The 72,089-nt window shown below is 45.0% G+C and overlaps 1 protein-coding gene across 1 annotated transcript; it reads right to left on the bottom strand.

Annotated features, from left to right (window-relative positions):
• Window positions 1-28,265: 28,265 nt before the first annotated feature.
• On the bottom strand, window positions 28,266-65,455 carry LBP (lipopolysaccharide binding protein). Its single transcript, XM_069548550.1, has 15 exons — window positions 65,176-65,455; window positions 61,954-62,068; window positions 60,346-60,474; window positions 54,170-54,325; window positions 52,921-52,984; window positions 49,375-49,438; window positions 46,549-46,640; window positions 45,077-45,253; window positions 43,130-43,189; window positions 41,019-41,186; window positions 39,114-39,181; window positions 38,550-38,592; window positions 33,073-33,136; window positions 31,893-31,969; window positions 28,266-29,536 (listed from the first exon to the last, which is right to left on the bottom strand). The coding sequence occupies exons 1-15, from the start codon at window positions 65,297-65,299 to the stop codon at window positions 29,492-29,494; spliced, it is 1,446 nt and encodes a 481-aa protein (XP_069404651.1). The 5' UTR covers window positions 65,300-65,455; the 3' UTR covers window positions 28,266-29,491.
• Window positions 65,456-72,089: the final 6,634 nt, after the last annotated feature.

Here is a 72,089-nt window from a genome sequence, read left to right as displayed (position 1 = left end):
ATTTCACAGATGGATCCACTTAGTCTTAGAAAATATGTATCTGCCTGTGATCACACAGCTAGTAAATAGCAGAGGCTTGATATCAAATTCCCTGAACTGACCTTTTGGCCAACTCTATTCTTGCTATCCAAATCTGACCTGCAATCTTGGTGGTATCGAAGATGGGTTTAGACCTGGGGTTGCCAGTTCATAGGGTCACAAAGAGTTGGACAAGACTGAAGTAACTTAGCATGCAAGCACGCTTTCACATGACGGCAGTAGAATTGAATAGTTGTGAAGATATGGTCCACGGTACTGAAAATATACATTATCTGCCATGGTACTGACAATATACATTATCTGCCCTTTCCAGAAAAAAACGTTGTCAACCTCCACTTTAGATGATTCCTGAATGCATATTTTAAGTTTTGACAGGTAGAGAATTATTTTAACCCAGTTTAGAAAAAAATATAACCAGCATGCGAAAATTATGGTTTCATGAATATAATTGTTTAGGAGGAAACTGAGTTTAGAGAGCATACTAATGTAAAGTGAACTTAATGTGGACTTCCCTTGTGCTACAGTGAATAGGAATCTGCCTGCCAATGCAGGAGATGTGGATTCAATTCCTGGTCTTGGAAGATTCTGCAGAGCAACTAAGCCCGTGTACCTCAAACTGTTGAAGCCCATGCGTCTAGAGTCAGTGCTCCGCAAGAGAAACCAGCCCAATGAGAAGCCTGCACACTGCAGTGAAGAGAAGCCCCGCTTGCTGCAACTAGAGAAAGCCTCGCAGCAATGAAGACCTAGAGCCACCAAAAGTAAAAATGATGATAATAATAAAAAAGTAGACTTAATGCAGTAGTACATAATGGTATAAATGATCTTTGGCTCAGGAAAAATTGTGAAGGTGGTGAAGGAGGAGCTGATATTTGAGGACCACTGGGCTGAGCAATAATGGACGGTGGATGCTGAGCACTAACCAGAAAGCTTCGGGCCAACCCTTCTGCCTGGAATGGTGGCTGCTGCTCTTCTCAGGTAACCGTGATAGTTAATAATGGGTTGTTATGCCTGGTGCTTTCCATTTCTCAAAGGATTTTCACATCAATTATCTCAAATGGATATCATTATTTCCACTTAACGAATTCATCCATTAATTCCTTAACAAGGATTTATTGAGCATCTATCATGTACCAGGTGGTATTAGAGGCTGGGGATATAGCCAGGAACAAAATGGGCAGAGTTGTTACCCTATGGACCTTAAATTTTAGTAGGGGTGAGTATCAGGGTTTTGGCAGCAAGGAATCAAAATCCATGATGCCCTGTGGCTTGGGTAATAAGAACATTTATCATCCGTTATAACAGTGTCAGGGGCAGTGTTCAGTTGGGCTGCAGGCGCAGTGTGCTCTTGGTTCTGCTCTGCTTCCCTGTGATTCTCTTGAACTTGCTCATCTCCCTGTGTTAACCATCTTCTGGTTGGTTTCAAGTTTGCTTTGGTGTATCCAGACATGACAGCGCTCGCAGGAAAAACAGAAACACCCTTTCTTTCTCGTATCTCTTTCTTAGGAATGAAAAACTATCAGAAGCCCCCTCAAGCAACTTCCCCATGTGTCTCATTGTCATCATATTATTTAAACTTAGATTGGACTGCATATTACAAACAATGATTTAAAGAAATGTTAAAAATTAAAATGGAGACTGGACTTAAGAATTCCCTGAGTAGGCGAAACCATTTAAGCATGCAAGCAAAAAAAATAAATCTAGCTTATTCTATGAACGCAAGTGAAACTTAAGTTAGATTATTTCTTGCAAATGCCTCTGACAATCATCATAACAGAAACTTAAGTTATCTTCCCGAAAATGGTATGAGATAATTGCTTTCTAAAAGTTCCAATCAGGAGACTTCCCTGGTGGTCCAGTGGTTAAGAATCCATCTTCCCCGCCAAAAAAAGAATCCATCTTCCAATGCAGGGGATGCAGGTTTGATCTCTGGTCGAAGAATATAAGATCCCACATGCCATGGGGCAACTAAGCCCTCGCGTTGCAGCTGCTGAGCTTGCACATTCTATAACTGTGCTCCACAACAAAAGAGACCCACACACCACAACAAAGACCCAATGCAGTGAAAATACATTTTTAAAAGGTAAATAAATTAAAACGCAGAAAAAGAATGCAATGCAGTATTTTAATTATAGTTACCATGCTGTACATCATATCCCCATGACTTACCTACTTTATAACTGGAAGCTGTACCTTCAACTCTCCTCACCCAGTTTGCCCACTCCCTGCCCCCCTCTCTGGCAATCACCAATCAGTTCTCTGTATCTATAAGCTTATTTTGTTTCTTCTTTCTTTAGATTCCACAAATAAGTAAGATCGTACAGTATTTGTCTTTCTCTGTCTTACTTACTTCATTTATCATAGTGCCCTCAAGGTCCATCCGTGTTGCCACAGCTGGCAAGATGTCCTTTTTTATAGCTGAATGTCTATGCCCCACTTTCTTTATCCATACACCCACTGACGGACACTCAGATTGTTTTCATACCTTGTAAATAATGTTGCCTCAAACATGGGGATGCATACATCTTTTCAAATGAGTGGTTTTGTTTTCTTTGAATAAATACTCAAAAATGAAGTTGCTGAATCGTATGGTAGCCCTATTTTTAATTGTTTTGAGGAACTTCCATGCGGTTTTCCGTAGTGGCTGCACCAATTTATGTTCCCACCAACAGTGCACAAGGGTTCCCTTTTCTCCGCATCAACTGAAACTTATTATTTCTTGCCTTTTTGATAAAAACTATTGTAACAGGTGTGAGGTGATATCTCATTGTGGTTTTCATTGCATTTCCTTGACGGTTAGTGACGTTGACATCTTTTCATGCACCTGTTGGCCATAGACCCTGCCTTGCAGATGGCTACCTTCTCACCATGTGCTCACATGACAGAGAGAGAGAGAGAGGAGAGAGAGAGAAAGGCTTCCCTTGTGTCTTTTGTTGGTGTTATACCTATTTTATTTACTTATTTATTTTTAAAGATTTTTTTTGGATGTGGACTGCTTTTAAAGTCTCTATTGAATTTGTTACAATATTGCTTCTGTCTTATGTTTTGATTTTTTGGCCAAGAGACACGTGGACTCTTAGCTCTCCCACCAGGGCTTGAACCTGTACCCCTGCATTGAAAGGTGAAGTCCTAACCACTGGGCCACCAGAAAAGTCCCTCACCTATTTCATATTTTAGGGTTCACATATAAGTGATAACACACAGTATTTGACCTTCTCTGTCTGACTTATTTCACTTAGCATCATGCCCTCCAGGTGCATCCATGATCTTGCAAATGACAATAGTTCATTTTTTATGGCTCAATAATACTCCACTGTATATATGCCAGTGTCTCTTGTAAGGACACTCATTTTACCAGATTAGAGCTCCACTCTTATGACCTCATTTAACCTTAATTAATTCCTTACTCCTATTACCATTGATTGGGGATTAGGCTTTAATATCTGATTTTGGGAGGTACATAGCTCAGTCCATAGCAGGAGGCTTTGGAATTTAGTTTTCATGAGCTGCCAGGGATCCTGAGTGGTCTAAGCAGACCCAGAGATGGCTGTGGAGCTGGCTGGAGAGCTTGCTAGAAGGGATCACATTGCCAGAGTGAGGTACCAGATCTGCCCTACGCCTAAAGTCCAACATGCACCATGGCAATTTGAGAATGTTTAGTAAAAGAATTAGTAGGGACTTTCCTGGTCATCCAGTGGTTAAGAATCTGCCTTCCAGTTTGGGAGATGTGGGTTCGATCCCTAGTCAGAGAACTAAGATCCCACGTGCCTCTGGGCAACTAAACCTGTATGTTGCAACTACTGAGTCTACACTCTAGAGTCTGAGAGCTGCAACTAAGACCTGAGGCAGGCAAAAATTAAATAAATAAATAAATATATATATATAAAGAATCAGTAGACTGTGTCTTCTTTTTCTGGGTGTCTCATGGGTGTCCCAAGTTCACCAGTCTTCAAAAGCTACCCTTTCCTTGAACTTCTGAGTGACAGCTCCCAGACCTTCAGAAAATCCACTCAAGAGCCCAGTACATGCTGATGTATTTCCATAGATCATGCCACAAAGGTTGTATTTTTCTCTGAATGACTCCATTGCGCTAGGCCTCTTTGTGGTCGCCTACAGCCATTTCTCCACCTCTTCTCCCACCTGCTGTTCTTCCCCTAAGCTATTTGCTCCAAACATCTTTGCGTAGCTAAGGCTGGCTCCAGGAGAGCACAGACTCCAAACTCTGGTCTGATCTTGTTTCTGCCTCAGAAGCGTGTGGTACTGTGGCCTCAGACACCATCAGAGTGTCTTCTAGCTCATCCAGGTATGCCTGCTCTCAAAGGTTCAGCTGAGAGAATGTGACAATTTTCTGGAGTTTAATCATCTTTCATCTTTCTTGGTGATCCCCCAGTAGTCTCACAATCCAGCTGAGTACTTAGATTCAATCCCAGGGGATTCAGGGAAGGTGTTGTTTTGTAGGGGAGAAAGGATGGGGGATAATGGGAGGTGGCTAGGTAGAGAAGGTAGAGGGGAAGAGAGAGAAGAAGAGACATATTACAACTTAACCTAACAATTAAAACTTGAATGTGCACCCAATTCACCTGGAATGTTTGTTTTTTAAAAAAATATTTAATTAATTCATTTTTGGTTGCTCTGTATCTTTGTTGCTGTGTGCAGGCTTTCTCCAGTTGCGATAAACAGGGGCTGTTCTTCATTGTGGTGCCTGAGTTTCTCATTGAGGTAGCTTCTCTTGTTGCAGAGCAAAGGCTCTAGAGCATGAGCTCAGTAGTTGTGGCCCATGGGCTTAGTTACCCCTTGACATGTGGAATCTTCCCAGCCCATAGATGACACCCATATCCCCTGCATTGGCAGGCGGACTCTTAACCACCAGACCATCAGGGAAGTCCCTAGATGGTTTGTTAAAGTACAGAGTGCTGGCCTCCACCACAGAGCTTCTGATTCAGTAAGTTTGGGGTAGGGACCAAGACCTCATTTTTAATAAATCCCCAGGTGATGCTGATGCTGCTGGCCAGGGCACTACACTCTGAAGACCCCTGACTTCCTCCAAAACCAGCTGGGAGGCAGTGTACCCCCTTCAGGCAGAGTGTTTTGCTTCTCACAATGGATAGGTAGATCTGCTCCTTCCTAAATATCCTCGCGGCCAACAGCCAAGTCCATCTGTTTGTTCGTACAATGGCAAGATGTCCAACAAGTCCCTAAAGAAGCTAATGAGCAAGTTGGATCCAAATCTTTATTGTCTGTCAGAGGAAAGGCATCCATGCTTGGGAATGAGCCTTTGGTTGCTCTGCTGGACTCTGTGGCCAGAATTAAGCACTGTCATCTAGCTGGTAAAGGACTTTGTTAACAGTTTTGGACCAGAAAGTCTAACCAAGTTATGTCCTCCCGAATAACACCTACTTACATGCCACCATATTGGAGTTACAGTGGATGGTTTCTGCTCTCAGAAACCCGTTTGTTTCCATCTTGGTGGTGTGCAGGACAGGAGAGGGTATCCCACATCGTGCAAAAGCACGAGATGTGATGGCTGCTGCTCCTGTTCACCGATTCCGTCAGCATTCTGTAGCCTCCTGCATGGTCTGACCCTGAACGAAGTGGGAGCAGGGGCCAATGACAAAACGCACCCAGGATCTACTTCAAGGCTAGGCCTGTGACACCACTCCAGGCTGGGCATATAGTGAATCCTCAAATAATGTCAGCCTTGATTAGCATGAATTTGATTAAGGGAAGAGTGTTCCCATCACGATCCAGTATAGAACTCTGTTGCTTGATGCAATTCACAAATGCCTTCTGGGAGGAAATTAGCATTCTTGATAAATGCTTAAGCAATTTTCTGATAAATTTTAACAAGATTAAAACTTCCTTGGGGAAATCATCTACCCAAACACTCAGCTGATTATCAGACATTCTTTGTCTTGTACTCAGTTTAATAATGCTTATCCAACCATCCTCTTTTCCTGGGGAATGTCCTTAACAAAAGAGAGCTGTGACAGGGCTTTGTGGCACGATCGAAATAAAACTTTGGCACATGCTCATAACTGATTTATCTGAAGAAATTTAAAATAGTCTTTATGGAGATGGGACATCGGAATAGTAACCAACATTTTTTTAGTACTTGATGTTTGCCAGATGTTATGGGAAAGGTTGTGTAATAGCTCATCTCTCTTTTTAAAAAATTTATTGATTTGTGGGGTGTGCTGGGTCTTCACTGATGTGTTAGGGCTTTCTCTGGTTGCAGAGAAAAGGGGCTACTCTAGTTGTGGTCCATGGGCTTCTCACTGCGGTGGTTTCTCTTGTTGCAGGGCATGGGTTCTAAGGCATGCAGGCTTCAGTAGGTGCAGTACGTGGGCTCTAGAGTGTGAGTTCAGTAGCTGTGATGCATGGGCCTCTTCACCCCATGACATGTGGAATCTTCCTGGACCAGGGATCAAACCCGTGTCCCCTGCATTGGCAGGCAGATTCTTAACTGCTGAACCACCAGAGAAGTCCTCTCTTTCTCTTTATAATGAGTTGGGTTATCATAGCTCTGTTTTATCTCTAAGATGCTCAGAGAGGTGAAGTGACTTGCCCAAGAACACACAGCCAGTAAATGGCAGAGCCAGGTTTAGAAGCCAGGCCTGTGTGAGTCCAGAGCTGGAGCCAGCCGTAGCTACACTCTTCTGCCTCAGCCAAAGAATTATAGTGGGAGATGGAGAATGGGATAGTGTCTAAGAGACGAGAAACAAGAGGGCTACAGGACTGCAGAGCGGGGAGAGTGCCTGCCTAGGTACAGGGCTTAGGAAGGAACTATGGGGGAGGAAGTGTCTCAGCCCATCAGAATATGTAGGGAGGGACATTGAAGACAGTGAGACTGGCATCCAGGCGCAATGGGCTGGACAGAGGCAGAGTCAAGGCCAGGTATGTTTGAGAAAACAGTGGAGTTCAATCTGGCAACCACCGGAGTGGTCCCCAGCCCTTTCAATAACGTGAACCCTGTCCCCCATGTGCTGCTAGTTGGACTTTTATGACTCTGGATTGAGAGATCCCATTCCAGCTCAATCACCTGCTAGCTGTGTGACCTTGGGCAGATCACTTCACCCCTCTGAGGTGAAGCTTCCCTCATGTGAAAATTGGAAGGTAATAATAGTGTTGGAGAAGACTCTTGAGAGTCCCTTGGACTGCAAGGAGATCCAACCAGTCCATTGTAAATGAGATCAGCTCTGGGTGGTCTTTGGAAGGAATGATGCTAAAGCTGAAACTCCAGTACTTTGGCCACCTCGTGCAAAGAGTTGACTCATTGGAAAAGATTCTGATGCTGGGAGGGATTGGGGGCAGGAGGAGAAGGGGATGACAGAGGATGAGGTGGCTGGATGGCATCACCGACTCGATGGATGTGAGTTTGAGTGAACTCCGGGAGTTGGTGATGGACAGGGAGGCCTGGCGTGCTGTGATTCATGGGGTCATGGAGAGTCGGACACAACTGAGCGACTGAACTGAACTGAACTGAATAGCCTTGCTCTTATAGGATTGCTGTGATAAACCATGACAATTAGCACAAGCCCAGTGTCTACTAAGAGCTCTGTAAAAAGGTGAGGTTTTAATGTGTGACTGAACTTATGGTGGCATTATGTCACCATTTTCTCAGTGGGGCTGTGAAAAAATTTTTTCAAACTTATTTTAGTATAATTTCAGACTGTTAAAAAGTTTCAAAAATAGTACAAAGAATTCCTCAATACTCTTTATCAAAATTATATGTATAATCATTATATAATATATAATAATTATAATATACTACAAAATTATATAATATATTATACAAATATTATACTGTGTATTTAATATATTTTATTAACAATATTTAATATGATAGTATGATATAATATAATGATTATAATAATTATATGTAACTATTATATATATTTCCCTCCTGAACTATTTGCAAGTCAGATGCAGACCTGATGGCCTTTTACCCCTAAACCCTTGTGGTTATTCCCTAAAAGCAAGGACATTCTCTTATATAGTTTTATTACAATGATCGAAACCATGAAATTGACATTGACACAATACTATTATCAGCAGACTTTGTCAGTTGTCCCATAATCTCCTATATAGCAAAAGAAAATCTCGCTTCATGTATTACAGTCAGTTGTCCTTTCTCTTTAGTCTTCTTGGGTTGGTAAGAGTTCTCTAGTCTTCTTGCCTTTCATAACCTTGACATCTTTGAAGAGTACAGCCAGTCATTCCATTTAGGTTTTTCTGACGTTTCCTCACAATTGGATTCAGGTTAGGTGTTTCAGGCAGGAGTGCATCTCAGTGCATCACATCACTGTAAACACTTTTGCTCACGCCTTAAAATAGGATCCCTTCAGGGGAAGAGGTAGGGAGCACTGGACCACTTGTATGAGATTCCCGCGGAGGAACTTGATAAACATACCCAGTACCCCCTGAGAATGTGGCTGGGGAAGCTGTGTGGTTAACCAGCATTCTAGGTGACCAGTTGTCTATTGGTCTATGTTCCTTTCAGCCATAACAATTTCAGACATGGCCAATAGATGGCAGTGCAGTCTACCCCTTTCAATGTTGCTTCTAGAAAGATCTAGTGAAGCTTCCTGTGAATTCAAGTTAATGTGCTTAAGCAGCCTGTCTTCTGCTATCCCTTCCTGTCCCTTCACAGTGACTTCCCTTGATGCCCCAGGACCTCAAAGCGGTCAGAACTCACTTGGAGTTTCCTAAGCTCCAATAATACTCCAGCCAGCATTCAGTGAGAACGTACTGGGTGACTAGCAGGACCCTTACTTTCTCTTTTAACACTCACAACTACCTGCAGGGAGGGGATTGTTAACCTCCTCACAGTCACACAGTAAGTCCCTGTCACCACCTCCTGCTACCATCTTGAGTGGAACTTATACTTAAGTCAGAGGAGCAGGTGGGGAGCAATAATGGATTCATCAAGGCACAGGCTCTGAGAGCTTGGAGAGCCTCCTGAGAAAAGAGGGGATGCTCTTTCCTGCTTTGGGGCCAGGGGAACTGAACAGGGAGCTGCAAGGGACAGACACAGTGTAAGTTCCCCTGTTAAGGGGGCTTCAAATGTCCAGGAAAGCAGTCAGGACTTGGGCTATACCACATGGAGGGCCAATGGGATGGCTGTCTTTTAGACCCTGGGAGGCTGGAAGGACTGGGGAGATTTCGAACACTGGAGGTGAAACTGTACAACTTGGACTGGGACTTGAACTCAGCCAAAACCCAGACTGGGATTGAACCCACGGTCTTTTAATTAAAAGCACATACCTGGTCTCAAGACCTACTGAAATTCAGGTTCTTTTTCTTCTTCTTCTTTAATTGGCATTTAGTTGTTTTAGAGGGTGGTGTTAGTTTCTGCTGTACAGCAGAGTGAATCAGCAGCATGTGTGCGTACGCTGCCTCTTTGTCAACGCAGGCATGGAGCAGGGCTCCCTGTGCTATCCAGTAGGTTCACATTAGCTATCTAGTCTGTCCGTAGACGTGTATATATGCCAGTCTCAATCTCCCACTCCATGCCACCCCCCTTTCCCTCCTTGGTGTCCATGTGTTTGTTCTCTACTTCTGTGTCTCTATTTCTGCTTTGCAGATAGGTTCATTTGCATCATTTTTCTAGACTCCACATATGTGCATTAATATACAATATTTGTTTTTCCCTTTCTCACTTACGCAGTTCAGGCTGTTTATGTCTCAGCACATCATGAATTCAGCAAGAAACAAAGCAATAGGTAAGAAGTGGTTTTATTTGGAGAGATACACATTCCTTAGAGTGTGGGCCATCTCAGAAGGTGAGAGGCCCCAAAATATGAAGCGGTTAATTTTTATGGGCTGGGTAATTTCATAGGCTAATGAGTGGGAAGATTATTTCAACTATTTTTCTGAAGGGGTGGAGATTTCCAGAAGTTAGGCTGCCACCCACTTTTTGGTCTTATATGATTATCCTCAGAACTGTCTGAGCGACTAACAGTTTCACATTTCACTTTTCTTTTAGAACTGTCAGGGCCCTGGTGTCATTTAGCATATGATAATGTATTATAGTGAGCATAAAATGAAGTTCAAGGACTACTGGAGGTTGAATCTTCCACCATCTTGGACCTAGATGGTTCTAACCAATTTATACTGTATCCAAAGACTATGTCATTCTTTTAAAGGTTGTGCCCAGCCCCCTTCCCTCTTGTTTCATGGGGGCACTGTGGAACATTCAGTCTGTGTAATGCTCGTAATAGAACAAACCATACGTGTTGAATTTGTTTCTGCTTACTTAATCCTTTTCTAAGAGATTGCATCAAGGGGATTTTCAAGGGAAGGGATCCATGGTATTGGGAAGATGGTGTGAAATGAGCCTAGAGACATGGACAGGTAGGAATTTTCACCTGGAGATGTGGGCAGGTGGGGGGTTTTCCCCAGTGGGTGTGGTCAAGGGAAGTGTCCTAGAAAAGATCCTGAAGTCATCCTTATCAGTACACACTGCTGTTGAGGCAGACACTGCCTGTTGTTTATGAAAGATCTCGACTCCCCTTTTACCATCTTACTAGAACCCTGGATTAGTTGAGGTGGCCACTCACTTAGCTGAGGAGCTACATTTCCTGGTACTGACAGCTGGTTCTGGCCAATGAGATGTGAGCTGGGCCAGGATATTAGTCTGAATTCAATCAGGGGAGAAAAACCACATGGCAATTTGAATAGGAAAAGTTTAAGATAAAGAATTACTGACTAGTACAGAGGATTGAAGTAATGGAAAAGGGTGGGTGTGGGATGAATTGGGAGATAGAGAGGCTGGCTAGTAAGATGTAAAGAGAACTCTGAAGAATAGAGTGAAGTAGCAGGTATAAGGAGCAGTCTCCACACGCAGGGCTGAGACAGAGCTTCCCTTCCCTACGTCCTCCTCTAGCCTGAGGTCCAGACTGTTGGATTGGGCACAACTGTGGTTCACTGAGCTGCAGAAAAGTCCCTGAGGTCTGCGCTGGTAGAACTTGTCAGAAAACTACCCTCTCTCATACCAGAGAAAGCTTTCCTGATACCACTGGCATATCTCAATGAAGGCACTCGAATACAAAATTGCCAAAGGTGAGGGTGCTGGGAGAAGCTACGGGCCTTTTGTGCTGCTGGCTGCTGTAAACTGCAGGAACAGTGCTAGAGCAGCTGCCTGCACTGTAGGAGGCTGACGGATGACCCACCCAAAACAGGAAAGGGTGGGCTCCCTGGAAAAACCCTCTAAAAGGGGTTAGATTGGCTAGTTTGACCCTTTTGCACTTTGATCTTTCCTTTCTTCCTGCAGCCTGGACCCAGAAGGAAGAGGACACAGCACAGTTGCAACCGACATGTCATGTGAGTGAGAAATAAACCACTGTGGGGCTCAGCTGCTAAGATCTTGGAGTTGTTTGTTCCGCAGCACAACCTGCTGAAAGCTGACCAATACACACGAGGAATGTTTTATATAGTAATTGCCGGTTACAGTAAATGGGTGTTTCCTCTGTTTTGTAAAATACTGTGAGAAGATGAGAATCATGGTTAAAGAAAGAGCTAATAGGGGCTTCCTCGATGGCTCAGCAGCCAAAGAATCTGCCTGCAATGCAGGAGACACAAGAGACATAGGTTTGGTCTCTGGGTCAGGAAATGGCAACCCACTCCAGTATCCCATGGATAGAGGAGACTGGTGGGCTACAGTCCAAAGGGTCACAGTGAGTTGGACGTGACTGAGCAAAAACAAGACAAGGAGAAAGAGCTAATAAGATCTTCAGCAAACAAACAGAGTTATAAAAATACTTCCTGGATTTTGGAGACACTGGTGCTTCCGAATTTGTTACAGGAACAGGAGAAGAAAGAAAAAAAGAACAAAATGGGAAAGAGAAAGGTAAAAGAGTAAAGAATAAGCAAAGGAGATTTGAGAATACTGTGTTTATAGACAGCTCAACAGACTCCTTGGTATTGCTGGAGAAAATAAGAGGAATATTATTAAACCAGGGCAGCACGGTGGCAGCTCACTTGGAAGCCACACTCAACTGCCTGTGGGGGACACGATAGGGAGCATCTCTTTGTCCCCGAGGAATATGATTGAAGCCACTGTATTCTGTCTCAATGGCGTCTTAACATGCCATGTCTGTCCTCATCAGCAGGCGCACGGGCTTCCCGCTGAACTCAAGTTTCAGATTGACCTTTGAGGTATCCCCAGGGATCCGCGAAGTTAATAGCTTTTATTTTGAGTCAGACACTTCAGCACATAGTCTCTCAATTTAGCGAAGATCCAGATAGATATTGGCTTTCACAGAAAGCAGCAAGAGACAGAAGCAATTGGCTTTGATGTGTATGAGGAGGAGAAGGTGGCAGAGTGACAGCCCTGATGACCCCTTCCAACACCTCTCAGGTGAACAACAGCCGCAGTGGAGACGGAATGACAGAGCGAGTAACAGGAGAACGTGTCATCTGTAATGAACATGGCAGAGCTGAGCAAACGGTCAAAAGCACCTTCTAGATACGCAGAACTATCTGTAACATGTTTAAGGAAGACATGGGGAGCCTCTGTCTATCTTTTGGATATCATGTAGGTGCAGGATTCCTAAAAGTAAGTGAGAAGGTTTGGAAGGGTCTGGCCAACATCTTTACTTGGAAAGATGAGAACTCAGAGCAGCAGAGGACTCAAGAGTGTTAGTGAAGGTCATACCTTATGACTGTCCCCAAGACCTGGGGTGATGGGAACCTGGGCTGGCAGGAGGACTCCATAACATTAACAGCCTTGCATTCTCTGAGCTGGCTCCTGTATCAAACCAACAAGCCAAGGGCAAGGTGAGAGAGAGGTGAGAAGGACTCTCTGCCATTACCCTTATACAATGCCAGCTGAACAGAGATGAATCCTCTGAACCACACTGGCTAAAAGGGCTTTACCAAGAGCCACAGGGGGATACAGAGGATCTGAATCAAACAACGGATCAGGTTGATGTTAGTGATAATATGACATCATGTCAATAAATGAATACATAAACAGAGAATGTATCTTTCATTGAAACACCCATGAGAATATTCAGAAAAATTGACCATGGCTATAGAGAAAATGTCTTCCCTGGTGGCTCAGACAGTAAAGAATCTGCCTGTAATGTGGGAGACCAGGGTCTGATCCCTGGGTTGGGAGGATCCCCTGGAGGAGGGCATGGCTACCCACTCCAGTATTCTTGCCTGGAGAATCCTCATGGACAGAGGATCCTGGTGGGCTGCAGTCCAGGGGATGCAAAGAGTCAGACACAATTGAGCGACTAAGCACAGCACAGCATAGAGAAAATATCAGCACCTTTCTCCCCAAAAAGAAATTGTAGAGACCTCTTTGACCATCAAGTAAAAAAAGCAGGAGTTAAAAAGTAGATATGAGGCAAAAGCCCAAGAACATGGAAAAATTAAAACCTCCTCCTCAAAATGTATTTATTTTAAAATTGAAATATAACTGATTTACAGTGTTGTGTTAATTATTGCTATATAGCAAAGTAATTATATATATATGTATATGTTATTTTTTAAATGTTCTTTTCCATTGTGCCTTATCATAGGATATTTCTTATAGTTTTCTGTACTATACTGTAGGACTTTGTTGTTTATACATTCTATACATAAAAGATCATATCTGCTAACCCCAACCTCCCACTCCTTCCCTCCCCCAGCCTCCTCCCCTTGGCAACCACCAGCCTGTTCTCTATGTCCGCGATTCTATTTCTGTTTCGTAGATAGGTTTATTTGTGTCATATTTTAGATTCCACATATTATGATATCTTATGCTATCTGTCTTTCTCTTTCTGACTTACTTCACTTAATATGATAATCTCTAGTTGCAACCCCCTCCCCCACCAACCTCAAAATTTAAAACTTCATTTGAGAACAAAAGAAAGTCAAAATTGCAAGTTCAGACCAGTTTGGAAAGAAAAGATGCAAACACTCTGTGTCTAAAGCAATAAGATACAGCTAAAACCATCATGAAAGGGAAATTTCATCTTTCTGAAAAAGAAAGACAAATATAAATGAATAAGCAGTCCAACCAGGAAGATACAAAATGAGCAGCAACATGCATCTAAGGAAAGAAGGGCAGAATGAAGACAAGCAGAAATTAATCAATCGAAATATAAAACAAAGGTAGAATTGCTAAATGGAAGAGCTGATTCATTGCAGGAAAAAAAAAAAACCCACACAGTAAAACAGAGAAGCCACTAGCTAGCCTAATCAAAGGGGAAAAGACCACATACAGAGAAGACATAATTAGGATGAGAAATGAAAGATAAGCATGATAAAGGAACATTTTAATATGTATCTTTTAATTACATAAATAATGCACAGATACACAGGCATTAGAAATAAAAGTCAAAGAAGAAGAAAAAATAGAGTAAAAAGTTAAAGTCAGTTCAGGCTGCCAGAAGAAAATACTACAGGCTGGGAGGCTTAAGCAACAGAAACTTACCTTCTTGTGGTTCTGGAGGGTGAAGTTCAAGTCCAAGGGGCCCGCAGGACGGGTTTCCTTTGAGGTCTTTCTTGTTGGGGTTCAGACAGCTGCCCTCTTGCTGCCCCTTCACCCCTCTGTGCATGAGCCTCTGGTGTCCTTTTGTGTGTCCAAGGTTCCTCTTATAGGAATACAACTCACTTTGGATTAGGGTCCAGCCAATATTTTAACTTAATCACCCCAATTAAAAGGCCCCATCTCTAAAACACAGTCACATTCTAAAATACAGGGAGTGGGGGTGGGGTTTAGGGTTTTAATGTATGAATTTTGGTGGGGACAGAGTTTAGCCCATAACACTCTTTCTCCCCTTTCCTTCTTCAAATTCCACCTCTCTCCCGGGAGTAACATGATTTAAAAAAAAAAAAAATTAATTGGAAGCAACCTAGATGCCCATCAGCAGATGAATGGATAAGAAAGCTGTGGTACATATACACAATGGAGTATTACTCAACCATTAAAAAGGATACATTTGAATCAGTTCTAATGAGGTGGATGAAACTGGAGCTGATTATACAGAGTGAAGTAAGCCAGAAAGAAAAACACCAATACAGTATATTATCAGAGAAGGCAATGGCAACCCACTCCAGTACTCTTGCCTGGAAAATCTCATGGACGGAGGAGCCTGGTAGGCCACAGTCCATGGGGTCGCAAAGAGTCAGATACAACTGAGCAACTTCCCTTTCACTTTTCACTTTCATACTTTGGAGAAGGAAATGGCAACCCACTCCAGTGTTCTTGCCTGGAGAATCCCAGGGATGGGGGAGCCTGGTGGGCTGCCTTCTATGCGGTCGCACAGAGTCGGACATGACTGAAGCGACGCAGCAGCAGCAGCAGCAGCAACGGCTATATATGGAATTTAGAAAGGTGGTAATGATAACCCTGTATGTGAGACAGCAAAAGAGACACAGATATACAGAACAGTCTTTTGAACTCTGTGGGAGAGGGAGAGGGTGGGATGACTTGGGAGAATGGCATTGAAACATGTATAATATCATATAAGAAACTAATCGCCAGTCCAGGTTTGATGCAGGATACAGGATGCTTGGGGCTGGTGCACTGGGATGACCCAGAGGAATGGTACGGGGAGGGAAGTGGGAGCGGGGTTCAAGATGGGGAACATGTTTACACCCGTGGCAGATGCATGTTGATGTATGGCGAAACCAATACAATATTGTAAAGTAATTACCTCTAATCAAAATAAATAAATTTAAATTAAAAATATTAATTAATTAATCATTGACTGAGCTGGTTCTTTGTTGCTTTACACAGGCTTTCTCTAGTTGCAGCACACACATTTCTCATCGTGGTGGATTCTCTTGTTGTGGACCACGGGCTCCAGGGCTTGTGGGCTTCAGTAATTGTGGGCTCTAGAGCCCAGGCTCAGTAGTTGTGGCACAGGGGCTGGTGGCATGTGGAATCTTCCTGGGCCAGAGATGGAACCCATGTACCCTGCACTGACAGTGCATTCTTAACCACTGGACCACCAGGGAAGTCTAGAGATAGCAAGGATGAACCAGACCCTCAATGACATTGGTGGTGTCCAGGACAAGAGTCAAACCAAGGCCCACCTGCCATAGATCAATATATTTTTTGTAAATCTAGCCACCAAACAGTTAAATAAAAGGGTCTATCCTCCTACCTGGACAAATATACTTTCTTTTTGACCTGGGAAACCAGATTTGGATTTAAAATTTCTGGGCTCTCCAGAATTCCTTCCCAGAACATGGTGGTAGGCCCTCCCTTCTCTTTCTGTGGCCGGCTCCATCTACACCACCAGAGCTTCTTGCATACATACATGGAGACTCCTATTTGCACATCCCACATCCCTCAACAGTGCTGTTTGGTGACTGATTGGGCCTAGCAGTGGTCACAGCAAGGCTGCTTTCCACCCTCAGGAGTATTTACCTGGGGCGAGGCATCCCCCCACCCCACCCCCCTAGACTCTGGAAGGAATTTCTGGGTCCCAGGAATAGGAAGGCTGGACTGGAAGGAAGTCTCAGGCCCTAGATGGGTGTGTTCTCTGTGGGTGGGGTGCACCTGGAGGGAATATGAGCAGCCCCTCTAAAAAGAAGCCCACAGGAAAAGTCCCTCTTGCTCACAACTAGATATTAGTGGGTATCTTTTCAGACCATTTTATATCCGTTTCATATATAAAAAAGGAGATCCTAATTCCAAAACAAAGGCTTGTTTTTATTTTTAAATTACTTTTAAAAATATTTATTTATTTGGCTGTGCTTTATTTATTTGGGTCTTAACTGCAGTGTGCAGGATCTTCTCACTTTGTTGCAGCGTGCAGACTCTTTAGTCGTGACATTTGAACTCTTAGCTGTGGCTTGTGGGATCTAGTTCCCTGACGAGGGGTTGAACCCAGGCCCTCTGTACTGGGTGTGCTGAGTCTTAGCTACTGGACCACCAGGGAAGTCCCTAAAGGTTTATTTTTAAAAATAGATTCTCTCTTTTTCTGAGATTTGCTTTTTTCCCCTCCCATTCTGTCTTGTAGATCTTTCCGTGTCAGCACAGATAGATTTATTTTATCCTTTTCCATTGTTGCATGATATTATGCAGTATAAAGGTAAGGGGGAAAATTATGAAAGCCTATTTAATATGATGCAGTGTTAATCCTCTTGAAAATCAAGATGATTTAAAAGTAAAATAAATTTAAAAAAAAATTACCAGGATTGGCTTAAGAAGACATTGAAAACCAAAAAGACTAATAACTATAGAAGTAGCTGAGCCCTCGTGAAGGGATTGTTGTTGTTCACTTGATAAATCCAGTCCGAATCTTTGCAACCCCCACAGACTGCAGCACGCCAGACTTGCCTGTCCTTCACTGTCTACCAGCATTTACCCAAACTCATATCCACTGAGTTGGTGGTGCTATCTGACCATCTCATCCTCTGTCGTCCCCTTCTCCTCTTGCCTTCAATCTTTTCCAGCATCAGGGTCTTTTCCAATGAGTCAGCTCTTCACATCAGGTGTGCAAAGTATTGGAGCTTCAGCTTCAACATCAGTCCTTCAAATGAATATTCAGGCTTGATTTCCTTTAGTAACTTTATAAAAAGAGTCAGGAGACATCTCCCTTTCTCCTTGCTGTGTTAAGACACAGCCAGAAGATGGCCATCTGCAAGCCAAGAATTGGACCCTAACCAGGAACCAAATTGGCTGGCGCCTTGATCTTAGACTTCTCAGCCCCCAGAACTGTGGGACACAAGTTTCTGCTGTTAAAGCCACACCATGTGTGGTGTTTTGTTATGTATAACAGCCTGAGCAAAGACAAGTATCAAAACCTGACAAAGCAGCAAAAGGAAATTCATGGACTAATTTAATCTATGAATATTGAAGCAGAACTTCTTCATGAAAGATCAAGAGGTGGAATCCAGTAATGTTGTTATGGAATAAAAAAACCTACAGTCAAATGATGGGAAGCTGACTCACAGAAATAAGTCACATCAGTCTTATTTCTCTATATTACCAATGAACAATTGGAAATGGAAATTAAAAACACAATGCCATCTACAATAGCTCTATAAATGCAATACTTAGATATAAATCTAATAAAATATGTACAGGATCTGTATGATAAAAACAATGAAATGTTATGAAATCAAAGGCTTCAATAGATGGAGAGATAGACTGTGTTCACAGATTGGATGATTCAATATATCAGAGATGACATTTCTCCCCAAATTTACTTATAATTCCTATCAAAGTTCCAGCAGTGACTTTTGTAAATACAGACAAGCCGATTTCAAAATGCATACCTAAAGGCAAAGGAGATAGAATAGTTAAAATGTTTGAGAATGAAGAATAAATTTAGATGAATCACAGTACCTGATTTTACCACTTATCTATATAGCTGCAGTAATCAAAACAGTGGCATTGGGATAGACACAAATCAAGGGAACAAAATAGAGTCCAGAAATAGACCCACACAAGTTGATCAACAGATTTTTTTTTCTTTTTTGGCATGTCTTGCGGGGCCAGGGATTGAACCCAGGCCCTTGGCAGTAAGAGTGCCAAGTCCTAACCATTGGACCACCAGGGAATTCCTGATCAATGGATTCTTCTTAAAATTTTATTTATTTATTTATTATGTTTATTTATTTATCTGACTACACTGGGTCCTCATTGCTGCTCGTGGGCTTTCCCTAGTTGTGGCGGGCGGGCTTTTCATTGCGGTGACTTCTTGGGCCAGAGCCTGGGCTCTAGGGTGAGTGGGCTCAGTAGCTGCCATGTGGAGTGGGCTCAGTAGTTGTGGCGCGCAGGCTGAGTCATCCCTCGGCATATGGGATCTTCCCAGACCAGGGATCGAACCCTGTCAGACCAGGGATCGAGCCCCGTATTGGCAGTCAGATTCCTCACCACTGAGCCGCCAGGGAAGCCCAATTTCTGTTTTCTTATATTTATAGATTGCTAAGCATAGAAATAAATACAAATATGTGTATGAATGTTAGCCTGCTCCTGCTGCTGCTGCTGCTGCTAAGTCGCTTCAGTCGTGTCCAACTCTGTGCAACCCTATAGACGGCAGCCCACGAGGCTCCCCCGTCCCTGGGATTCTCCAGGCAGGAACCCTGGAGTGCATTTCCTTCTCCAATGTGTGAAAGTGAAGTCTCTCAGTCATGTCTGACTTGTAGCCCATGTGTATTTCCTAGTTCTGTCTTCTCAAAAGGCACTGACAAGACAGTAGCAATGAGCACATTTAGAGATGTAGTGCCCAGATCACGGTTTCTAAATACCATTTTCATATATATATATATATACACACACATACATACATATACACACACGCACGAGTGTATGTGTGTTTTCGTGTATGTTAGTCGCTCAGTCATTTCCAACTCTTTGCGACCCCGTGGACTGTAGCCTGCCAGGCTCCTCTGTCTATGGAATTCTCCAGGCAAGAATACTGCAGTGGGTTGCCATTCCCTTATCCGGGGGATCTTCCCGACCCAGGGACCAAACCTGAGTCTCCTGCATTGCAGGAGGATTGTTTACTGTCTGAGCCATGAGGGAAGCCCATACACAAACACACACACATAAACACTAAGGTTTCTTGGAGAAATATTTAATTCCAGAGCTTGGGCAGGAAAAGTAAGCCATGAGCTTGGAACATATTATGATGTTAGCAAGTAAGGAAGTGCTCAGAAGATGATGGGGCTGTAGTGAAAGGACCCAGGAACCAACCTGAAGTCATTCCTAATGGTTTAAAGCTGGGACTATTCGAGCAACAAAATGAAGATTGGATTATAATCTTGTTCAATTTTCTCCCCCAGAGAAGGCAATGGCACCCCACTCCAGTACTCTTGCCTGGGAAATCCCATGGATGGAGGAGCCTGGTAGGCTGCAGTCTGTGGGGTCTCGAAGAGTCGGACACGACTGAGCGACTTCACTTTCACTTTTCACTTTCATGCACTGGAGAAGGAAATGGCAGCCCACTCCAGTGTTCTTGCCTGGAGAATCCCAGGGACGGGGGAGCCCGGTGGGCTGCCATCTATGGGGTCGCACAGAGTCGGACACAAATGACGTGACTTAACAGCAGCAGCAGCAGTTTTCTCCCCAAACCATTATCATGTCTTAACCTACTGTATAATTAACTTATTATGTTTTTTTTTTACTACCTCATTCTCCCCACTTGAATATAAGCTTTAGAGAGCGAGATTTGGGAGGAGGCTCTGGTTTGTTCATGGATATTGTGGATATTGGCACACAGACTGGGGAAACTGAATCTTCTAAGAAGCAAAGAGAGTTTTTCCAAAGAATTGAACACTAAGCATCAGCAGCTATCACCAGTAGATGGTCTTCCTCAGCACCTCTGAGACTCACAGGGGCCGGCAGGCCTGGTCCTGAGGGAGCTGAGTTGTCTGGGGTCTTCTGAGAAAAGAACATGGCAAACTGGGAGGCTGTCTCCCAAGGAACACTTTAGAAGATTTTCCTCTCAAAAGCACCCTTAGAACAGCTGTGCTTATTTTGCACACTCAGTGAGAAGCTGACTTTTGCATGATATTAAAACCCATTGGTATCTTTATCTCAGTGAAAACCCTCCCACTCCTGTGAGGCTGACGTTGTTGTTTAGTGCCAAGTCGTGTCTAATTTTTTTGACTTCGTGAACCGTAGCCCGCCAGGCTCCTGTGTCCATGGGGATTTCCTAGGCAAGAGCACTGGAGTGGGTTGCCATTTTCTTCTCCAGGGGATCTTTCTGACCCAGGAATCGAACTCATGTCTCCTGCATTGGTAGGTGGATCTTTACTGCTGAGCCACCAGGGAAGCCTGAAGTTGACATCAAATTCCTGTTTTATGGGTAAAGGGAAGGCAGCATGGAGAAGGTAAGTGTGTTAGTTTTCTAGGACTGCTGTGACCTAGAATAGTCAGATTCCTAGAGTCAGAAAGTACATTAGTAGATGCCAGGGGCTGGAGGTGGGGTGGGGTTGGGACGGGGAATGGGGAATTAGTGTTTAACGGGGACAGAGTTTCAGTTTAGGAAGGTGAAAAATTCAGGAGATGGATGATGGTGAGAGTTGCACAATGATCCGAAAATACTTAGCGTCACTGAACTGATGGTTTAATAATATATTTTATATTATGTGACTTTTTCCAGAATTTAAAAAAAGTACCACAAACTGAGTGGCTTAGAACTATAGAAATATATTGTCTCACACTTCTGGTCTGATCTCTGCCTTTGTCATCATCTTTTCTCTCTGTGGGTGTCTGTTTCTGTCCAAATTTATAAGGACCCCAGTGGTACTGGGGCTTCTTTTGGGGCTCAGGCAGTAAAAAATCTGCCTGCAATGCAGGAGATCTGGGTTCCATCCCTAGGTCAGGAAGATCCCCTGGAGGAGGAAATGGCTACCCACTCCAGTATTCTTGCCTGGAGAATTCCATGGACAGCGGAGCGTGGAGGGCTACAGTCCATGGGGTGGCAAAGAGTCGGACACAACTGAGTAGCTAACACTTTCACTTTTCACTTTCAGTTATATTGGATTAGGGACCCACCTTAAATGATATCATTTCAACTTGATTATCTCCATCAAGACCCTATTTCCAAATAAAATTACATTTTGAGTTGCTGGAGGTTAGGACTTCATCATATCTGTTTTGGAGGATACAATTCAATACATAATGGTAAGTTTGAATCAAAGAATGTTGGAGCTTGTTGTTGTTTAGTTCTTAACTCATGTCCTACTCTTTGTGACCCCATGGACTGAAGCTCACCAGGTTTCTCTGTCCTTCACTATCTCCCGGAGTTGGCTCGATTTCATGTCTATTGAGTTGATAATGCCATCCAACCATCTCATGCTCTGTTGCCCGCTTCCCCTCCTGCCCTCAACCTTTCCCAGCATCACGGTCTTTTCCACTGAGTCAGCTTTTCACATCAGGTGGCCACAGTATTGGAGCTTCAGCTTCAGCATCAGTTCTTCCAATGAATATTCAGAGTTGATTTCCTTTAGGATTGACTGGTTTCATCTCCTTGTTAGAGCTAAAAGAAACTTTTTCTGTTGAAGTGTCCACCCCACTGGATACTCCCTCTCTGCATGACTTAACCATGCCTAGACTCTCCTGAAATGGCAAGTTATCAGAAAATTCCCAAAATATTAACTATGCTAATCCCTGCAATCTTGATTACCCTCTGAAGTGTTGACCTTTCAGGTCCTCTCTTTTCTCCTGCTGACCGGGGTTTCCACCCTCCTGAATTAACATTTCATGGTTCACCTGCCTCCTGAGTACCCTATGGAGCATTAGCAGAGAGCTTAGAGCCATTGCAAAGAGGGAGAGTCAGGTGAAACATCCTTTGGGGAGTTCTATGATCTGAACAGGAGTGATATAAAAGGGAAATGCAGGGCCCCTGAGCATGTGTGGAATAGCAAAGGCAAAGGCGCAAAGACAATTACCAGCAGACTAAAATTGGAAAAGCTATGCGAAAAGGGCCTGGGGTGGCCCATAGCTGGGGAAAGACTGGAAAATTAGGCTAAGTGACAGGAGACTTCAAATCAAATCACCAGATACATATTAAGTGCCCGACTCAGTATTTCAATGAGCCATGGGTGATACAAAGGCATATAATATCTGTTTCCTGCCCTCAAGGAAAGTATAATCTACTTACAGAGGTTAGACATAAAACTCAGGAGAAATAAGACAACAAAATATTTAAATAGGAATTCACAGTGCCTCACAAATGATTGCTAAATGAGCTGTAAAGCCAATGACAAGCTTTTAAAACTCTGTACCAGGAGAGATTATTTGGTTGTTTGTGGTCTAATTAGGTGCATATTTTCTTGCTGGAGGAAAAAAAGGGTTAACTGAACAGAGCAAATCAATGAACCTATTTATTTATTTATTTTATTTTTTAAAATATAAATTTATTTATTTTAATTGGAGGTTAATTACTTTACTATATGGTATTGGTTTTGCCATACATCAACATGAATCCGCCACAGGTATACACGTATGTCTTTTTGCAGAGATCGGTGGAATTCATAGAACTCATCAAAAATTCAATCATCAAAAATGTCCCCCAAAAGAAAAGCCCAGGAGAGATGGATTCACTGAGAATTCTACCAAACATTTATAGAAGAATTAGTGCCAATACTTCTCAAACTATTCCAAAATATTAAAGAGGGAACACTCCCAAACTCATTTTGTGAGGCCAGTGTTACCCAGATATCAAAGCCAAACGAAGACAGAAAAGAAAACTACAGGCCAGTATCTTTGATGACTATAGATGCAAAAATCCTCAACCAAATACTAGCAAATCAAATTCAACAGCTCATTAAAATGACCATACAACATGATCAAGTGGGATTTACCTGTGTGGGGCAAGGATGGTTCAACAGATGACAATGATACACCATATTGACAGAATGAAGGATAAAAATCACATGGTCATCTCAGCAGATGCAGGAAAAGCATGTGACAAAATTCAATGCCTTTCATGATAAAACACTCGACAAACTAGGAAAACAAGGAAACTACTTCAACCTAATAAAAGCCATATATGAAAAGCTCACCACAGATATCTTACTCAGTGGTGAAACACTGAAAGCTTTTCCTCTAGGAATAAGGCAAAGATGACCACTCTATGCCACTTCTATTCAACATAGTACTGGAAGTTCACGACACAGCAATCAATCAGGGACCCAGGTTGCTGCAGGCTCTGACATCTTCAGGACATTTATCTCAAGTTACCTTGGATGTGAACATTTGGCTGGGGGCGGGGGTGGGGGAGAGAGAGAGAGTCAGATTAATATGGGGGTGTTTATGGCTACACCTGGAGTGGCATAGATTACCTCTGCTCACATTCCATTTGCCAAAGGTCGGTTACAAGGTCACATCTAACTGCAAGGGAGGCTGGGAAACAGTTATGTGCCCAGGAAGGAGGAATGGATTCATGACTAGCTATCAAGTCCAACTCTTTCCATCTGCTCTTTTTCAGCTGAGGGAACTTGGGCTCAGAGAGGTCCTAGGTCACCATGAGTAAAGAGAAATTAAGAGATGCAATCTATATATAGTTGATGAAGCAGGAAACAAAAGTGCAGATGTAGTATCTGAAATTATAAACTGACCAATGCTGCTGCTGCTGCTAAGTCGCTTCAGTCGTGTCCAACTCTGTGCGACCCCATAGACAGCAGCGCATCAGGCTCCCCCGTCCCTGGGCTCTCCAGGCAAGAACACTGGAGTGGGTTGCCATTTCCTTCTCCAATGCATGAAAGTGAAAAAGGAAAGTGAAGTTTTTCAGTCTTGTCCAACTCCTAGCGACCCCATGGACTACAGCCTACCAGGCTCCTCCGTCCATGGGATTTTCCAGGCAAGAGTACTGGAGTGGGGTGCCATTGCCTTCTCCGAAACTAACCAATAGAGAAGCCAAAAATATGAGGCTACTGAGAATTCCCTGGGGGTCCATTGGTTAGGACTTGGTGCTTTTGCTGCTGTGGCCCCATTCAATCCCTGGTTGGGGAACCAAAATCTTGCAAGCTGTATAGTGAGACACCACCCTCCCCAACCCACCCTACCCCACTCCCCTCCCCAGAAAATGAAGTTACATAGCTTTCTTGAGAGAGGGACTGTAAATGGGATGGCTAAATGAATTGTTGGCATATAAATGTTCAGTTGAAGTTCCTTTGTGTTCATTGCTGCTTAATATTCTATTGTGTGAATATTTCACCATGAGTCTATCCGCTGCTGATGGACATTTGGGTTATTTTCAACTGGAGGCTGTGATGATGAGCATACATGAACACACCACTAAGTGTCTTTGGTGAACATATGAGGGCATTTCTGTTGGGTGTATGATCGCTGAGGCATAGCCACGTTCAACTGTAGCAGGTCATTCCAATAGTTGTACCAACTTACACTCCCACCAACAGCAGCCGAGTGTTCCAGTTACTCCACGTTCTTGCCAACACTTGGATTTTGTCAGGAGGAGTTCTTAGAGAGCCATCTTTTCCTTATTGATTTGGCTGTCTCAGGTCTTAGTTGTGGCACCTGTAGGCTTCTAGCTGCGGTGTATAGGCTTAGTTGCCTCATGGCATGAGGGATCTAGTCCCCAGAAGAACAAAGCCCAGACCTCTCTGAGCCAAGTTGAATTCTTTACTACACAACCTTCGTCAAGCCAACGCTGTGATTCTGAGGGAGCCCCTTCTTCTGTATACTCAGGAGGAGTGGGGAGGGTGAAAGAGGAGACTGAGAGCAAATACCCAGCTGCTAAATTGATGGAAAAATCTCTTTAAATGACTGAATTCCATTTCTGGACATTTATTTCATGGATGAGCTGACTCCTGTACATGTGCGGATGCATGAATAAGAAATGATGTATGGATAAGGTTATTCCCTGAAACATTATTTATTGTTATGAGTTCAGCTGAGTTGGAGAGAGAGCTGGGCTGCCACCTGGGCTGTCAGTGTAGTTGATTAAAGCAACAACAAGCCCAAATGCAAGTCACAGCAAAGCCTTTAGTCACTCAACCCGAAATATAAGCAAGACTCAAACCAGAGAAAGCACCGATGCCCCTGTTGCATTTCCTCCATTGGACAGAGTGCAGGTGGGTCAGGGGGATTGGTGTAGACATTGGGGTCATCTCATTGATGAGGGTCCCCAAACAGAAGCCTCTGGCAGGTTCCTGGACCTTGAGCCAGGGGGTGGGGATGGGCAGAGTGCTGGAAGTGGACAAGTACTGAGCATGAGTCATTATGGGTTTTCCTGGTGGCTCAGTGGTAAAGAATCCAACTGCCAGTGCAGGAGATGTGAGTTCAGTCCCTGGGTTGGCAAGATCCCCTGGAGAAGGAAGCGGCAACCCACTCCAGTATTCTTGCCTGGGAAATCCCATGGACAGGGAAGCCTGTCGGGCTACAGTCCATGGCGTTGCAAAAGAGTCAGAGGAGGCTTAGCAACTGAACAACAACAACGAGTCATTGTGGGGAAAAAGTCTTCAAGGTTCCTTGCTTCGCTCTCTGATATGGTCCTTGGCAGAGGCATCTAAAGACCTTGGCCCAAGGTTTCAGGTAAAGAGACTTAGGAATGAAGGCTTCTGGGTTAGGAATGCACATATGCAAGGAGCATGCCCAGCCAGGGTGTCTGCGTCTCTGACTGCAGCTCCCTTTGGGGACCACAGTGAATTTACTGGGTGCCAAGATTGGTGTGGGGAGGGCAGTTTTCCTCCACGAGGCCCATCAGGTCAAGCCTTTGTCATTGCCTACAGTAAGGCCTCAGAAATCTCACATAAGTTTTTGGGTAAGTGCTCAGTTCAGTTCAGTCACTCAGTCATGTCTGACTCTTTGCGACCCCATGGACTGCAGCATGCCAAGCTTCCCTGTCCATCACCAACTCCTGGAGCTTACTCAAACTCATGTCCATTGAGTCAGTGATGCCATCCAACCATCTCATCCTCTGTTGTCTGGACTTCAGTTAAAATGAGGAGCTGGGCTTCTCACTTATAAAATCAAAGTCTTGGAAACAACCTGAGGACGAGTTAATAGTGGGTTGGTTAAAAAAAATTGAGGTTCACCCTCACCAGGAAATCCAATGCATCTTTAAGAAAGGGGAAGTTGTCTGTGTGTGTACACAAATATGGAACAGTGTGAGGCTGTGGGAGGGCTCTTGGGAAGTTAGTGAAGAGGGGGAAAGGCACTTCGTAGTTAGGAAGAGCATCTCCAGGGTGGCATCTTAGTTTGTGTGGGGTAAAGTCTATGGCACAATGGCTATCAATGGTTCTTCTATAGTCTCTTGATGGTTCTTTGATAGCCCAGAGTTCCGACTGTTAATATTAGAATATGCTGTCCCAAGGCTGAGCTGCTAAGGATACTTGCACATCTGTAGTCAGACTTCAGGGTGTCAGAACCTGCTAGAGGACCCCAGGACTGGCAATGGTGGTCCTGGAGCCACCCCAGCAAGACACAATGACCGTCTAAATTGAGGCTCTGCTATTGAGGGAACGTGTTTAGTTTCACTGGGCAGAAATGGCCTTTCCTTGCTTTGTGAATGAGAAATACTTTGTACTTTCATAAATAAGTGCTTTTCCCCCCTGTCTCATAGCAGACCTGGTTGTCCCATGCTCATCAAGTACTGGGCTTCCCCAAGTCCTTTCTTGGAGCCATTCCTTGGAATGCCCTGGAATGACCTAGAATGCTATGAAATGAGGACTTGCTTGCAAAGTAAGCTGAGTTTCTTAAAAATATGCAGAAGAGGGATACCTGGTGGTCCAGTGACTAAGATCCCTCCCTCCTAGTGCAGGGGGCCTAGGTTCGGTCCTTGCTGGGAGAGCTAGATTCCACCTACTGCAACTAAGAGTTCACATGCCACAACTAAGACCCAGTGCAGCCAACCAAATGAATATTAAAAAATTAAAATATGCAGAGGAGGCCAACCCATGGCTTTTACAAGCAATGTGGCAAACAGTCTCACATCACATCCAGAAGTCTGGGCCCATATGCAGGCCCCATCTATCTTACTGGTCAGTCATGCCAACCTGAATTCTACTTGCTGGCACTTATGTTTCTTTGCCCGAGAGGTTTCTACTAGTGCCAGAGCCCACTCTGCCTACACTAGAAGAACCAGAGAACTAATGTACTCCAGGAGATCCCCTCAACCAGTGACAGATGGGAGATGATGTACAGCATCCTGGCAATCTTGGCCCTTGGATGGATCCTCTGGAGGGTCTAACACTGGCTCCCAGGGTCCCCCAATGGGATTAAGGTGGAAACTGGTTTGATCATGAATCTTTTGAACTTTAGAGTTTAAAGCTTGCCTTTCCTTCTCCACTCACTTCCTTTCCTCCACTGGTTACTTCTCAGGATCCTCTTCCCAGTAAACTACTTGTCCCCACCTGCTTGTCTCAGAGTCTGCTTCCAGGGAGCCCAGAGGAAGGCAGGTGATAAATGTATCAGCTGTTTACCAGGACCTGGTTATGCCCTATTCTTCCCCAACCCCTGGAAGCTGAATGTGAACCCATTGTGTTCCTAGTCACCATGCAAGGAGGGGTTCTCAGCAAATTTGACACATGAGGACTTTAGAGAACCCTTGCCCTGGGGCCCAAAGCAAGTGTGTTGGGATTAAGACTGATTCTTTCCACCAAAAGGCAAAGTTCTGAAAAGCAGGCGCTGGAGCTGGTCTGTGCTGCTTCTCCTTTCCCTGTGCCGATCAGCTCAGGGCCTACAAACAGGAGATGCTTAGTAAGGATGTCCAGGCAATAATCACCAAATCCCCAGTAGGGCTAAATAAATCCTTTTACATGGATCAACTAACATTCTCATTATAATAGTCCTGGGTCACGGATACTATTACTAACATTTTTATTTTATAGGATAAAGTGGGGGAAAGGAGAAAGGGACCTGCCCAAGGCCACATGGCCAATGCTGGATGAAGTCAAGCCCTTCACAGTCCATCACTGGGGTGGATGATGGTGGTGAACAAGTGCACAAAAGGGATGCGGTGAAGCCATGGCTTACCCTACCACTGGCTGGGTGACAGTGCCTCGTCCCAACTTGGAATTCATCTCTGTCACACACAGGGTAAATGGGTCTATTCCCTGTGAATTTTCTGCTAGCCAGCAGCTCCATCCATCTGCTCAACAACACAATTTTAAAAATATCCAACAAGCTTCCTGATTCCCAGTCCCTGGGGGCCCAACTACACAACTTGGAAATGACTCTTTGGTAAAGTCTGATCAAAGGTAGGTTGTCCAGTAATCAGAAATCATGGCTTTTTCCTCCAGGCTTGAGACTCATAAACAGCAGTTGAATGAGCTTTACATTTGGGTTGGACCCATAACCTAGATGGATCCATTTCCTTCTAATTTACACCAGTTTTGATGGGGGGAAAGCAGCAGGAGGCTGAGTTTTTTGCTCTGGGAGATCCCCTGGTTCCTCTGTCTGTAGCAGGCAGAGAGGGAGTGAAGGAGGGGGGCGCATATTGAAAGGAGTCCATGAACTGTCCATGAACTGAGATAGGAAAGTGCCTGAGAGAGCCAGCATCAGCACCAGCTCCAGGGCTGAGCAGGGAACAAAATCCCATGTTCCCTCATGGAGGTTTCCACAACAGCGGTGCTGAAAAATGAGAATGCAGTCAGGGCTCATCCTTGGAGACCACAGAAGGAGCTGACCATCCAAAGACCCCTTAGGTAGCAGAGGGTGGGTGGTACAGCAGTTCAGCTGATGTAGCAGGTGGTTCTTTCATTGAGCCATTCAATAAATATTTATAGAGGACCTACTAAGTGCCAGCACTCTGCTAGGCACAGATTCGGTGGTGAATAAAAAAGACAGTGCCTGCCCTTAAAGACAGGACAGGTTAGTGGGTGAGGATGGTCTATTCTGGTGGGAAAGTAAAGTCTGGAGTCAGAGAGTGGGTGCACGTGCTGAAAGGGTAGGGGCAGAGGCCAAGTCCCCACAACTGATAACAGAGACGTCTTCATCTTCCCAGAATCTCCAGGAAAGTGCTGCACATCTGGAAATGCAACTTGGCGATCCAGCTGTGGCCTCCAAGCCCTGTCTTTCACCTTGCCCTCAAACTCTCAGGTACCGAACATTGGTTCCCAAAAACAGGAAGTCCTAGGAGAGACAAGACAGGATGGGATGGTGAAAGCATTCTCTACTCCAAAAAGACGCATCTCTGATTTAAAGGGAGGCCCACATCTGGGGAAGCACGCGCTCTGTCAGAAACCAGGTCAGCACATAAATCGAGCCTGTGTCTCTGTCCCCAAGGTCTCCATAAAGCACAGCTTTTGCTGGCTACCTTCTCTAAGGTGGCAATTTATCTGTCATTTCCCAAGCTGCTGCTTTCTGGCAGACCTCATAAATGTCCTTCATGTCACCTAACTTCTCTCTCCTTGGCAAATAACACAAAACTGTGAGCTGCTGGGGCTTACTCTCCTCCCCCCTCATAAGTTTCCATCACGTAAGGCACGAGAATTCTGAACTCAGCAAAATCCAATTCTTTCCCTGATTTTGGGGGTGAAAACACATTGGCAGAGTTGACCTCAAAATTCTAATGCATGTGATTATATATATAGTTGACCTGTTGTTAAATGAGGATTAAGGGCACTGATGCTCCATGGGTGGAAAATCCATGTAGAGCTCTCTGTATCCATGTTTCCTCGTATCTGTGATTCAGCATGCCCAGATTCAACCAGCTGTGCAGATGGTGTAATAGCTTAGTATTTACTATGGGAAAAAAAGGGCTTCCCTGATAGCTCAGTTGGTAAAGAATCCACCTGCAATGCAGGAAACCCCAGTTCAATTCCTGGGTCAGGAAGATCCGCTGGAGAAGGAATAGGGTACCCACTCCCGTTATTCTTGGGCTTCCCTTGTGGCTCAGCTGGTAAAGAATCCGCCAGCAATGTGGGAAACCTGGGTTTGATTCCTGGGTTGGGAAGATCCCCTGGAGAAGGGGAAGGCCACTCCAATACTCTGGCCTAGAGAATTCCATGGACTGTACAGTTCATGGGGTTGCAAAGAGTTGGATACAACTGAACGACTTTCACTTTCACTTTTCATTGAAAAAAAATCTGCATATAAGTGAATCTGGGGACTTTCAAACCCGTCGCTTAAGGGTCAATCTAACAAATCTTCTAATGACTTCCATTACACCAAATAGCTAAAAGCTCTAATCTTCACAAGAGCCCAGTGAGGTTTGGGCTACATCTCATTTTACCGAAGAGAAAACTGAGGCCAGCTAAGTGAACTGTCACTCAGTCCTTGCTTTCAACAACGATCTGTCTCACTCCTTAGAAACTCTCAGTAAGAGTTGGATGTTGACTACCTCTGAGTCCAAAAGGGCTCCAGACATTTGTTTTTCAAATGTGACAGGTGATGTCTGTTTCAATGTTTCTGATCACTCTGCTGCCTGTCACTCTCTTCAGTAGCTGTTATTTGCTGGATGTTGACTATGTATCAGGCACAAAGCAGTATGTCCTTAAATGCTCACAAGCCTGCCAACCCAGTCATCCCACCTCACAGATGCTGTTCTAGAAAGATAACCTGAACCGCGGGGCACAGAGGGTGCATAAAATGCCCGGCTAGAATAGTGGAGAGTCTAATGAAGAATAAGACATATTCCTCGATAGTCAAATAGTTATAAATGATGGTTCATGGCATGGTTGGGACAGTATAGGTGGAGAGGAGACTCAATTGCAACAAAAAGAAAAAAAGAGAAGAAAAACAAGACTGAGAGCTAGCAAGGCAACTATCCAAAACAAACAATTTCAAAAAGTGCTTAGAGAAAACAACAGGCTGGAAGGAAGGAAGTCAGGCTGTGGGTGTGGTGGGGCAATGGGTTTACGAGGGTCAGCACACCAAACATAAGTCCATGACAAACCTCTTCCACTTAAGTAATTAGAAGAAATTCTATTCTATTCCACTTTATTCTATTCTTTTCCATTCCATTTCATTCTATTCCAATCTATGTTTTGGCCATGCAGTGAGGGCTGTGGGATCTTAGTACCCTAACCAGGGATTGAATGTGGGCCCTCAGCAGTGGAAGTGCTGAGTCCTAACCACTGGACCACTAGGGAAATCCCAAGAAATGAGAAATTTCAAAAACATACAAATGCCTTTCAGAATCTGAACTGTTGGTGTGTTTAGGACTGCTGTATTTTCAAAATGAGCTCATCCTGAGGTTCCCCTAGGTCACCCATGGTCGGGGGGTGGGGTGGAAAAGTTGTGACACAGATTGTGTCAAATCCTTCCTGCCCTAATAAAGGACACTTTATTAGGTGCCATGCCACTTATAAAGGACATGTGGATGTCTTCATGACATCCCAGCTGACCCCAAATTGTTCCACGCCCCGTCCAGGCTTTCCCAGCTGCAGGGTTGGCCTGGGTCCCACCCACTGAGTTATAGCCTGCCAACCAGGAAAGCTCACCAACCCCCTCCCCAAATCCTCAAAGCCCCGCTGAACCCACCGACCTTGTGGATCTGGAGAATGGGGTCGTAGAGCTGAATTTTCTTTAGCAGAGGGAGAGGGAAGCCTTCTGCCAACTTATCTGGAGGGTAGAGGCAGAACGTTGAGAGATTGTTTAGTAAATAATTATGGAGAAAATTTTACCAAAAAAAGTTCCTCTCTGGAAACTCCCACCCCATGGACTGTAGCCTACCAGGCTCCTCTGTCCACGGGATTTTCCAGGCAATAGTACTGGAGTGGATTGCCATTTCCTTCTCCAGATACATAGTATATGCCCATTTAATTATAACCGAAGATTGGGATTACTATTCTCAAGTTACAGATAAGGAAACTGAAGCACAGAATGGCCAAATAACTTGTGCTAGGTCACACAGCTAGAAAGTGGAAGAACCGAGGCTTGATGCCAGGCAGGCTGACACAGGGGCCCGAACTCTCAGCCATGGTGCTCTGTGGAGGTAGAGGCAAGGATGGGGCAGCGTCTGCTCATGATAAGAAGCTAGTGGGTACTTGCTCTCGGCCCCCTACCTGTATCCTGCTTTCTACTGCAGCCAAATGAAGCAGGGCCTCATGGAAAGAGGGTTTAGGTCTTTATGCTATAGTGTTTGACTAAGGAGTTGGCAACTAACTGGGAAATGTAAATTTAGAGGTGGACAGGTAGCTCAAGTGGTAAAGAATCCTGCCAGTGCAGGAGCCACAGGAGACATGTGTTTGATCCTTCAGTTGGGAAGATCCCCTGGAGAAGAAAAGGGCAACCCACTCCAGAATTCTTGCCTGGGAATTCCCATGGGCAGAGGAGCCTGGTGGGCTACAACCCATGGGGTCGCCAAGAGTCGGACACCACTGAGCACCCGCGCACCTTGCCTTGTGCTCTGCGTGTTAACTTGGTCCTCGGTCTTTCACTTGTCGCCTCAGGGTGTGTGTGGGCACTTCTATGAACCTTTCTTTCTCTCTTAGGAGGAGATTTCCTGTGCTCCCTAAACTGCCCGTGTCCCCAACCCTCCTTAGAACCATGGAAGAAGATGAGGCAGACTTCAACACTGCCATCTCACAGGCAGGCCACTGAAACTGAGAGGATAAGTGACTCGCCCAAATAACGCAGCCTGCAGGAGAGCCCTGGTTCCAACTTTCTTTCCCCCGAAGAGCAGTGTCCACTCTTGACTTAGAAAAGTCCATAGTGATTCTTACCATTGACCTTGGGGTAAAAGTTGTTGAGAAGGTAATAATTGAGCAGTGCCTCCAACAGCTCCACCTAGTGGAAAATAGGAGAGGTACACCATAACCACGTGTACTGTCTTGCCCACCAACAAGCCTACAAGGAGCCACCCTTGGGGGTGGGGTGGTTCTGTAAATGCTGACATGGCAAAAGCCTCGGGAAAAAAAAAAAAAAGAGCAAATTTCAGGTAGATACCAACATCATGCTATTGCTTTATAAAATAAAACTATTTTGAGATGCACAATCAATATGTGTACAAAGCGATAGAAAATTTTGGAAGACTACACAACCACCATGCCTACACAATCTTTCCTCTAGGAAGAACATCAAGGTTTGGCTTAGTCTTAAATTTAGTATTTAATTTTTCTTTATCAGTGAAAATGTTTTCCAAAATCACTTATATAACAAAAAATGATTTTAAAGTTGAAACAAAAATTATGAAACCTAACTTTTAACACTCACTGTGTGCCAGGTATAGGACTCAGAGCATTATATATATATATATATGTTTTTGAACTGTGGTGTTGGAGAAGACTCTTGAGAGTCCCTCGGACTGCAAGGAGATCCAACCAGTCCATTCTGAAGGAGATCAACCCTGGGATTTCTTTGGAAGGACTGATGCTAAAGCTGAAACTCCAGTACTTTGGCCACCTCATGCGAAGAGTTGACTCATTGGAAAAGACTCTGATGCTGGGAAGGATTGGGGGCAGGATAAGAAGGGGACGACAGAGGATGAGATGGCTGGATGGCATCACTGACTCTATGGACGTGAGTCTGAGTGAACTCCAGGAGTTGGTGATGGACAGGGAGGCTTGGTGTTCTGCGATACATGGGGTCACAGAGTCGGACACGACTGAGCGACTGAACTGAACTGAACTGACTGATAGCACTGGAATGGATGAATTTAACTCAGATGACCATTATATCTACTACTGCGGGCAGGAATCCCTCAGAAGAAATGGAGTAGCCATCATGGTCAAAAAAGAGTCTGAAATGCAGTACTTGGATGCAGTCTCAAAAATGACAGAATGATCTCTGTTTGTCTCCAAGGCAAACCATTCAGTATCACAGTTATCCAAGTCTATGCCCCAAACAGTAATGCTGAAGAAACTGAAGTTGAACGGTTTTATGAAGACCTACAAGACCTTTTAGAACTAACACCCAAAAAAGATGTCCTTTTCATTATAGGGGACTGGAATGCAAAAGTAGGAAGTCAAGAAACACCTGGAGTAACAGGCAAATTTGGCCTTGGAATGCAGAATGAAGCAGGGCAAAGACTAATAGAGTTTTGCCAAGAAAATGCACTGGTCATAGCAAACACCCTCTTCCAACAACACAAGAGAAGACTCTACACATGGACATCACCAGATGGTCAACACCGAAATCAGATTGATTATATTCTTTGCAGCCAAAGATGGAGAAGCTCTATACAGTCAACAAAAACAAGACCAGGAGCTGACTGTGGCTCAGATCATGAACTCCTTATTACCAAATTCAGACTCAAATTGAAGAAAGTAGGGGAAACCGCTAGACCATTCAGATATGACCTAAATCAAATCCCTTGTGATTATACAGTGGAAGTGAGAAATAGATTTAAGGGCCTAGATCTGATAGATAGAGTGCCTGATGAACTATGGAATGAGGTTCGTGACATTGTACAGCAGACAGGGATCAAGACCATCCCCATGGAAAAGAAATGCAAAAAAGCAAAATGGCTGTCTGGAGAGGACTTACAAATAGCTGAAGAGAAGAGAGGTGAAAAGCAAAGGAGAAAAGGGAAGATAAAAGCATCTGAATGCAGAGTTCCAAAGAATAGCAAGAAGAGATAAGAAAGCCTTCTTCAGTGATCAACGCAAAGAAATAGAGGAAAACAACAGAATGGGAATGACTAGATATCTCTTCAAGAAAATTAGAGATACCAAGGGAACATTTCACGCAAAGATGGGCTCGATAAAGGACAGAAATGGTAGGGACCTAACAGAAGCAGAAGATATTAAGAAGAGGTGGCAAGAATACACAGAAGAACTGTACAAAAAAGATCTTCACAACCCAGATAATCATGATGATGTGATCACTAATTTAGAGCCAGACATCTTGAAATGTAAAGTCAAGTGGGCCTTAGAAAGCATCACTATGAACAAAGCTAGTGGAGGTGATGGAATTCCAGTGGAGCTGTTTCAAATCCTGAAAGATGATGCTGTGAAAGTGCGCACTCAATATGCCAGCAAATTTGGAAAACTCAGCAGTGGCCACAGGACTGGAAAAGGTCAGTTTTCATTCCAATTCCAAAGAAAGGCAATGCCAAAGAATGCTCAAACTACCGCACAATTGCACTCATCTCACATGCTAGTAAAGTAACGCTCAAAATTCTCCAAGCCAGGCTTCAGGAATACGTGAACCGTGAACTCCCTGATGTTCAAGCTGGTTTTAGAAAAGGCAGAGGAACCAGAGATCAAATTGCCAACATCTGCTGGATCATGGAAAAAGCAAGAGAGTTCCAGAAAAACATCTATTTCTGCTTTATGGACTATGCCAAAGCCTTTGACTGTGTGGATCACAATAAACTGTGGAAAATTCTTCAAGAGATGGGAATACCAGACCACCTGACCTGCCTCTTGAGAAACCTGTATGCAGGTCAGGAAGCAACAGTTAGAACTGGACATGGAACAACAGACTGGTTCCAAATAGGAAAAGGAGTACGTCAAGGCTGTATATGGTCACCCTGCTTATTTAACTTACATGCAGAGTACATCATGAGAAACACTGGACTGGAAGAAACACAAGCTGGAATCGAGATTGCCGGGAGAAATATCAGTTACCTCAGATATTCAGATGACACCACCCTTATGGCAGAAAGTGAAGAGGAACTAAAAAGCCTCTTGATGAAAGTAAAAGAGAAGAGTGAAAAAGTTGGCTTAAAGCTCAACATTCAGAAAATGAAGATCATGGCATCTGGTCCCATCACTTCATGGGAAATAGATGGGGAAACAGTAGAAACAGTGTCAGACTTTACTTTTTTGGGCTCCAAAATCACCGCAGATGGTGACTGCAGCCATGAAATTAAAAGACGCTTACTCCTTGGAAGAAAAGTTATGATCAACCTAGATTGTATATTCAAAAGCAGAGACATTACTTTGCCAACTAAGGTTCGTCTAGTCAAGGCTATGTTTTTTCCTGTGGTCATGTATGGATGTGAGAGTTGGGCTGTGAAGAAGGCTGAGTGCCGAAGAATTGATGCTTTTGAACTGTGGTGTTGGAGAAGACTCTTGAGAGTCCCTTGGACTGCAGGGAGATCCAACCAGTCCATTCTGAAGGAGATCAACCCTGGGATTTCTTTGGAAGGAATGATGCTAAAGCTGAAACTCCAGTACTTTGGCCACCTCATGCGAAGAGTTGACTCATTGGAAAAGACTCTGATGCTGGGAGGCATTGGGGGCAGGAGGAGAAGGGGACGACTGAGGATGAGATGGCTGGATGGCATCACTGACTCAATGGATGTGAGTCTGAGTGAACTCCGGGAGTTGGTGATGGACAGGGAGGCCTGGCGTGCTGCGATTCATGGGGTCGCAAAGAGTCAGACATGACTGAGCGACTGAACTGAACTTATAAATATATATATATATGTGTGTGTGTGTGTGTATATATATATATATATATATATAGGATTCACTATAAGTCTTCAAAGTTAGTATTAATGCCCCCATTTCACAGATAAGAAAACTAAGGCCCACGGAATGAAAGTGACTTTCTAGAAATTGAATCCAGATTTATATGAGTCTACAGGTCTTGTTTCTTACAGTCAATGTTGGGAAAACCTGATAGGATGACTTTAAACAAATATTTATTTAGTCTAAAGTCTCTGTTTTTGGTTGTGCTAGGTCTTCGTCGCTACGCCTGGGCTTTCTCTAGCTGTGGTGAGTGGGGGCTCCTCTCTAGTTGTGTTGCACGGGCTTCTCATTGCGGTGGCTTCTTTTGTTGCAGAGCTTGGGCTCCAGGCACATGGGCTTCAGTACTTGCAGCGCCCGGGCTTGGTTGCTGTGTGACATGTGGAATCTTCCTGGATCAGGGATCGAACCCATGTCCCCTGCATTGGCAGGCGGATCCTTATGCACTGTTCCACCAGGGAAGTCCCAGGATGACTTTTTGTGACTCTTTACATAGGAATAATTTACTTCACAGCACATTTTTACACGCCACGCACGGACACAGCGTTAGTGTGCCATTATTCACTTCACCCTTCATTCTCTGAAAGGAGTCATCCTTCGGGGTCTCTGAGCAGTGTCTCTCCTCACACTCATTTGTTTATGTCCTCTTGTACCTGAGAGAAAGTCTGGTCAGTGGGGGGCAGGTAGAGGGAGGTCCGAGAGGACCAGTATCCATAGGATGGTAAAAAGGTAGCCAACTACTGTAGGTTAAAATCTTTCCATCTCCTCCTTGACCTGTGAGGAGGAACACCACCCCACTTTCCCTCTTCAGAAATCTCTCCTTGAGTGTTTCAGCCCACGCAAATCTTCCCATTCTTTTTTCTCCTTTCATATGGGGCCGTTTCACCACGGCTACGTTTTCCTCTTTGTGGAAATCGTCTCTTGGTTTCGTCTGCCCAGACATCAATTCCTTTTGTTTAAATAACAGAATTCCTATTTTCTTCAGGGGAATGCTCCTTTCCTATCTCAGCCCACGTGGTTTGGGACTGCAAATCTTGGTTCTGGGGAGCTGAAACCCATGCTGGTTGATTGGCTTTGTCCAATTTCCAGCCAAGATGTTTGGCTAAAGATGGGCATTTGATTAAGAATAATCCAATGAGGACTAGCACATGATCTTTTTTTTTGTAGGGTTTTTTTTTTTTAATAAAACTACAGGAAATTTGGGAATTTTCCACCAATGGGAAGAACCTGCCTGAGAATGAAGCAAACAGATGAAAGCAGAATGGAGAGACAGAGATTCTTCTCTTAATATATATATATATGTTCTTTTTTCTTTTTAAAAAATTCATGAAAGATTCTTTAGATTCTGTAGTGTACTAGTTTTCAGAAGTTTCTCACTCATGATTTCATATAGTCCTATAATAACTTCCCTTGCCTTTTCAAATTGATGCACTAATCTGAACACCTGGATCCAGCTATGCCTGAAACCGCTAGCCTTAGCTTTTTTGTTTTTTAGTATATGATCCTATTCATTCTTCCTCTTTGCTTAAGACACTTATAGTTAGCCTTTTTTTTCCCCTTGCAATTAAAAGAATTCTGTCCACCAAGTGATTTAATTGTACACTGTCTAATATTGGGAGGTAACTGTTCTTCTGCCCTATGGTTCATGCCCTCATGGACTTCTATGATTTCTCGGGCCAAGAGTAACTCTTCTCCTTCTCTATTACAGCTGCCAAAACACTGCTTAGTAAATACTCTAAATTATTTCCCTAATCATTTCTTAAATAAAAACAAGAATAACTTACACTGAATAGTCCAACTTTAGATTCTTTCAGTTCCACTTGTATCCTGTAACAAAGCAGAGAAGATTCAGAGATGTGGGCATTATGTTCAAGGGAAACCCAATGTGGGGATCCCCCAGAAGAAGGACACACCACCTGGAGAAGGCGTAGGGCCAAGGGTGTGGTATAGTGAGAGTGAAAAAGATTACTGAGGAACCAAAAACAATGATATGACCTTACTGGGAAGACTTACAGAGGGGAAGTGTGCAGTGTAAAGGAACTCAATCTCTGTAATTTCAGGAAGTCAATATTGCTGATATCTAAAATTCATAGATAAAGGAAAAACAGTAAATTCTTTAGAAGTTTGGAAGTAATGGTGGAAAGGAAGTTTAAGGAGACAGGACCAGTGCGGGGAAAGAATTGGGCCAGTTGGGCTAAAATTTAAGTTTGCTTCCCCACCCAGTGGTGGGCGCTAAACGTTGAAGGGGGATCAAATTACATCCCACCTCCAGCTGCACTGAATCAGCTGCAGTGTCAGATGGAGTGAGCCCAGCTGAGCGCCCCCGGGTAGTCAGCAGGCTGACTTACTTTTCTGGCTCCAAGAATCCAGTGATCTTGCTGGTGTTGAAGGTCAACATGGCAGACACATTAGTGGCCTGGAAATTCCAGTAAAAAGAAACAGGTCTGAATGAAGGAGGTCGTCATGTACAGAATGCATAACTATGAGAACTGGCTGTCTCCTCTAACGAATACCTCACTGAGTTAAAGCAGGAACTTGCCCGCTGGGCTGTAGGTTACCAGGAAGCTCATCGTAGGTGCTAATAAACGCTTGAACTTGGACTTGAACATTTTTACTTGAAATTGCTATGATGGGCTTCCTAGGTGGCACTAGTGGTAAAGAATCCACCTGCAATGCAGGAAACCCAGGTTCAGTCCTTGGGTTGGGAAGATCCCCTGGAGGAGTGCATGGCAACCCATTCCAGTATTCTTGCCTGGAGAATCCCATGGACAGAGGAGCCTGGAGGGCTACAGTCCACAGGGTCACAAAGAGTTGGACATGACTGAAGTGACTTAAGCATGGCATGGCTGACTACGATAGCAATTAGACTTTGAACAGACTACCAAGAGAAGATGTGTGGTGCTTTGTTGCTTCATCATGGGGATGAAGCAGGGGATTCTGTCCATGGGGATTCTCCAGGAAAGAATACTGGAGTAGGTTGCCATGCCCTCCTCCAGGGGATCTTCCTGACCCAGGGATCGAACCCAAGTCTACTGCATTGCAGGCAGATTCTTTACTGTCTGAGCCACCAAGGTACAGAGGCTTATCTCTGGAGATCTCTAAAGGGATCCTTTCTAGCTATCTCAGGGCCAAGATTCAGCTTTAAGAAATAATAACAATAATAATAAAAAATTATGTTTTAATTTAAAATATATTGATGACAATTTCGATAACAATCACAACCATTAAATTGCACATGCAACATCTGGGAGCAATTGTTACTGTTTAGCTGCTAAATCTGGACTTCTCCTTATGGACTCACTTAGTGGAACAAACATACATTAAGTAAGTACAACTGCAAAGAGCTACATAAGTATCTTTACATAAGTCCTACGAAGAGAAATAATAGGATGCCATAAGAAAAAAGTGACAAGGTCGTAAGATAGATCAGGGATAAGGGCAATCAAGAAAGGCCAGTCTTGGGACTTCCCTGGTGGTCCAGTGGTTAAGAACTGCCTGCCAATGCAGGAGACATGGGTTTGATCCCTGGTCTGGGAACTAAGACCCCACGTGCTGTGGGGCAACTAGGCCTGTGCATCACAATGACTGAAGGCTGTATGCCCTATAACCTGTGCTCTATGACAAGAAAAGCCAGCACAATGAGAAGCTTGTACACCGCAACTAGAGAGTAGCCCCAAGTCGCTGCAACTAGAGAAAGCCTGTGTGTAGCAATAAAGACCCATAGCAACCAGAAATAAATAAATAAATAAGCTTAGAAAAAAAAGAAGAGAAAGGCCTATCTGAGGATCCTTGGTGTTGGAGAAGACTCTTGAGAGTCCCTTGGACTGCAAGGAGATCCAACCAGTCCATTCTGAAGGAGATCAGCCCTGGGATTTCTTTGGAAGGAATGATGCTAAAGCTGAAACTCCAGTACTTTGGACACCTCATGCAAAGAGTTGACTCATTGGAAAAGACTCTGATGCTGGGAGGGATTGGGGGCAGGAGGAGAAGGGGATGACCGAGGATGAGATGGCTGGATGGTATCACGGACTCGATGGGTGTGAATCTGAGTGAACTCCGGGAGTTGGTGATGGACAGGGAGGCCTGGCGTGCTGCGATTCATGGGGTCGCAAAGAATCGGACACGACTGAGCCACTGAACTGAACTGAACTGAACTGAAGTTGAGATTGATCCTAAGGAATTAACCAGGTGGTCAGTGCGAGGAAGAACCAGCAGGAAAAGGCAACAACATTTGCAAAGGCTTTGAACCTTACCACACCGAGCCGGAAGACAGGTTCCTTGACGGAGTTGGGTAGGAGCACAAAGGCCTCGATCTCCATCTGGGCAGCTGTGGACAGATTTCCAGGGCTGAAGTTCAGGCATGGGGCAGAGACTACTGCTCCCTGGAGCTCCAAGTTCGTGTTGGGGTACAGTCTGGCTATCTGAGGGTGGAATGAAGAGATTATGTCAAGAGAAGAGAATACGCAGGTTTGCTGGGACAACCTGGAGGGAGCTGGAGCAAGCTGAGACCACCTGTTGGTTTAATTTCCACAAAATGCTCTGTGCCTTGTTTTCTTAAAGGTATCACTGGACATCCTTCCATGTCAGACATATAAAGCCTGCATCGTTTATCTCCTGGCTGAACTGTGTTCTATTTCACTGTGTGTGGGTACTGCAACTGATCTAATCTTATTGGGCGTCAAATTGTCTCCAAAGTGTTGCCTTTTAATGACTACTCCCCTGCATGCCCTTGGCTATTATTTTGGGGGATACATTCCCTGCGGAGTCCAAGGGCAAGAATATTTTTTAAAGCTTCTTCCAGGTATTGCCAAACTCCTCCAGAAAGGTTGGACAGAATTTTTTCACTCCACACCTTTCCCTGGGCAATCAGTGAGAGCTATTGCTTCTCTAGAACCTGTATGCCCAGCTCCCCTCCCCCTACTCTGATAACTGCATACGCCACTGTTTTTGATGACACACCTAGATTTAGCATTTTAAAAGTTATGGCAATTTTCTGTTTAATTAAAATTTAATTTGGGGTCAAGACTGTTCCGTGTAGGGGGGAAGTCAGTGGAGGAACAGTCCCATGAGCCTTTTAGCTATGCAAATATAAAATCTATATTCTATTGTAAAAGGGAGATGTTTAGAAGGTTAAGGAGGTAAATCACTTTCCCTCAGAAGGATAGCTGAGCTGCTTCTGTGTCAGGTTGATTATGATGTGAGCAGGAAAGGGGAGGGGCGGTTTCCTCCTCTTTCTGGGGAGAAAGGGCTGTTGGAGCCAGGACGTGGCCAAGGTCCCTCCAAAGCTAGTGCCAACAATATGGCGGCAGGTTGGGCTGCTGTGGGGTTCTAGGGAGAGAAAGGGCCTGCTGTGGGGGTGCCTTATGGAAGGAGGTGACCCAGGTACTGCAGTATTTGAAGTTTAACAATTTCCCCACCATTATAATTCCTCTCAGCCTTCATCAAGCCTTCGGAAAGGAACTTTAAACACTACTGCCTATCTGAGCTGCGTCTTGACGGGACTCCGAAGGTGGAGGAGAAGACAGGTAGATTTCTATGAGATTAAATAAGATGTTGCACATAAAGAGCTTAGTCCAGCAAGGACAGCGCTACAGGGTTATTCACTGTGTCACTCATGTAGCAAAGAAAAAACGTACATGTCCTTCCATGGGAGACGGGATACTCAAACTATGGTCAATCCATAATACAATGGCAGATTGGATTCCCAGGAAAATAAGAGTGAGGAAGTTTTTATTTACCTATACAGAATCATCTCCTGGTACAGTAGGGGGAAAAGTAAGGTGAAAACTGGTGTGTAAAATATACCTCAATTTGCATTAAAAAAAACAGAGGAAAGACAAATAACATTTATTCGTATATACACAGAATCTCCCCAGAAGGGTGTGTGCAATTTGATAATATTGACAGACTTGGAGTGTGAACTGGATGTTTAGGGGACAGGAGTGGATGGGAATTTTCACTCTATAATCTTTTAGGTCTTTTGAATCTTGAACCATGAAAAATTATCCATTCAAAAGATAATTTTTGTAATGCACCAAGAACAGGGCCTGACCCCTACTACACCCTCTGTAATTGCTTGGTGTCCTTAATTGGGGCACATTTTGTGGGTCTTGTCAGTATTCCTTGGAATTATCAGAGAGCATCAGTAAGAGACTGGGTGGCCTGTGGTCCCAGGAGACACAGGGTTTGGGCCTCTGTCATTTTGACTTTGAAGGGAAACCTGTAGCACCCCAGCCTTCATTGGGGACCCCACTGTGGGCCTTCTGGCTGTTGATCAAGCTGAGAGGAGGGTGGAGGTTTTAAAGAATACCCCTGAAGGCTTTGGGGGCTCAACCTGCACCCTGAGGGCTAAGGGAAGCCTTACCCTGGGAACGAAGGCGCGGAAGGACTTGGTGTTCAGTCGAATGTTAGAATCAGGCGGAATCTGCAATGAAAGGACACAAAGAAGTTTTAAGTGCTCTGGCCAGAGCTGAAGGTCTGCAGATAGATGGGGAAGTGGGAGGGTATTTAATAACATAGCTTCTTGACTGCTTGCAGTTACCATGGCAACAACGAGATGCTTGTTCTGCATTCACCATGAGCACATGAATCCCTGGGGTCCTGGCCGCTCTCCTTGGGGTGTAAGTGACATGCAGGACTCAATCAGAGGATACACAAGCATGAGATTTGCAGTCTCACAGACCTAGGTTTGACTCTAGGCTTTGTTACTATGTAATCCCAGCTGAGCCCCTTTCCCTCTTTGAGCCTCAACTTCCTCACCTATAAAATGGAGATAATTATATATGTGCATGTATGTGTGTGTGTGTATGCGTGTGTTAAGTTGCTTCATTTGTGTCCAACTTTTTGCGACCCCATGGACTGTAGCCCACCAGGCTCCTCTGTTCATGGGATTCTCCAGGCAAGAATACTGGAGTGGGTTGCTGGGCCCTCCTCCAGGGGATCTTCCTGACCCAGGGATTGAACCCGTGTCTCTTATGTCTCCTGCATTGGCAGCTGGGTTCTTTACCACTAGTGCCACCTGGAGGGCCCAGAGATCATTATGATTCCCACTTACTGGGTTATTGTGAGGGCTAAATGAAATGGTGAGTATAAGGCATCTAGTCCAAGGCCTAGCACTTAGTGGGCGTTCAATAAAACACAGCTACTATGATCCCTTCCACTGAAGGAAAGTTCTGTACCACAGGTGGGAAGGGTGACCCAAATATGACAACAGAAGTAAATGACCCTGGCGTGGATGAGAAATAAAGGACAAATATCACTCCATGCATCACTTCTGGTCTCCAATTTATTACCAAGATTGGCTGGACCATCCAATTTGGATTGCATTGTGTTTCCTCCACCATCCTGACATGGTACACGAGGCTTCAGCTTTTACAAAGAGCTACAAGAAACAGCTACCTAAAACCCAGAAATATGAAAGAAACTGAAAGAAATTTTCATGAAGTGATCCACTATAAAATGTAGTAACCTTTATACAAAGCCACATTGGAGACAGTTATTTTAGAGGTAAATGCTAGGGCGACATTTTCTCTCCTTTTCACTGTGAATCCCTAAATCCTGTACTCTTTCCATTTTGACTATGGGAAGCACCCACACAGATCTGTAATTTAAAAAAAAATCAATTTATGGGTCCTGTGTCTTCATAATTGTGCCTTACTTTTAACGTGGTCTTTATTTTCTATTCTATGAAACCTTATGGGTTTATCAGTTCATGAATTTATCTATTATCCTGCCTCATTCACTAAAATCTTTAAACCTCTACAAACCATCAGGATGGATGGTTTGTAGAAAATATGCATGAGGACCACAGATTTAGGGACCTCCTGGTGGTCCAGTGGCTAAAAACCTGCTTTCCAATGCAGGGGACACAGGTTCAATTCCTGGTCAGGGAACTAAGATCCCACATGCCATGGGAAAACTAAGCCTGAATGCTGCAAATACTGAGCTCATGTGACCTAGGGCCCATGCTCCGCAACTAGAGAAGCTCTTGTGCGCCTCAAGGAAGACCCAGCACACACACACACACACACACACACACACACACACAGATAATGGATCTAGACAGGAAGGAAAAGTAAAACACGGACAAGCAAGCCAGAGAATCTTCCCCAGTTGTTATAATGGAGAAAGAACTTTGAGCTTCCTGGCCACCAAAGTGAGAAGTGAAATTGTGCTAACATATTTTTCCTGCTCTTGATCTTTTTTCTAGTTATAGTTTACTGTTTCACTGATGTACATGGGTGGGAAGGGAAGAGGAAGGAAGACCAAGTGATGAAGTCATTTGTGAGAGCTATTCTGCTATGATTCTCACCATGTCATCCGTGATAGTAAAGTTCAGGAATCCCGCTTTATGATAAACTAGGCTGGCGGTGTTGAAGGCATAATTTGAGATGGCAAAGTAGACCATTCGGCTGTGTTCCTCAGGAAGGTTCATGACAGGAGCAAGGAAAGCAACTGGGGAGCGGTCATCTCGGCTAAAAATTTCACCCTAGAGAGAGAGATAGAATCCATTTGAACTTTCCTAAGTCTATCTCAGGGCTAGACACCTGAGCTAGGAGCCTATAGAGTCTGATGAGGGGATATGGGCTAGAGATGCTGCCTGAAATTCCACCATTAAAGATGTTTTCCTTGGAATCTAAAAAAAAAAAGATGAAAATGAGCTTGTTTGAAAAATGGAAGTAGAGTCACAGATGTAGGAAACACACTTATGGTTACTATGGGATAAGGTCGGAGAAGGCAATGGCACCCCACTCCAGTACTCTTGCCTGGAAAATCCCATGGATGGAGGAGTCTGGTGGGCTGCAGTCCATGGGGTCGCAGAGTCGGACACGACTGAAGCAACTTAGCAGCAGCAGCAGCAGCAGGGGATAAGGCAAGGGAAGGGAAAAGTTGGGAAACTGGGACTGATACATATACACTATATGTGTATATATATATAATAGATATATATATAAAATAAACAGATAACGAATGGGAACCTGCCATCTAGCACAGGGAACGCTACGCAGTACTCTGTAATGATCTATATGGGAACAGAATCTTTAAAGAAACAGTGGATATATGTGTATCTATAATTGATTCACCTTGCTGAGACCTGAAACTAACACAGCATTGTAAATCGTCTATGTGTGTGTGCTCAGTCACTCGGTCGTGTCTGACTCTTTGTGATTGCATGGACTGGGGCCTGTCAGGCTCCTCTTGTCCATGGAATTTTTCAGGTAAGAATACTGGAGTGCATTACCATTTTCCTCCTCCAGGGGCTCTTCCCGACTCAGGGATTGAACCCAAGTCTCCTGCACTGGCAGGTGGATTCTTTATTACTAGAGTTACCTGGGATGCTCAAATCAACTATACTCCAATAAAAAAAATTTGGGTCAAATTTTGACCCTTTGGGTCAAAGTGTATGTCCAGGATCCCCTAATGAAATGCTTACCAGAAGCTTTGATGCTTTAACCTATAAGACCTCTTGGCCAGCTCTTCAATGCCATCAAGGGCCTGCTCTGGTTAATGTCACCTGCATGGTGGGATAGGTGAAGGAGTGGAGCGCAGGGCCAGGGAGGAAGGAAGTTTCAAGGCTTAAGTGATGTAAGACACCATGGGAGGAGCCTGTCTCTGGGAAATACTCCCCACAACTCCATACTGCCCTGCCCTTGACATGTGGGAACCATGGGGACCCAGGGACGGATCTGAAACTGGGGAACAGGAGGCCCCAAGAAAGGGCTGAGCTGAGGGAATGCCATGCCAGGGCTGGACCCACTCAAGCCCCTGACCCAGGACCCTTACCTTGAACATCACGTCCAGCGTTTGGTCTGTTGCTTGAGGGGCCCCCATTAAGCTGTAATCAAGGCCAGCGAGATGATCAATCTTTGTTGTGACTGTGAACCGGGGGAGGGACAGAATTAGGAGGCGGGTAATGCAGAAGGGATGAGGACTCTGGCTGAACCACACTCCCTCTGGAGAGGTCTCCAGAGCCCCCTGCCCCTCCACCTTAAGACCCTCCACCCAGCCCAGTGCTGGGGCAAAGGGCTCCTTCACCAAGAAAGAGACGAGGTGGTTTCTTCTGTTCCACTGATGATTTAGTCACAAGGGGACTGGTGTGCTTATCCCAGAGCCTGAGCAGTTTCCAGAATCTTACACACACACACACACACACACACACACACACACGCACACACACAGCCTGAGCACAGGAGGAGCTCAGGTCTGGCAACCCCTCCATACCCAGAACTTCACACCAAGGAAGACATACGATAGGGAAAATTCTACAACCAAAGATATTGCTCTTCAACTTTATAACCAAGACCTTGATCTTCAAGGAAACCAGCCACCTACCAATATCAACCAAATAACCAGGAAGGCGGGGCCATATTCAGAGGACCCAGAGACTCCCCTCCAAGGCCTTGGTGGGGGCAGGAGCTCTCTGTCCCACGCACTGGGAACTCTGTGCACATGTGGGTCTCTGCTGAAGGGAAGGTTAGCAGTGAGTGTGGAGGCCTGGGGGCCAAGGCATCAGGGAACACCTCCAATTGTCCAGGGCATGTCCCCGCCAACGTTACCTGTGTAGCCTAGCTCTGGGGCCTCTGTTTGTAGAGAACTGTTCTACAGGTACGCTTATGTGCAGGCAAAGAGGTAGTATGAGATGCTCTCTGCCCCGTTGTTGGCAATAGGAAAGGATGACAGCAAACCTACCTGTCCAGCAGCTGGGGGCTCATTAAATAAATGGAGACACATCCGTAAGACAGAATACTGTGCAGTTATTAAAATGAAGTCTAGGGACTTCCTTGGAAGTCCAGTGGTTAGTGGTTACTCCACGCTTCCACTGCAGGGGGCGCAAGTTTGGTCACTGATTGGGGAACTAAGATCCTGCAAGCTGAGTGGCATGGCCCCCCCACCAAAAAAATGTCTATATAACCATTTTGGAAAACTGTTTGGCAGAATCTGGTAGGGCTGAACCTAGGCACATCACAGGAACCTGTAATTTCTCTCCTGCGTGTATATCCCAAGATGCATGTCCATATGAGTTAGAATATTCAAAGCAGCACTACCCACAATGATTTAGAACTGAAACTACCCAAATGGCCTTCAACAGGTCTATAGATAAACAAATGGAAAGACGTTATGGCTGATTCTCATTGTTATACAGCAGAAACCAACACAACATTGTAAAGCAATTATCCTCCAAATTAAAAAAAAAAAAAAGGAAAGACATGGACACAGTGGATGACGCAGCAGGAGAGTGAATGACCTCACAATATGGAACAATATGGACTGACCTCATATTTTATTATTTTTTCAAGATTTTCTTTATGTGAACCATTTTTAAAGTCTTTATTGAATTTGTTACAATATTACTTTGGTTTTATGTTTTGGTTTTTTGGCTGCAAGTCATGTGGGATCTTAACTCCCCAACCAGGGATTGAACTCACATCCCCGGCACTGGAAGGTGAAATCTTAATCACTGGACCACCAGGGAGGTCCATGGAGTGACCTCATATTTTAAAGTTGAACAGAGAAAGCCTTCTGCTTTTGATAAAAGACTGTGATTACTGAATAGGTCCATTCATGTACAAAGTGCAAAGCTGATCTTTGCTGGAAGAAGTAGGGAGAATGGTCACCCTGGAGGGGTGGGTGGTGCCAGAAGGAGACATGAGTGGACTCTGAAAGGCCAGTCATGTTCCGTATATTGATCTGGAAGCTGATAAGTGTGTGTGCTCAGTTTGTGAAAAAAATTTAAAAACTCCACTTACAGTTTGAGCATGTTTTTCTCTGTTTTGACTTCCACAAAAACGTTTTTAAAAACGAGATAAGTCTATATGTGCTGATGAAAAAAGATCTTCAAGGTATACAGGTTACAAAAAAAACCAATGTCTCTACTATTACAGAATAATGTATATATTCATAATTATGCATATTCACATATATTCATGAACAAAAGTAATACATATGTGAATGTATGGTGGTGGTGGTGGTTTAGCTGCTAAGTGTGTCCAACTCTGTGTGACCCCATGGACTGTAGCCCGCCAGGCGCCTCTGTCCAGGGAATTTCCCAGGCAAGAATACTGGAGTTGCCGTTTATTTCTCCAGGGGGTCCTCCCAGACCAGGGATTGAACTCCTGCATTGCAGGTGGATTCTTTTACTGATGAGCCACTAGGGAAGCCCATGTGAATGTATATTCATATGCTTATGGATGTGTATATTTATATTTGTACATGCAAAGGAAATATCTGAAAGTACACACTCAAAACAGTTTACCTCTTAGAAGAAAATTTGGGGGGACTTCCCTGGTGGTCCAGTGGCTAAGACTCTGCACTCATAATGCAGAGGGCACCTGTTCAAGCCCTGGTCAGGGAACTAGATCCCACATGCTGCAACTAAAAAAATCTTGTATGCTGCAGTGAAGACTGAAGATCCCACATGCTGCAATTAAGACCTGGTGTAGCCAAATAAATAAATAAATATTTTTTAAAAAAGAAGAAAATTTGGGGAGGAAAGGGGACTTTTAATTTTTACTTTTAATACTGCTGCTCCATGTAAGTTTTCATAAGGTACATATTAATGTATGCACTTATAAAAATGAATGAGAATCAAGGATGGGTGGAGTGCCCTACCTGGCAGAGTTTGAAGATAAGGCTGTAGCTCAGAGGTCACCGAGTCCTGAATAATTTCGCAAATCTGAAAAATATGGGAAAAGAAAGCCCGAGTGAGTTTGCTGGCTTTTGTCTGGCCCTGTGCTAACTGCTTCAGTCCCATTGCACATCTTTGCTAGCTGGTCATTGATTCTACAAAAATTTATAAGTGCTTATGATATGCCAGGTACCAAGAAAATAGAAATGATCAGAAACATGTCTGCCCCCGTATGGACCCCCAATAGGGTCCACTTGGGCCTGTTAAAGTCCATCACAGGACTGGAAATCGGAGCTAGGTACTTGCCTATGCAGCCGGATGGGGCAACATGGCTGGAGGCACTGCCTGAAACTCCGTCATGAAAGACCTATTCCTTTGGGAAGCCCTAGTCTCTCAGGGTCTGGAATTGGACAGCAGAATTAGATAGTAGGTAGCAATAGCCACACAAATAAGTAGATGCAGATACTTCTTAACAGATTAGCTGGATGGATCAATAGTCCTTGCGTTATCGAATCCAAGCTCGTTCTGCTTGCTGAACGCTGAACAACAGGCCAGTGGACTGGAGACAGGTAGTAAGACAAGAGAGCCAGCTGACCAAGAGGATGGCAGACTAATGCTTCAAAATAACCATCTTCTCAGGGTCTGGATGTGGGGTTCTTTTATAGATCAGAGATGGAGGAGATGTGGAAACAAAGTAAAAAGGCCACTGATCTTACAAATATCTCCTAGAATGGCAAGCCTTGGAAAGGGGATGTGTTAATTTCTTCCTTCATGCCATCTACAAGTGGACCAAGGGTCTGAACAAAGGCACTTTAATTTAACAGTCAGGCAGAGGGGCAGGATTCTCGGAGGCAGGCCATTACATACAATAACAAAAGCAAGGAAAAGCAAGTCAAAGAAAGAGTTCCAACATAGAGTTAGAATTGGCTTTTCCCTGCAACACTTGTTTCCCCAGCTGCTTGTGGAAGACTCAGTCCTCCCATCCAATAGGCTACCATGCATAGTAAGCACTCAGAATTTGTTGCTCCAGGTAAACTGTGTGCTTCTCAAGAAATGGAAGTGCATGTTTGCAAACCAGTTTGCTTTCCTTGCTATTGCAATCACTCAAATTATTTCTTATGCAGGGACTTCCCTGGTAATCCAGTGATTAAGAGTCCATCTTGCAATGCAGGAGATGTGGGTTCGATCCCTGGTTGAGGAACTGAGATGCTGTGGAGCAACTAAGTCTGCTCACCACAACTACTGGGCCCATGTGCCACAACTAGAGAATCTGTGCACCACTACGAAAGATCCCACCTGCTGAAACCAAGGCCCGATGTAGCCAAATAAATAAATAAATATTAAAAATTATTTTTTATGTAAACCCATGAAATAATGACTGAGAAAAGAGTTATTTGTCAGAAAACCAACGGTAAATGCTTTGGAAAGGTGAGTTGCTTAAAGAAAATGCCAGTAAACTGCTGTGGACCAGAAAAGCTTACCAGGAAAACAATTATAAAAATATGGAAGGATTCTGCATGGAGATCGCTTTGCAAACATCTCTAGATTCTCAGTGTGGTTAAAGAAATCTGAGCTGGAACCTGTAGCAGATGGATGTTAAATGTTAGAAAGACAGTGCTAGGCCAGTCAAGAGACTGTTTACAAAGAATGGTCCTGCGTCTTAGGATTCATATGTAAATATTTTCTTTTTTCAAGGCTGTGTGAGTGAGTCCTCGCCTTATTTTTTTTCCATTTATCTATTTGTTTTTACTTTTGGCTGTGCTGGGTCTTCACTGCTGCACACGGCTTCCTCTAGTTGCAGAGAGCCGGGGTTACTCTTTGTTGCAGTGCACAGGCTGCTCATGGTGTTGGCGTCTCCTGTTGTGGAGCACAGGCTCTAGGGTACGTGCGCTCAGTAGTCGTGGCTCCCAGGCTCCAGAGCACAGGCTCAATAGTAGTGGCCCATGGGCTTAGCTGCTCTGCAGCACGTGGTATCGTCCCAGACCAGGGATTGAATCCATGTCCCCTGCATCGGCAGGCCAACTCTTAACCACTGGACTACAGGGAAGTTGGAGTCCTCATTTTAAACAGCTTTTTTTTTTTTAAATTAACTAGCTATCACCTATCCTCCACAGATACAGTGGAGGAGAGGGACTTATGGGGGGGAGGTGTCCTAGAGATGCATGTGGTCCTGGCCTAGTAAGAGGGTCACTGATGGCTCCTATGAGGAGGTGACATTTTCGGGGCAAGCCATAGCTCAGATGGTAAAGAATCTGCCTGCTATGCAGGAGACCTGGGTTCACAGCACTATTGTTGTATAATATTGTTATTAATTATTCTTGTCTCCACATCAGCAGGGGAGCATAAATCCACACCACTGAAGAATACTAAGTCCCACTAGAAAGGCATGGAAACACGGCAGCGGGGTGCACGAGAAGAGGACTGGCATGTTTCCCAAGCTCGTCTAGACCTTGGGACCCCAGAACAAGAAAAGGAACAGAACTGCTTGCCATGTCCAATCCTTGGGGTTTGCATGCTATTTTCACTTCAACCACCAGGGGGCACTCAAAGCCAAAGCAGACTTGGATCAAGAGAGGTGTGCGCCTGTGTTGCCCCTTTCCTCTTCTTAACTTTCTCTTTTCCCAAGCAGTCATCACTACAAATGCAGCTCCAGGTAGATGATACACCGGAGACAGGATTTTAGGGTGAAGTAGGTGAATGAGAGAACTGAAAGTTAGCCTAAACCTCTTTATTTTAGCCAGAGATTCCAAAATTTGGAGATTTCACAGGATTTTTTCGGAGAAGGCAATGGCACCCCACTCCAGTACTCTTGCCTGGAAAATCTCATGGACAGAGGAGCCTGATAGGCTGCAGTCCATGGGGTCGCGAAGAGTCGGACATGACTGAGCGACTTCCCTTTCACTTTTCACTTTCATGCATCGGAGAAGGAAATGGCAACCCACTCCAGTGTTCTTGCCTGGAGAATCCCAGGGACGGGGGAGCCTGGTGGGCTTCTGTCTATGGGGTCGCACAGAGTCGGACATGACTGAAGTGACTTAGCAGTAGCAGTAGCACAGAATTTTTTTAAATGGGGAAAACTGACACTGTGGCTGTTTATATAAGGCAATACAAAGCAGGTGTTCATGCGTTCACCCAGGTAGGAGCCAGAGCTCCTACATGGTCCACACGCTCCCAAAGCTTCCTGCTTGGTCTCCACAGGCACGTAAGTGTTGATTTCCTTTTTGGCTTTTGTGGACTGCAGAGCTGGGGTGGGCAGTGAGCAAAGCCAAGATGACTTTATTCCGTTGTTTGACCCTTGGCCAAGCATCTGACCATTTTCTATCTAACTGAACAGACTTGGCGTCCAGACACCTACATCTTGCCCTCAGCTTTGCTGCACACCAGCTCCATGACCTTGGTTTGTCCTCTCTGGGCCTTGAGCCCAAATATGCCTGGGCCAGCCCCTAGGGATGTTCAAGTGCAGAGGTCACTGAGGACTTGCACCCAACCCTTGAGAGGCTCAGCAATGCCAGCTGCTAGGACAAGCTTACCCTGCTTTTCAAGGCCTTTCGGAACCTGGACTCAATCTGGTTATGGAAGAGATTCAGCAGCCACCTGGGGAGGGAAGCACGGTGGATGGTCAGCTTGGTGGCACTGAATGCGGAGAAAGCGGGGCAGCAGGGAGAGTCAGGCCAGTTCCCAAGAGAGGGCTCCCCACCCCATCCTGGCCCCTGCTGTGTTCCAGAATCCTGAATGGAATGAGCATGCAGACTCCCATTTCCCAGCACACCCCCTGATTCAGTGTATCTGACAGCCCAGCCCCAAATTCAGTATATTTAGAGGAGGGGTTGGAGACCATGCGACTTCCCAGGTGGCTCAGTGGTAAAGAATCTGCCTGCTAATGTGAGAGGCAAGGAGACCCAGTTTTGATCCCTGAATGAGGAAGATCCCCTGGAGTAGGTAATGGCAACCCATTCCAGTATTATCGCCTGGAAAATTCTATAGGCAGAGGAACCTGGTGGGCTACAGTCCATGGGGTTGCAAAGAGTTGGACGTGACTGAGAACACACAACACCACCACCTGGAGAATCCATGTTTTTCTTTTCCTTTTTTGGGGGAATATATCTTTATTTATTCTTATTTTTAAAGTTTTTGGCTGTGCCTCACAGACCCTCCTGCAGTGGAAGCGCAGAGTCTAAAGCACTGGACCACCAGGGAAGTCCCCAATTCATGTTTTTCTAATCAAGGAAACTGAGACTTGAAGAGATTGGCTCAAAGGTTTGTGTATTTTTCACAAGCTCTCATTTGACCAAAAGCCTTTGTGTTCTCTCCGTAGCCAAACTGCACATGTCTGATGGTGGTGAAGCTCTTTATTTTTTGGTGGAAATAGCACACCAACGCCTGCTCAGTCGTGTCTGATTCTTTGCGGTCCCTTCCTCTGTAGCCCACCATGCCTATGGGATTATCAGGCAAGAATACTCGAATAGGTGGCCATTTCTTTCCTCCAGGGTTTCTTCCAAACCCAGGGATTAAAACTGTGTCTCCTGCAGCTCCTGCACTGGCAGGCATATTCTTTACCACTGAATCACCTGGGAAGCCCGGCACACTCACCAGTACTCTGGGCTTAAATCTGCTTCTGTTCATCCCAGCAGGTCCCCCAAAGAATTACCTCCAAGCGCATATGATGTGCCCATGCGGTACCCTGGACCGTCATGCTTATCAGAGGCTTTGGGCCTTGGGTTGGATAGGCCTCTGGCTCCTGCAAGGGTCAAGCTGGTCAGTGTCCCCGTGGTGACCTACCCCAAATCTCCTGATATGTCCACCTCCACATCATGGATGTGGCTACTGCAGCTGGAGACAGCCACTTTGGGTCTCCCAGAGGGCTCACTGTCCAAGAGAAGATTGACTGAAATGGTGATGCCCTTGACCTTCACGTCAAAGGAGCCGTTTAGTCTCCTAGAGAAGAAAGAAGAAGTAGTAAGTGATTCGTAGACTATGGTCAGCCACCATTTGAGGGGAAATATAAATCTCAATTCCCAACTAAAGGAAACCAGAGTAAGAAGTTAACTACAGAAATTATTACAAATATAGTTATTACAAGATAAAGATTTGTGATAAACAAGGCCATAAAAGATCAAGAAGAAAGCTTGGGTCCATTTATTTATGGTCAGGGATGGGCAAAAGCCTTTCTAGGTCAAATCCAAGTCTCAGAAGCCATAAAGGAAATAGCTATGAGCTTGCCGGCACTGAAAATTAAAACTTTAGAGAACAACAATGGCATATGCAAATTTTAAAAAATTGCATCGTGAGCTAGCCAAAGACCTAATTTGCTTAACACATGAGCTAATATATGAGTTAATTTCCTTAATACACAAAGAACAACTTATACAGAGTAATAAGGAAAGGACAAAAGAGGAAAAAAAGAGAGGTTCAAGATGTTAACAGAAAGTTCAGTTGCAAATAAGCACATGAGACGTGATTAAAAATGAAAATAACAACGATGCCAGGTTTCATCTATCAGAGAGATAAAAAGTTCAGAAGATTTTCATACCCAGTGCTTGTGAAGATATAGGGAAACCAAACACTGGTTGAGAGAACACATCAGGAACACAGATTGGTGGGCTCTATTCTTAGAAGAAATGGAGTAGCCCTCATAGTCAACAAGAGTCTGAAATGCAGTATTTGGATGCAATTTCAAAAATGACGGAATGATATCTGTTCATTTCCAAGGCAAATCATTCAATATCACAGTAATCCAAGTCTGTGCCCCAACCAGTAATGCTGAAGAAGCTGAAGCTGAATGGTTCTAGAAGATCTACAAGAGCTTCTAGAACTAACACCCAAAAAAGATGTCCTTTTCATTATAGGGGACAGGAATGCAAAAGTAGAAGTCAAGAGATACCTGGAGTAACAGGCAAATTTGACCTTGGAGTACAGAATGAAGCAAGGCAAATCTAATAGAGTTCTGCCAAGAGAACACACTGGACATAGCAAACACCCTCTTCCAAAAACATGTACTCTACACATGGACATCACCAGTGGTCAACACCAAAATCAGACTGACTATATTCTTTGCAGCCACAGATGGAGAGGCTCCATACAGTCAGCAAAAACAAGAACAGGAGCTGACTGTGGCTCAGATCATCAACTCCTTATTGCAAAATTCAGACTTAAATTGAAGAAAGTAGGGAAAACCACTAAACCATTCAGGTAGGACCTAAATCAAATCCCTTATAATTACACAGTGGAAGTGAGAAATAGATTCGAGGGATTAGATCTGATAGACGAAGTGCCTGAAGAACTATGGAAGGAGGTTCATGACATTGTACAGGAGGCAGTGATCAAGACCATCCCCAAGAAAAGAAATGCAAAACGGCAAAATGGTTGTCTGAGGAGGCCTTATAAATAGCTGAGAAAAGAAGAGAAGCTAAAGGCAAAGGAAAAAAGGAAAGATATACCGATCCAAATGCAGAGTCCCAAAGAATAGCAAGGAGAGATACAAAAGCCTTCCTCAGTGATGGATGCAAAGAAATAGAGGAAAACAATAGAATGGGAAAGACTAGAGATGTCTAAGGGAACATTTCATGCAAAATTGGGCACAATAAAGGACAGAAATGGTATGGACCTAACAGAAGCAGAAGATATTAAGAAGAGGTGGCAAGAATACACAGAAGAACTATACAAAAAAGATCTTCAGGACCCAGATAACCACAATGGTGTGATCACTCACCTAGAGCCAGACATCCTGGAATGTGAAGTCAAGTGGGCCTTAGGAAGTATCACTATGAACAAAGCTAGTGGAGGTGATGGAATTCCAGTTGAGCTATTTCAAATCCTAAAAGATGATGCTGTGAAAATGCTACATTCAATATGCCAGCAAATTTGGAAAACTCAGCAGTGGCCACAGGACTGGAAAAGGTCAGTTTTCATTCTAATCCCAAAGAAAGGCAATACCAAAGAATGTTCAAACTACTGCACAATTGCACTCATCTCACACGTTAGCAAAGTAATGCTCAAAATTCTCCAAGCAAAATTCTTCAACAGTACCGAGAACTTCCAGATGTTCAATCTGGATTTAGAAAAGGCAGAGGAACCAGAGATCAAATTGCCAACATCCACTGGATCATCAAAAAAGCAAGAGAGTTCCAGAAAAACATCTATTCTGCTTTATTTGCAATGCCAAAGTCTTTGACCGTGTGAATCAGAACAAACTCGAAAGTTCTTCAAGAGATGGGAATACCAGACCACCTGACCTGCCTCCTGATAAAACTGTATGCTGGTTGAGAAGCATCAGTTAGAACTGGACATGGAACAACAGATTGGTTTCAAGCTGGGAAAGGAGTACACCAAGGTTGTATATTGTACCCTGCTTATTTAACTTATATTGAGAGAAATATAAGAAACACTGGGCTGGAGGAAGCACAAGCTGGAATCAAGATTGCTGGGAGAAATATCAATAACCTCAGATATGCAGACACCACCCTTATGGCAGATGAAGAGGAACTAAAGAGACTTTTGATGAAAGTGAAAGAGGAGAGTAAAATGTTGGCTTAAAACTCAACATTCAGAAAGCTAAGATCATGGCATCTGGTCCCATCACTTCAAGGCAAATAGATGGGAAAACAGTGGAAATAGAGAGACTTTATTTTGGGGGGCTCCAAAATCACTGGAGATGGTGACTGCAGCCATGAAATTAAAAGACACTTTCTCCTTGAAAGAAAAGCTATGACCAACCTAGTCAGTATATTAAAAAGCAGAGACATTATTTTGCTAACAGAGGTCCATCTAGTCAAAGCTTTGGTTTTTCCAGTAGTCCTGTATGGATGTGAGAGTTGGACTAAAAGAAAGCTGAGTGCCAACGAATTGATACTTTTGAACTGTGGTGTTGGAGAAGACTCTTGAGAGTCCCTTGGACTGCAAGATCAAACTTGTCAATTCTCAAGGAAATCAGTCCTGAACATTCATTGGAAGGACTGATGCTGAAGCTGAAATGTCAATACTTTGGCCACCTAATGGGAAGAACTGACTCATTGGAAAAGACCCTGATGCTGGGAAAGATTGAAGGCAGGAGAAGAAGGGGACGACAGAGGATGAAATAGTTGGATGGCATCACCGACTTGATGGACATGAGTCTGAGCAGGTTCCAGGAGTTGGTGATGGTCAGGGAAGCCTGGTGTGCTTCAGTCCACCGGGTCGCAAAGAGTCAGACACGACTGAGCAACTGAAATGAGCTGAACTGATCCTGATTATAACTACATAGCTTTGGTTCAGTAATTTTACTTCTAAGTCTTTAGTCTGTGGCTTATCCTGTCAAGATATTTGTGTGGGGAAGTTCACTGAAGCATCATGGGGAATAGCAAGAAATGAGGAATTAAGCTTAAATGTCAACTAGTCAGGACAGGTTCAATAAGTCGTGAGCATCTATATGATGAAGACTTTACAAAGAATGAGATCAATGTGGTCCAGTTATACAGTGAAATATTACTCATTCATACAAAGGAATAAAGCATCGATACACGCTGTAGTGTGGATGAACCTCAAAAATAGTATGCTCCATAAGGGACTTCCCTGGTGGTTCAGTGGCTCAGACTCTGCACTCCTAAAGTAGGGGGTGTGGGTTCGATCCCTGGTCAGGGAGTAGAGTTTGCTACATGACATGGCTGAAGATACTGTGTACTATAACTAAGACCCAGTGCAGCCAAATTAATTAACTAATATTAAAAAAAATTATCCTGCATGACAAAAGCCAGAAAAATATGTGTGCTGTATGATGGCATGTATATGAAAGGTCCCAGATCGGCAAATCTATAGAGACAGAGGCTGACTGGCGGTGGCCCAGGGCTGGGTGAGGGGCAAATGGGGAGTGAGTGCTTAATGGGTATGGAGCATCTTTTGGGGTGATGGAAATATTGTGGGATTAGGTAGAAGTGGCGGTCACACAACACTGTAAATGTGCTAGATGCCATTGGGTACTTGAAAATGGTTAATTTCATGTTACGTGAATTTCACCTAAGTAAAAATTTTACATTAAAAGAAGTTTAAAAAAAGAATGAGCTAGATATTCATATGGTCATATGAAGAGATCTTGAAGAGTATGGCATGATTCCTGTCATGGAAATTGAATTAATATGCAAATATTAATGACTGCCAGCAAAGGTTCATGTAGTCAAAGCTATGGCTTTTCAGTAGTCAGGTTTGGATGTGAGTTGGATCATGAAGAAGGCTGAGCACCAAAGAACTGATGCTTTTGAACTGTGGTGTTGGAGAAGACTCTTGAGAGTTCCTTGGACTGCAAGGAGATCCAACCAGTCCATCCTAAAGGAAATCAACCCTGAATATTCATTGGAAAGACTGTTGCTGAAGCTGAAGCTCCAATACTTTGGCCACCTGACGTGAAGAGCCGACTCACTGGAAAAGACCTTGACACTGGCAAAAATTTAAGGCAAAAGGAGAAAGGGTTGATAGATAAAGAAATGGTTAGATAGTATCACCGACTCAATGGGCGAGAATCTGAGCAAACTCCAGGAGAGAGTGGAGTACAGAGGAGCCTGGCACGCTGCAGTCCATGGGTCACAAAGAGTTGGACAGGACTTAGCTACTGAACAACGACAATTGATGACCTATATGAAAGTGTTAGTTGCTCAGTCGTGTCCGACTTTTCATGACCCCATGAACTGTAGCCCATCAGGCTCCTCTGCCAATGGGATTCTCCAGGCAAGAATACTGGAGTGGATTGCCATTTCCTTCTCCAGGGGATCTTCCTGACTGAGGGATCGAACCCAGATCTCCCACATTGCAGGCAGATTCACTACCATTTGAGCAACCAAGGAAGCCCAAGATACTGATCTACATACTGAGCATCTTTCTAAAGCAGTGTTGTCCAGCAGAAATATAATGTGAACTACATGTAAATGTAAAATTTTCTAGTACACATTTTAAAAAAGCACAATTAAAGGAGTGAGAATCATTTGAATAGTATATGATTATCATTTCAAAATGTGATCAACATAAACATTATTAATGTGATTTCTTATGTTCTTTTGGTACTAAGCCTTCACATCTAGTGTTTTACACTTACAATAGATCTCCATCTGTTCCGGCCACTTTGCATGTACTCAGTAAGGATGTGGGGCCAAAGACCTACAGTGTCAGTATGCCCAGGTCACCCATATTTGCCCTCCTGTTACGGGCTGAATTGTGGCCCCTGAATTTGTATGTTAAAGGCCACTTAGTTCTGGGAATTTGACTGTATTTGAGATAGAACCTTTAAAGAAGTGATCCAGTTAAAATGAGGCCATTAGGGTGGCCTAGAGTCCAGTCTGTCCTCCCAAGAAGAGGAGACCTGGACACACAGAGGACCACCAGGGGTGCAGGCTCGCAGAGGGATGGCTTACAGATGGAAGACGTGGTAACAGAGCAGCCATCTGCAAGCCCAGAAGAGAAGCCTCAGAGCAAACTAAATCTGCCCACATCTTGATCTTGAACTCCCAGCCTCCAGAAGTGTGAGAAAAAAAAAATTCCCGCTGTTTGACCAGCACCCCCCATCCCCCGCCCCGCCCTGGCCCAGACTGTGACATTCCATTATGGCGGCCTGAGGAGACTAACCCACCTTCCATCCAAGGACCTCAGAAGTCAGAGAACAGTTCAAAATGCTGGAGAGGTCAGCCCACCCTTGACCAATGGCAAGCAGGAGACTGGGGTAACTCAGACGTGTGCTCTGCCTACAATGTCCCCAAGAGGGTTGTCCCCGGGAGGGTTGAGCTCCGATAGCTGCCAAGCCGACTCCTTTCTTCCCCACCTCACTTCTGCACAAACCTTGGATGTTTCCCTAGGTCATTCACCAGACAAAGTACTTGCACTTGAATTCTTGCCTTGGGGGTCTGCTGTGGGGAAAGCTAGGAACACCTTGGACCCAAGAAAGATGGAATGAAAGCCAAAGTCAAGGGTCCAAGGGCCTGGGAATATAGCCAACTTACAGAATCCTCTTGCGCACCTTCCAGCCGCCTGTGACCTGGATGAAGGAGTCGGAGACAGAGAAAAGCAGGCCCTGGTTGGGGAGGAGCTTCAGAGCCGAGCCGAGCAGCTTACAGCTCTGAATGTTCAGGCTGGGGAGAGAGACCCACAGAAGAGGCATCAGCGTGGAGGCAGAGGCAGGTCTAGTCTCTGCAGGGGTCTTGCTCTCACCCTGGGACCTGGTACCCAGCTCCTGCTTACCTGCTGTGTGCCCTGAGCTAACCATGCAGCCTTGCCAAGTACTTTGCACGCACTGCGTCAGTTGGTCTCACAGACGGGGTCAGCACCGTTCAGGTTCCCTTTTCACACAGAGGGAAAGAGAACTTCTTGGAAGGGATGCATTTGCCCAGAGTCACACCATCAGGATCAGAGCCCACAGATCCCACAACCCTGGCTGGGACCCCAAGTAAGGTGCAGAGATGCACCCCATCATCATTTTCCTCTCCACATCCAGGTGGGGAACTCATTCAGAGAAGGCTGAGGGTAGCCTCAAGAAGAGATACGAAAGGCCTGGGAAAGCAAACCCAGACCATACGTATCCCGGGGCTGTCAGTGGGAAAGGAACGGTCAAGTTCCCTTTTCTTTGCCCAGTGCACAGTAGGTGCTTTATAGATGTTTAGTGATGGACTGAATAAAAGAAGGACTCAAAGACGCCATCAGTGGTGAGCAGAGAGGGGTGTGATGAGTCATGGGCTCAGTTGTCAAAGCCTTCAAAAAGTGATTGATGTCTTTTAAAAAATATTTATTTATTTATTTCTGGCTGGGTTGGGTCTTCACTGCTGCATGCAATTTTTCTCTGGTTGCGGTGAGGGTGAGTTACTCTCTAGTTGTGGTGCAAGGGCTTCTCACTGCAGTGGCTTCTCTTGTTGCAGAGCACAGTCTCTGGCACTCTTGGACTTCAGTAGTTGCAGTGCATGAGCTCAGTAGTTGCGGCTCCCAGGCTCTAGAGCACGGCTCAACAGTTATGGCGCACAGGTTTTGTTGCTCTGAGGCATGTGAGATCTTCCAGGATCAGAGACTGAGCCCGTGTCTCTTGCATTGCAGGTGGATTCTTTACCACTGAGCCACCTGGGAAGCCTGATGCCTTTGTTTTTAAAGCATCAGCTCCTCTGGTCTAAATATCCTTTGAAGACTCAGGTGAAATGCCACCCCCTCCAGGAAGCCTTCCTTGACTCCTCCAAATGTGCCAACCTCAGCTCCAAGAGTTGTGTTACTATATCTAAAGTTAAAGGTTTATTAAAAAAAAAAAAATTTAAGGTCTATCTTCCCTTCCAGACTACATCCAGTGTCAGGCCAGAGCCTGGATTATCACTCCAAAGAGGCAGAAAGTTATCCCCATTTTACAGATAAGGAAACAAAGGCTCAGGTCACATAGCTAGTGGCTCTTCATTAATATTTGTTGTATGAACAAATGAAGGCCCCAAATTCCTTCCAGAACTTCCCTCTGAACTCTTCGAGGAACCGTCCCACCACTGCCTGCCCCAGAGAGGTCTTAGGCCATCCTGGGGCTCTCATTCCCTTCCTCTCTGGACACCACCCACAGCCCCTGCCCAGCCACCTTGGAGCCCCACCTGTGGAATCCATAGTCCACACTGCCGAAATGTTTGATCCTGACGTCCCCGTCGAAGTTGGGCAGTGTGACTTTGTGCAGCTTTTTCTGCAGAGCCAACAGCTCCTCTTGGGCCACTGAGGACACAAAACAGCTGGGAGTCAGCCTGATCGGCCTGCCTCCCTCCCTCTAAACCCTTCAGTGGCTCCTACCTGCCCTGGGGAAAGAGGTCAACTTTCTGTTTAGCATTAATATGGTTGCAGGTTATTGAACCCCTCTAGAGCAGGGGACTAGAGGGGAACTCTGTGGGTAAACAATCTGCCTGCAATGCAGGAGTGGCAGGAGACACAGGTTTGATCCCTGGGTGGGGAAGATCCCCTGGAGGAGGACATGGCAACCCATTCCAGGATTCTTGCCTGGAGAATCCCCATGGATGGAGGAGCCTGGCGGGCTGCAGTCCATGGGGTTGCAAAGAGCTGGGCACGGCTGAAGTGACTGAGCACGCACGCACACCCAAGAGCCGCAAGTGGCAGGAGAGAAATTCAGGAGCTTCACTGCACTCCAGGTGGGGCGGTTATGTTCATGCCCATTTTATGGATGGTCTGTCTTTGTCAGCAGCTCCACGAGAGAGGAGTGCTGTGTGCTTGGTGGCTGGGCCTCTTTCCTGTCCTTCACAGTGTCTAGCCTATGTAGAAGAGACTGCAAGGATTTTAGGGCTAGGATCCTGGCACTGGCGTCTTTCTAGCTGGGTGACCTTGAGCAAGTCCTCAACCTGGCATTCTCTGTCTGTCCCAAAGCAATGACAGCAGTACTTTCCTCACTGGGGTGGCATGAGAATTAAAAGAGATTGCTGCAGGACTTCCGTGGTGGTCCAGTGGTTAAGAGTCCTCCTGCCAATGCAGGGGACATGGGTTCAATCCCTAGTCTGGGAAGATTCCAATTACCGAGGGTCCCATGTGCAACAACTACTGAGCCCATGCACTTTAGAGCCTATGGTCCACAACGAGAGAAGCCACCACAGTGAGAAGCCCATGTGCCACAACCAGAGAGTAGTCCCTGCTTGCCAGAACTAGAGAAAGCCCGCACAACAGTGAAGACTCAGCAAAGCCTAAATAAATAAATTAACAAATAAAATTGTTAAACCGAAAAAAAATCTAAGAAAAGAAAAATGTTTAAAAAGAGAGAGAGAGAGATCTTTGCAAAGCCAAAAGGAGTCTGAAGGGATAAAAAGCACTCTTGCATGGTGCCTGGCACACACGAAGCACTCAGTAAACACCCAGGAGGTCAAAGCAGGGTGGATCTTGTTTAAAAATATGGAAAGAAACCAAAATGTCCAGTTCTAGAGTACTGGTTACACGTACACAGTGGAAAGGAGGAACAAGAGGCAAATTTTGCCTGATGGCAACCCATTCCAGTACTCTCGCCTGGAAAATCCCATGGACGGAGGAGCCTGGTAGGCTGCAGTCCATGGGGTCGCTAAGAGTCGGACACGACTGAGCGACTTCACTTTCAGTTTTCACTTTCCACTTTCATGCACTGGAGAAGGAAATGGCAACCCACTCCAGTGTTCTTGCCTGGAGAATCCCAGGGACGTGGAGCCTGGTGGGCTGCCGTCTATAGGGTCGCATAGAGTCAGACACGACTGAAGCGACTTAGCAGCAGTAGCAGCAGCAGAGTTTCAATATAAACAGTATTCACACTAGGACTTTCTGTTTATTCAGAGGTACGAGAGACCCAGGATTCTGCCCTTGGAGTGGGTGTGTGTACACAGATGACCACTGAGCTCCCCAACTCTGCCTCTTACCACTTTGCAGCCCTCCCTCCTGCACACACAGGAGCTGGTACTCTCCCAAAATGCTATCCCTTGTCCCTGGCTAACTCTCAAGTATCATTTCTGCCTCACCTCTTCCAAGAAGGCTTCCTTGATTGCCTTCTGTCTGGCTGCAGCCAATCTGGGCTCCCAACAACTGTTCCTGAGGGAATGTTATTACCCCATTTGAACAGATAAGGCAATTGAGGCTCCATATATGTGAGGAGCAGCTGTCCATCAAGTATTGTGGGGAGTAGTATATAAATACCCCCAATCCCTTGCCCCTTGGGAAGATGATTTCTGAGGCTTTGTTTTAGATCTTAAATGAAAATTACAAATGAATTATTATACAAAACAGAAACAAGCTCATAGACATCGAAAACAGACATGATTATGGAATGTGGATGATGGGACAAATTAGGAGTATGTGATTAGCAGATATGAACTACTATATATAAAATAAATAAGCAACAAGGATTTACTGTATAGCACAGGGAATTATATTTAATATCTTGTAATAACTGATAATGGAATATAATCTGCAAATAACTGAATCATTTTGCTATATTCCTGAAACTAACATATTACTGTAAATCAACTATACATCAATAAAAAATAAAAACAGTTCTACTTTTGCTCATTCTTTAAAATTGAAGTATAACATCTGTAGAAGTACAACCTAAAGGGCACTTGTCTTATTAAAAGTGTTAGTCACTCAATCCTGTCTAACTCTTTGTGACCCCATGGACTGTAGCTCACCAGGGAATTCTCCAGGCAAGAATACTAGAGTGGGTTGCCATGCCCTTCTCCAGGGAATTTTCCCAACCCAGGGATCAAACCTGGGTCTCCTGCATTGCAGGCAGATTCTTTACCATCTGAGTCACAAGGGAACCTACTGCGAGGTAATTCTTACATGTTTATGCATCCATGCAGCCAACACCCCAAGCAAACCACGGGGCATTCTCAGCACCCCTGCTGGCTCTCTGTGCCCCTTCTGGGTGGTCACCACCACTCTAACCTCTAGTTCTAAGTGTGTTCTAAGTGTGTGTTTTCGAACTTGAGCAAGAATTTTCCAGCAAAACTGTTCCCATCACAGGGGCAGTAGCTGGCTCACTGACATGCCTCCCCTGGCTGTCTTCTGTCCCTATCTCACGTGACAATCCTGCTATAGCATTTCCTGGGATCATCTCCCGAACCAAACATTCACCCCCAAATCTTTATCTCCGTTTGGCTAGTGGGAACCTGGCTAAGACAAGCAACGTGCCCACGTGTCCCAAAGGCTGGGTGACAAGGCCAGACCCCAAGCCAGGGCTGCCTGACCAGGAAGCCTGCACCACCCTGAGGGAGAGAGTCCCCTCTGTGTCCCCAGCTGTCCCCAGAGCAGCCTGGGGCCAAGCAGGTCAGCCAATCCAGCCAAAAGCCGCAGCTCCCTACCGTACTCCAAGCCCTGGTCGGTGATCCTGACAACAAGGCCAGGATTGGCCCCCAGGGCCCCGGAGGTGAATGTGAGCAGGGTTCCCAGCAAGAGGGAGGGCAGGGTGCCCTTCAAAGTCACCATCCTGGATTCCCAGGGGGCTGGGCCGGATCTGTCGCAGCCTCCAGCTGGGCCCAGCTCCCTTAAATAGCTGAGGCCTGAGGGCTGGGGCGGCTCCTGAGTGGGGCAGGTTCCTGGGACCAGGAAGGGGAGGCCGGGTGACTGGAATCTGCTTGCAACACTGTTGGGGTCACGGGTCATTTAAAAGCCCAGTTGGCACTGCCTGGGAGACAGGGTGGATTGGCCTGGGTCCAGGTGACACTGTCCACCCTTCCCACAAAAAGGCCCCATGTTCATTTCCAGGAAGGCCTGGGTTTTATAGACAAGGAAGCTGAGGCTCCGAGAGACCATGTCACCGCTCAAGCTCACACACCCTGGCAGGTGGCAGAACTGGGAATCAAGCCAGTTGTTTCCGTAAAAAAATTTCCCCGCCCCATCCCACCTTCCCTGCCTCCTATTGGGAAACAGGTTTTCTCAAACCCTGCTGATGGTAAAAGTTGTTGGAAGGCAACTTGGCCAATCCTTGAACTCCTCCCTGCCCTCCTCCAGGGGATCGTCCCACCCCAGGGATCGAACGAGAATCTCCTGTCTCCAGGATTGGCAGGTGGGTTCTTTACCACTAGTCCCATCTGGGAAGCACTAGCCACTCTCTGCTTTTCTGTAATTGTGGTCTTTTAAAAATAAGTCCCGCTGGAAGGGCAAATGGCAACCCACTCTAGTATTCTTTCCTGGAAAATCCCGTAGACAGAGGAGCTTGGCACGTTGCAGTCCATGGGGGTCACAGTTGGACACTACCAAAGCAACTTAGCACAAAAATATGTCCACAAATTCTTTGATACTCTTTCCATCAAAAGCTGAGGTCTCCTTGAAATTGAAATTGTGCCCTCTCCTTGAAATTGGATAGGTCTTTGGAATGCCTCAACACCCTGACTGTGGCAGGGTCATAAAAGACACTGGAATTGGGCTTGGGATCTGAACTTCCACACTAAGTGCAGAGAAGCCCATACTGGGCTTCTCTGTGCCCTGTTGTTTGTATCCATCAGACTGAGGATTTAGGACTCCGCTGTCCCCACCCCAACCCCTGAAAGTAACCTAGGTGCTCCTGGGGGCAGTGCTGAACCTTTTGAGTCCTATGTTTCTTCCAGCATTGAGTGAGAATGGGCAGGAAACCAGCATTTATTGAGCACCTACTATGTGGGGGGCACCATGCTGCTTATGCTACATTGCCACCTCTCAGCCTGCAGCAGCCCTTCATGGGATTTTAATCTCCTTTTGAGCCGAAGAAACAGGCTCAGAGGGGTGAAGTGATTAAGCCATCGTCACCCATCAGGGATTTGAACCCGGCTATGTGGGGAGCCATTGGAGAACTATGGTCAGAGAAGCCTTCTCCGAGGTGACGTGCTGAGCAGGGACCCTAAGGATGAGGAGGAGCGGCCTTTAGGAAAAGCCATACCAGGCCAGCAAAAGGCAAGGACAAAGGCCTGGCGGCAGTGTGCCTGGGGGCCTCTGCTCCTTGGACTCAGCCTGTCAGGGCGGAGTGGGGAGCTCTGGGCTGGGAACCCGTAAACCAGGGTTCCCACCTTGCCCCTGCCTGGCCGCGGATCCCTCAGCAAACCTTGTTTCCTCGAGTGCATCTGTTTCCCTTGAAAAATGAAGGGGATAGAGCAGGTGACTCCCCGGGGCTTTTTCAGCTTGGAGATGGTGGGGAGGGAAGACTGTCTGGAGAGTGAGGACCTCATGGGGACACAGAAGTCACCCTTCCTTTGGGATCAGTCTGAGAATATCCAGACTGGGGGCTGTTTGCAGGGGCGGGAGTTCCCGTAGTAGTGAGCTTTGGACCTTAGACTTTCCCCCACCCCGACAGTCTGCCCCAGGGCCCCAGGCCTGGCCTCTACCCCCACAGATGCTGTGGACTTCAAAAATATTCACAGCCTGAAAGTTGAGAGTTATGTTTTATTTGGTGTGAATTTTTAGGACTTCAAGCCTGGAAGATAGGATCTCAAGTAACTCTGAGAGAACTGCTCCAAGCAGGTGAGGTGGGGAGCCAGGTGATACAGAAGTTGTGCAGTAAAAGGCAGGTAGTCTGAACATCAAAAGATTATTGTTAAAGAAAACCAGATACCCCAAGTTAAGGAATTTAGCTCTTTTCCATGTATGGGAAGATACAAGAGTCTGGACTCACTGAAATCATTTATTTGACATGCACCTCAACTTTCTGGGGCCAGTATCCTGTTTTCACATCCTGAGTTTCCTCAGGGCTCACCTTCAGGAGTGACTGCAGGCTGATGACTGCTAGATGAAAGGTATTCTTTGTTTATTCACATTGTTGCAGGGAGGAAGCCAATTCTGACTCCATGTTGGACACTGTTTCCTTGACTTGCTTTTCTTTGCTCTTGTTATTCTAATCATACTTACCAGCTTGCCTGGAGGACCCTGCCCCTCTGCCTGAATGTAAATTAAGGTGCCTTTGTTAGAACTACACAAAAAAGATCTTAATGACCCAGATAACCATGATGGTGTGACCACTCATCTAGAGCCAGATATCCTGGAGTCCAAAGTCAAGTGGGCCTTAGGAAGCATCACTACGAACAAAGCTAGTGGAGGTGATGGAATTCCAGTTGAGCTGTTTCAACTCCTAAAAGATGATGCTCTTAAAGTGCTGCACTCAATATGCCAGCAAATTTGGAAAACTCAGCAGTGGCCTCAGGACTGGAAAAGGCCAGTTTTCATTCCAATCCCAAAGAAAGGCAATGCCAAAGAATGCTCAAACTACCACACAATTGCACTCATCTCACATGCTAGTAAAGTAATGCTCAAAATTCTCCAAGCCAGGCTTCAGCAATACATGAACCGTGAACTTCCAGATGTTCAAGCTGGTTTTAGAAAAGGCAGAGGAACCAGAGATCAAATTGCCAACATCCGCTGGATCATGGAAAAAACAAGAGAGTTCCGGAAAAACATCTATTTCTGCTTTATTGACTATGTCAAAGCCTTTGACTATGTGAATCACAACAAACTGTGGAAGATTCTTCAAGAGATGGGAATACCAGACCACCTGACCTGCCTCTTGAGAAACCTGTATGCAGGTCAGGAAGCAACAGTTAGAACTGGACATGGAACAACAGACTGGTTCCAAATAGGAAAAGGAGTACATCAAGGCTGTATATTGTCACCCTGCTTATGTAACTTACATGCAGAGCACATCATGAGAAACGCCGGGCTGGAGGAAGCACAAACTGGAATCAAGATTGCTGGGAGAAATATCCATAACCTCAGATATGCAGATGATGCCACTCTTATGGCAGAAAGCAAAGAGGAACTGCGAAGCGTCTTAATGAAAGTGAAAGAGGAGAGTAGAAAAGCTGGCTTAAAGCTCAACATTCAGAAAACTAAGATCGTGGCATCTGGTCCCATCACTTCATTGGAAATAGATGGCGGAACAGTGGAAACAGTGGCTGACTTTATTTTTCTGGGCTCCAAAATCACTGGAGATGGTGACTGCAGCCATGAAATTAAAACATGCTTGTTCCTTGGAAGAAAAGCTAAGACCAAGCTAGGCAGCATATTAAGAAGCAGAGACATTATTTTGCCACCAAAGTCCATCTAGTCAAAGCTATGGTTTTTCCAGTAGCCCTGTATGGATATGAGAATTGGACTAAAAGAAAGCTGAGCGCCAAAGAATTGATGCTTTTGAACTATAGTGTTGGAGAAGACTCTTGAGAGTCCCTTGGGCTGCAAGGAGATCCAACCAGTCCATCCTAAAGGAAATCAGCTCTGAATATTCATTGAAAAGACTGATGAAGCTGAAGCTCAAATACTTTGGCTACCTGATGTGAAGAGCTGATTCATTGGAAAAGACCCTGATGCTGGGAAAGATTGAAAGCAGGAGGAGAAGGGGATGACAGAGGATGAGATAGTTGGATGGCATCACTGACTCGATGAACTGGAGTTTGAGCAGGCTCCGGAAGTTGGTGATGGACAGGGAAGCCTAGCAAGCTGCAGTCCATGAGGTCGCAAAGAGGTGGAAATGACTGAGCAACTGAACTGAACTGAACTTGTCCCTGCCCACCTGTGAATACAAGAGATTAGCACACCCCTTCCAAAGGCTGACCATTCCCTTGGAGATGTTTTACAAGACTGAAGACCCTTTCATTTTGCTTCCCCACTGCCTCTCTCTTTCTATTCTGCCTTTTGACTTTAGTTCCTCATTGCTTCTTTCTCTCTGATCTATAAAATAACCTGGCACTCAGACGCCAATAAGTTGATTATTTTAAGGCACTAGCCTGCCATCTTCTGGGTCAGTTGGGTCCCGAATAAAGTCTCTTCCTTGCCTCAGCACTTCGTTTCTCAGATTCACTGGCCTGTCGTGTGGCGAGCAGAGTGAGCTTGGACTTGGTAACAATATGGCAGGAAATACCCCATTTCACAGTGCTGATTCCCAGCTCAAGGTCCCTGCTGGTGACCCAGGACCAGCAGAGGCCCCTCGGAGCAGCATGAGCCCACACTGGTCAGAACCCTTGGACTTTTCCTCTACCAGGCTGACCTCCTCCTCCACAAAAGCCAAACCTACTTGTCACTCTCCCTACCATCAAGTCCTTTGGCAGAGAAAACCCTCTCCCTTTTAACACAATGGTGTTTACTATGTTCTGATGACCAAAGTCTGAAAAGGAAATCAGGAAACCCAGAATTTGGAAACCACAGTACCTGGAATACTGAGCTGCACATAGTAGATAATTGAGTGAGTGAACATAAAGAGGAAAAGTGAAGGGTTAAGAGCACGAGCTCTGGAACCAGGTGGCCTGGGTTTGAATTGTGGCTTGCCCACTAAGTGACCTTGGGCCTGATGACTCAGTTTCCGTATCTGTAGTTGGGCTTAGCTATGGGACAGCAGGGCAAGAGGTCAGAGGTCAGGAAGAGAGCAGGTCAGGGCACTCTTCCTGCTCCTTCTTTGCTTTGGATCTCAGTCTGGTTGTGGTTGCATCATTCCTGACATCCCCTCCCCCTCGACTCCAGCATCCCCCCTCATGCTGGGACACCTCAGCTGCTTTCTTTGCTGCTTCAAGCCTAGGGAGGCTAGTTCCTGGGGGCTTCCCATCCTTCACGGGTTTCTTTCAGCCTGTCCCCCAGCTCTATGAGTAGCCCTTCATTCGAATCCTAAGAACTGTCTGAGCTGGATTCTGTTTCCTGCCTGGACCCTGATCGACACAGTTGGGACACTGAGTATTTCTTCTGTGTTATTGACCTTTTGAAGCAAATGCCCTCCTCTCGTGGAGAGCTGGGGATTCTTCCCTGAGGTCAGCACAGGTCTCGTGTGGGGACAGTAGCCTGTGAAAGACAGGACTAAGAGGACACAGCAACTTTGCTCTGCCACCAAGGATGTCTCTGGGGGCCACATCCTGCAGAGAGCTGACATCCTCTTGGGTCTCGAAGGTCACATGAGGTTTCGCAGAGGAGAGAACCAAGAGCTGTGCAGTTGAAGGATGCAAAAGAAACACAGAGCCAAAACCTGTGATGGGCTGGCAGCAAGGAAGCCTGGATCCCTGTGTACTCCCGATGGTCTGTGTGACATGGGGGAAAACCACGGCCTTTTCTGATCCTCACTTTGCCTCTCAAGGCAGAGAAAGGTGTTAGACTAGGACCGCATTTCTCAGATTCTGGGCATCTTGTTTATTGATCGATCTTATTTTAAAATTTATTTTCATTGAGATGTAATTGACAAATTTGTGGTGTACAATGTGTTGACCTGACATATTTATATACTGTAATAGGATCGCCACTGTAACATCAGCTGACACTTCTACCCAAGCATACAATTATCACTTCTTTTTTGCAATGGGAACAATTAAGATATAGTCCCTTAGCAACTTTGAAGTTTATGATAGAGCATTGTTGTCTGTGCGTTAAACCTACAGGACTTATTTTTCTGTGAGTTCCAAGTTTGGAGCCTCAAACACTGTCTCCCTAATTTACCCCCACCTCCAGTTCCTGGTAATCACCATTCAACTCTGCTTTTACGAGCTTAACCTTTTTAGATTCCACGTATAAATGGCATCATACAGTTTTTATGAACTTATATTTTGCTTAGCATAATTTTCTCAAGGTCCATGTTGTTGAAGTGGCAGGATCGCCTCCTTTCTTATGGCTGAATAATATATCATTGTGTATATATGTAAACTTCTGCGTGTAGAGATAAGGGAATGCTTATAGACTGCTGGTGGGAATGTAAATTGGTATAGCCACTAGGGAAAGAATATGGATATCTCTCAAAAAAATTAAAAAGAGACCTACCAAAAAAAAAAATAGACCTACAATATGATTTGGCAATTCCACTTCTGGATATACACGCAAAGGAAATGAAAACAGAATGTTGAGGCGATATCTGTACCCTCATATTTATTACCCCATTATTCACAATAGCCAGGACATGGAAACAACCCAAGAGCCTGTCAACGGTTGAACAGATAAGGAAGCTGTGGAATGTATGTATACGCCAGGGATCTTGTTAAATGCAAATTCTGATTCATTACTTTCCTTTGGGAGCTGAGACTCTGTATTTCTAACAAGCTCCCAGGTGGCACCGATCTTGAACCATACTTTGCAAACAAGAGACTAACTGGGATCCAAGCTCCCTCCAAGCTCAGGGATTCTACATCTCTGTTCGTTCTTTATTTTCTGAGCAGTTTTCTATGATGGTGCTTGCCCTCCTGAGCACATCTACTCTAGCTGAAGAGAAGATGTTGTGAAGACCTGCCATTCTGGATCTCTGCAGCGTACTGCAGAGTTTGACATTAATATTTATGGCAGCCTCTTCCTC

The sequence above is a fragment of the Ovis canadensis genome, chromosome 13 (genome assembly GCF_042477335.2).
Source record: "Ovis canadensis isolate MfBH-ARS-UI-01 breed Bighorn chromosome 13, ARS-UI_OviCan_v2, whole genome shotgun sequence".
NCBI classification, from domain to species: Eukaryota; Metazoa; Chordata; class Mammalia; order Artiodactyla; family Bovidae; genus Ovis; species Ovis canadensis.
This window is presented reverse-complemented; position numbering and strand designations above follow the sequence as displayed.

Coding starts and splice junctions, on each gene's coding strand:
- LBP (XM_069548550.1), bottom strand. CDS start 65,299: ATGGTGACTTTGAAGGGCACCCTGCCCTCCCTCTTGCTGGGAACCCTG. Junction 41,187..43,129: donor TCCGCGCCTTCGTTCCCAGG/GTAAGGCTTCCC, acceptor TTCCACCCTCAG/ATAGCCAGACTGTACCCCAA. Junction 38,593..39,113: donor GGATTCTTGGAGCCAGAAAA/GTAAGTCAGCCT, acceptor GCTTTGTTACAG/GATACAAGTGGAACTGAAAG.